Raw genomic sequence first — 72,089 nt, forward strand, 5'->3', positions numbered from 1 at the left:
GATTAAAATCTTTATTCATGGAAAATCAAACTATAGCAGAACAGTTCTCTCCTGTTGTGGATTTGGAATTATATGATAAAACAAAGGGAAGAGCAGGCCCATCAAATATGACAAATAAAACTTATGAATGTATACATGTCAAATGGGGTCTGCATTGCCAAATCTATACTGATGGATCTAAAAATGATGACACAGATAGAGTGGGAACAGCCTTTTGCATAGTTGTCAACTCCATGGATGCTCCAGCTGGACTGAGCACTGTGTACGTATGCCTGACACTCACCTCCTGAAGTAAGTACTCTTCTCTCAGTTAAGTCAGGGAAGAAGGGCATGTGGAGGGCACTGGAGGCATTTCAAAGACATACTGAAAGTACATCTTAAAAAGGGAAGCATCAACCCAACAAACTGGGAGTTCTCGGCACAGAACAGAACACAGTTGCACCACACCATACACCAAGCCACAGCTCACTTTGAGGAGAACACACATGTTCAAGAGACAGAGAAGCAACAAAGGAGGAAAGAAAGGGCACAGCAGTCCAGCCAACAACTATGTCTCCTCCAAGATTACACCTGTCACTTCTGTGGGAAAATCTGCAGGGCAAGAATTGGGCTCCTCAGCCACTTAAAAACTCACCAATGAATCCCTTTGGCAGACATCATCCTCGCATCGAGGGATAACTGAAAAAGCTCTGGGGCTGGAGCACCCATGGGAAAAAAATGGTGGGTGCTGAGCACCTACTGGCAGCCCCCCCTACTAGAACCTCCCCCCAGCACCTCCAGTCTTTGGCCAGGCCCCACATATCAGTGCGTCCCCTTCCCTCCCAGCACCTGTCATGGATCAGCTGGTTTGCAGTGTCAGGAGGCACTCAGGAGCAGAGGGAGGGGGCAGAGCTGAGAGGGGCAGGGCTGGGAAGAAGCAGGGTGGGGGTGGGACCTTGGGGAAAGGGATGGTGTGGAGGTGGGGCCTGGGAGGAGGTGCTCCCCCGGCAGATTAGAAACTCAGCATTTATGGTCTTTTGTACCCCTGAATTTGGAATTAAGAGATCTATGATGCTATCCAGTTTGAGGGTCTATAATGATGGCTGAATTGGTGGGCATACTATTGGCACTGAGCTGGATAAAGGATGTACACCCAACTACAGCGGCTATCCTTTCTGAATCTCCATCAGGTATAATGGCAATCAGAAAGAAAACCTCTGAAAATGGTTATAACTTAATCAATGAAATATTGTTCTTAACTACAGAGATAATCCAATGAGGTATACTTATAGCAATAGCATGGACCCTGGCCTACAGTGGGACACCTGGCAATGAAATGGCAGATAAGGCAGCAGAAAATGCCTTAAAAATTAGGTGTATATAACGATCACTATGAGTTCACAGGACTTCAAAAGTTTGTTTGAGAGAACTTAAGAAGGAATGACTAGAAATATAAACCAAGGAGGGGAAGAAAGGATTAAGGTTCTATGAAATATATCAGAGAGATGAGGATAATGTTATACTTTGCAGCTAAGAGAGAAGAAGCAAAGTCACTAAGTCAGAGTGCTAACAGGTCACTGTGGCCTGTATGGTAATTTATATCTACTAAACATGCACAAAGACGGATTGTTTGAAACATGCAAAGTTAAAGAAACGGTTAAGCATCCGTTATGGCAATGCATGGAGAATAAATAAAGATTCTTTATGAAGAACTGAGACACTTTAAGGTGAAAAAATATAATCTGAAAAGGATTGGTAAGAGTACTGGGAAAGTGAAATAGCATTAAAAAGGCATTACTGCATTTTTTTTAAGGATACAGAATAGGGTGAAAAAGAAAAGGAGTACTTGTGGCACCTTAGAAACAAACAAATTTATTTGAGCATAAGCTTTCATGAGCTACAGCTCACTTCATCGATGCAAGATGAAGTGAGCTGTAGCTCACGAAAGCTTATGCTCAAATAAATTTGTTAGTCTCTAAGGTGCCACAAGTACTCCTTTTCTTTTTTGCGAATACAGACTAACACGGCTGCTACTCTGAAACCTGTTCGAATAGGGTGAGAGGATATAGCTTTTGATTATGCAAAACCTGTGGTAGTTGGCAGTCAGTGTCACATGCTGAGGCTACTTTCCTTGAACTTTGTGAGTTGCTTTCTCCTGCACTGAAGTGCAGGAATACCAAGATGAGAGCTACCCTGACAGTTGAGAAGCGAGTGGCAATAGCCCTGTGAAAGCTTGCAACCCCTGACTGCTACCACTCAGTCGGGAATCAATTTGGAGTGGGCAAGTCTACTGTGGGGACTGTTGTGATCCAAGTAGCCAATGCAATCACTGACATTCTGCTATCAAGGGTAGTGACTCTGGGAAATATGCAGGTCATACTGGATGGCGTTGCTGCAATGGGGTTCCCTAACTTTGGTGGGGCAATAGACGGAACACATATCCCTATCTTGGCCACTTTGCCAACCAGTATATAAACCACAAGGGGTACTTCTCAATGGTGCTGCAAGCACTGGTGGATCACGAGAGATGTTTCATCGACATCAATGTGGGATGGCTGGGAAAGGGCTATTGGAGCAGTTGCAAGAAGGGTCATACTTCCCAGACCAGAAAATTACTGTTGGGGATGTTGAAATTCCAATAGTTATCCTTGGGGACCCAGCCTACCCCTTGCTCCCATGGCTCATGAAGCCTGGACAGTAGTAAGGAGCAGTTCAACTATAGGCTGAACAAGTGCAAAATGGTGGTAGAATGTGCCTTTGGACTTTTAAAAGCTCGCTGGCGCTGTTTGCTGACTAGGTCAGACCTCAGCGCAACCAACATTCCCATTGTTATTGCTGCTTGCTGTGTGCTCTATAATATCTGTGGGAGTAAGGGGGAGACATTTACACAGGGGTGGGAGGTTGAGGCAAATCACCTGGCAGCGATTTGGAGCAGCCAGACACCAGGGCGATTAGAAGAGCACAGCTAGGTGCGCTGTGCATCAGGGAGGCTTTGAAAACCAGTTTCATGACTGGCCAGGCTACAGTGTGACAGTTTTTTGTGTGTTTCTCCTTGCTGCAAACCCGCCCCCTCTGTTGATTTTATTTCCCTGTAAGCCAACCACCCTCCCCCCTTCTATGACAGCTGGCAAAGGAAATAAAGTAACTATTGTTTTGAAACCATGCATTCTTTCTTTATTAATTAAAACAAAAGTGAGATAACTGACAAGGTAGCCCAGGTGGGGTGGGGTGCGGGAGGAGGGAAGGACAAAGCCACATTGCTATTGCAGCCACACTACAAATCAAAACTGTTTAAATGGCAGCCTTCTGTTGCTTGGGCCATCCTCTGGAGTGGAGTGGCTGGGTGCCCGGAGGGCCCCCCCCCCCGGCATTCTTGGGTGTCTGGGTGAGGAGGATATGGAATTTGGGGAGGAGGGCAGGTGGTTATAAAATGGATGCAGTGGGGGGCTGTGCTCTTGTTGGCTTTCTTGCAGCTCCAACAGATGCTTCATCATGTCCGTTTGCTCCCCCATTAGCCTCAACATCGCCTCCTGCCTCTGCTCTTCGTTCTCACTTAATGCTTTCCTGGCTTCTGCCACTGAATGCCTCCATGCATTAAGCTGTGTCCTATCAGTGCAGGAGGACTGCATGAGCTCGGAAAACATGTCATCGCAAGTGCGGTTTTTCCACCTTCTAATCTGCGATAACGTCAGGGACAGAGATGATGGGGGAGCATAGAAACATTTGCACCTCGGGGGAGATAAAAAGGGATAGTAAAATTTAAGATGATACATTTCTGAGAACAAAAGGGAGACTTTCACAGTGAGTCTAGCAATTCACAACAGACAGCACATGTTCTTTAGGTACAAGGTCGCATTTTGCCTTTTATATTGAGCGCCTGCCGGTATGGTGACACATCACACACGTCTGGGCAACAGAATTCAGTTTCCAGGCAGCCATGATAAGCCTTTTGGTATGCGGGATTGGCTTCTTCTGCCTTCATAACATGTGGGAATACTTTCAAACTGCAGCGCCATTCTTTCCCATAGCTAGCAATGCCGGTTGGGTTTCACATTTAAAAGGAGGGGCTGCGGTTTTTGGGTGGATGTGCAGCACACACCTCCCTGCGTGGCTATTCTCTGGGATTATCCCTTCACCCCTCCCCCCACCATGTGGCTATTCTCTGGGATGATCCCTTCACCCCTCCCCCCACCGTGTGGCTATTCTCCGGGATGATCCCTTTTAGCCAAGTGCAAACAACCCAGCATGAACGGGGTCCTTTTACTTTTCCCTTACAAAAATTCCCCTATTTCAACCAGGTGACCATGAATGATATCACTCTCCTGAGGCTAACACAGAAAGATAAAGACTGAATGTTGCTTGAATGCGACCAAAACCTAGGACCATTCGCTGCCATGCTTTGTGCTGCAATGATTCCAGACTACTTGCTACTGGCTTGGTGTGGTAAAGTGTCCTACCGTTGAGGACGAAATAAGGCAGCCCTTCCCAGAAACCTTCTGCAGAGGCTTTCAGAGTACCTCCAGGAGAGCTTCATGGAGATGTCCCTGGAGGATTCCCGCTCCATCCCCAGACACGTTAACAGACTTTTCCAGTAGCTGTACTGGCTGCAAATGCATCCCAATTCTTCAGGGCAAATCAAACATTAAACACTATTGGTTTTAAACCCTGTACTGTAGTTACAAATGTGCACTCACCAGAACTGCCTACTCCAGATTCAGGGTCGGGGATCCCTCCTTGGGAGGGTATTGGCTCCAGGGTGATGAAAAGGTCCTGGCTTCCAGGGAGAATGGTTTCACTGCTTGCCTGCTGCGCATTCTCCTCCTCTTCTTCCTCATCCACAAAATCCTCCTCCCTGTTGCATGATACTCCCCCCTTGCAGACGGCTACAGACAGTGGTGAGGTACTGGTAGGATCCCCCTCTAGAACGCCATGCTGCTGATCATAGAAGCGGCATGTATGGGGCTCTGACCCGGAGCGACCATTTGCCTCCTTTGTCTTTTGGTAGGCTTGCCTGGGCTCCTTAACTTTCACACGACACTGCTGTGTGTCTCTGTTGTAGCCTCTCTCCACCATGCCCTGTGCGATTTTGGCATCTATATTAATATTTCTTCTTTTTGATCGGAGTTCAGCCTGCACAGATTCTTCTCCCCACACAGCAGTCAGATCCAGTGTCTCCCTTTCAGTCCATGCTGGAGCTGGTTTGCGATTCTGGGGAGACTGCATAGTCACCTGTGCTGCTGAGCTCGCCACGCTGACCAAACAGGAAATGAAATTCAAAAGTTCCCAGGGCTTTTCCTTTGTACCTGGCTAGTGCATCGGAGTTCAAAGTGCTGTCCAGAGCGGTCACATTAGAGCACTCTGGGATATCTCCCAGAGGCCAATACCATCAAATTGCATCTGCACTACCCCAAATTCGACCCAGCAAGGTCAATTTTAGCGCTACTCCCCTCACCGGGGAGGAATACAGAAGTTGATTTTAAGATCCCTTTAGGTCGACAGAACGGGGTTGGTTGTGTAGACGCATTCATTTTTAAATCACCTAATGTGGCTAAATTCAACCTAACCCCATAGTGTAGACCAGTGCCTAGATTCATATAATGGTTAGCACTGAGTTTGAAACTAATACTCATGGAACTGATTGAGTGCCCCTTGAAGCCAATGGATCAGGCCCCATGTGTCTGAGGATCTAATAAAACCATCTACCTTGCCGCTTCAAATACATTTTGATTGAACTGAGCCAATAATTATTCCACAGAAGCTCTAGAATTACTCCCAGCTGGATTTCAATATGATGCCAATACTGCAAGTTACCTCCTGTGAGTGGAACTGCTGCACCCCAATGGAGCCTTATTGATTTCAACAGATGTCTGTGCTGGCACAGGGGTCTGTCCATGCAGAGCCAATTGCAGAACTGGGGCTAAATTTGAAACCGTAAATTAAAGTACACACCAGTTATTCAGTAAAATAAAATAACTGGTTAGCTCTGCTGCTGTTGTAATTCAGTGTAGTTTCATTGAAGCCAGTCAGTGAAGATAAGCCAGTTTACACTACCTGAGGATTTCATAGTGTTTAAGGCCCAAAGGGACCACTCATTCATGTAGTCTGACTTCCTGTATATCACAGGCATTACATTTCACCCAGGTATTTCTATATTGAGTCCAATTACTTCAATTAGACTAAAGCATTTCAGTCCTCAGGACTAAACAGGTGCATGTGTCAGGTAGAGAACAGGAGAGACTAAGGGGTCATCAGTGATTGAGGCTCAGGCAATGGAAGATATTTTATTAGGTGAGATATGCGCAGGTTATCCCAGCTGGGGATCCATTCTGCAGACAAAGGTTAAAAAAAAACCCTAAATTCCCTGTCAATCTGAGCTGGAGAATTTCCTTTCTGACCCCCAAAAATGGCAAGCCATTTGACCCTGGTGATGGAGAATGGGTTCATGAAGCCATCTATTCACAGGTATATAACATGGTGTGGCACTACAAGGTGGGACTCACAACTACCAGAATAGAGGGGTCTCAGATCATCCATTGTTAGTTACACACTTAGTATATCTATAACAGCTCACTTCTCTATTTTAAATGCCACTAAATGGAGATTAGTTAAATCCACTGCTGTAGTAATAAGGAAAAGGTCAACTCAATGTCTGTCTCGGCCATTAATCAATCTTTCCCGTACTCTCTAATTATCTTGATTGCCTGACTGAATGAAGCATAGGACACAGATCATCTATATATACGTTCACTCACTGTCTCTGCTCCTGACACCATTTTGGAGATCAGTGAGCATATTTTCAAACGATAATTTATTTCAAATGGGACCCCCACACTCCAATTATATCTCCTCTCTCATGTCTTCCCTCATTTTCAGTACTGATTTTTGCTGATCATATAATGATAGCACTACAGAACTTTGAAGCATCTTGAATCATTTCTGGCAGCAATTTTGCTTTTTTCTATTCAGTAAACTGGGGTTTGAGACATCATTCGCTGTCTAATTTTGAATTTACAATTCATATATAAGAGGGTATAATTGGCAATACAACAATATGTAAACATAGGAACAAATTACAGAGATGGAAAGATCAGATTTTTATATTGATAATTCTATTATCCTTACACATATATAATATAGTGTCGCAGAAATTCCCATACAATCTATGAGAGACAGTCAAGTCTGGGATCTTGCTGGGTAGAAAGTGACCGGCTATCAGGAGAACTATGAGAATGAAATCCTCTGTTTCTTATTAACGATCCAATCCTGCACAGACCTCACTGGGAATTTGGGGAATACAGAATTAGAACAATAATGCTTCCCCCTTCTAATTATCTCAATTGCCTGTTTGAATGAGTCATGGGATATAGCTCATTCCTATATCTATTAATGCTAGACAAATAGTTCATAAGAAAACATATTCAATTAGTTTATCTTCTTCTGTTTGCGAATTGTTTGTGAACAAATCACAATTTTCTCAGATTTACTCATTGTCTGAAATCACTGGCCAAATAATTTCTGCAAATGATTCTTGCTCTATAGCATTATTCAAGCAACTCATTGTGAGTAGTCAGGATTTGATGTTTATCCCGCTTTTCTCTATCTAGTCCACTTCAGATAGGTGTTTAGTTTTGTTAAGGCCCCTGCTGCCTTCTTCTCTTAGGCCCTGTCTGCACTAGGAAGATTAGTACCCTCATTACAGCTAATGCCACCAATGGTTAGTGTGGACAGGACTCCACTGTCTTTACCACCATATCACAAAAACTTTCTCTGAACAAATGTATTTGACAAAACAGTAAAATGTCTGAGACCCCTCTATTATGGTGGCTTAGAACTTGTGCTGCTTCACCATTGCAGACAACAGCTAAGAATGGGCACTACCTTTTTAGTGCAATGATTTATCAGAGCACACAGCATTGAAGGTGGGATTTACAAGGGGGACTTAGGCTCAGCGTTCCAGGACGAAAAGCTGGAGAAGGGTGTGGCCTAAACCCTGAAAAGGGAGTTAAGTGCCTAAATTGGGCCACAAGGAGGCACCTCCCTCAATCTGGGATTCACAGATTCACAGCTGTGAACCCTCAGCTGGAGTTAGGTATCCAAGCAGGTCAGCCCTTTCTCAAGAAAAACTAAACTTCTGCCTTTGACCCCATAGCCCAGTGGTTCAAGCACTCATCCTGGATGTGGAGACCAAGTCTCAAATTCCCCCTCTGCCAGGAAAGAGCAATAACATGAACCCATCTCCCAGATAAGTGGCCTAACCACTGAGCTAGGCAGTATGGGGCTCTCTCAATCTCTCCTATTGAAGCTGTTCCACTTTGTATAAATCCTTATATGCTCATTGGCCCAGAGAGAGAGAAAACCTGTATATCCTAGTGGTTAGGGCATTTAGCTGGTAGGCGGGTGACATGAGTTAAAGTCACTGCTTTTCTCAGACAGAGTGGCAATTTGAACCTAGGTGTCCCACACGCTGGGTGAGTGCCCTTTTATCCAATACCACTAGGCTATTGGATAAAAGGGTGTCTAGAATGGTGGCAGTGCCTTCTCCAGCTATGCTTTGTGGGGGGCCTGATCCAGTAGAAGTACGTTAAGGCAACCTCTGACTATATCTACCACACCGAGCCCTTCAGGCAAGACAGGCAGAGGAACACCTGATTTGTGAATCCTGCCGGGGTGTAGAGGTTATTTAGGTTCTGCACGGTTCACTGGTGCAAGCCCGAGATGACTGTGTGTAAACCCACCAGCAGAAAGTGAGTCACCAAGGGCAGTGTTTCTCCGTGGACCAGCATCAGTTCCTGAGATCTCCCAGACACAGTTTAGGAAGGCAGCAAGCCGGTCCCTGGTATCTAAAAGGTTGAGAAACACTGACCTAGAGTACTTTGCTTATAGAAACTTAGGTATCTAGGGAATTTAGGTGTCAACAGGATTAGATAGTAGCTGAGCTGGGCTTTTGAGAATCTAATTTTTTGATTTAGGGCTCTAAAGTGGCAATTAGGCACCTAAGTCCCCCTTGTGACTCTACCCTGTATTCAGTTCTCCATTCTCTGCATACTGCCATCCTCAGGACAGATATTACAGGTTCTTTCACAATGCAGTGAATTACAGCTCAGGGATTCTAAGACTCCTTTATTGGAAATATAAGCACCTAAAATATAGTGGATGCTACTGTAAATAAGTAATAAAATCAGGTCAACAGTGGTTAAGGGGGACTATTTTTTATGACTTCTCCCATTTCTTTGATTCCTCCAAATACAATGAATATAATGTTAGATGAAAGCTGTATAAATGGAGAAGTATTAGGTGCAAATTGCAAACTTTGGTTTTGGTAAATACATTATTACAGGCAACATTTACATGACAAATGAGAATAACCCCTGACAGAAGCTACTTCATGCACTTGCCTGTTTTTATCAATTTGCTTACAGTTCTACCTTGCATTTAATCATTGTGACCTTCATCTGCCATCCAGTAGCCAAGTACTTAAATAGCCTTAATCTCTTTGTATATCATTACAGTCTGATTCTATGATTTTGCAAAACTTCCTGTTAAGTACTATAGATCCTGAATGTATAAAATGTATGCCTAAAACACATAATACAAAGAATGTGAATATAAATACTAAAAACATCCTAAAAGTGAAGGTAAAGTAATGTAGGAAATACAGAATGGTTGATAGGTAAAGTATCATTAATAAGCTATAAGGCCTACTGAAAAAAATAAAATATTAGCTCATATAATAAAGATAACTGAGAAACAAGCCCCATTAGAAGTTAGCTCAGGTGAATTACACTGGAGATGGTTTTCATGTTCCCCTGAGAGCTTATAACAAAGTATTCCTTAACATCTACAGAGGCTAATATAACCATGAAGAACACACCATTTGACAGTCTTTTAATGTTTAGGCCTGTATTTTTAGGCCAGTATAAAAAATACATTACTGGCCAACAACAGCTATAAATAGTATTTATTTATTTGATGATTGATGCCTCATGGGTATCGGGTTTTGGAATTCGGTCCTATCTGCTGTTAGGTCCTTAATGGATGTGACTGTTGTCCTTCCTGTGTGGAATAGGCCATCTGCACCCTGGTTAGGATTTACAGGTGAAAATTACCATAAGTATGAATTACTAATTGTTATTATTTAAGCCCCCTCTTGGGTGAGGCGCTACCATGTTAAGAGCAGGAAGTGGATATTATGGAACTGTCAGGAATGACTGTATCTTGGGTCAAATATTATATTGCAGATAATTGCAAATTTATTAGTTACCCATTCCATTTATCTGTGCAGGTTTCTGTATATTTTAAGATCTCTGCTTTTAAGTGCCTATAATACCCTTGTTGTTTCAATTACTTGTCACTGTGGCTTGAGGTGTCATTACCATGCTGACGATAATCAGTTGCTCTTTCTATTTCTGTTACTAAAGCTGAGACTGTCTCAGTGCTATTGGAAGGCGGCATGGTCTGAAGGAGTGAGTACCGTATCAGGAGTTAGCTGATCCTAAATTGCAATCCTGTCTCTGCCCCTGCTTTGCTGTGTGGTCTTGCACAAATCATGTAAATCCTGATTTTTCAGAAGTGTTGAGCACCCTCAAAGCCCACTGCAGTCAAAGGGCACTGCAAGATACCCAGTACTTTTGAAAAGCAAGCAATTAATGTGTTTGCCTCCATTTCACCAACTCTAAAGGGAGGATAATGCCTGCCTTGCATGTGTGATGTAAAGAATAATTAATGTTTGTAAAGTGTATCAAACAACAGAAAATGCTGTATGTAAGTCCTCAGTATCAGAAGCATTTCTTTCCTGCTACAGGCCATAACTGGATGTCAGATCATATTCTAATGGTGACTATTTTTATGACAGAATTTATGGGGGTTGACTTCTCAGATATGAAGTATTACAGCCTTTCTGGATATCAGTTTTGACTCTGACTGCTGCTATCAGTGTGTGAGCGTTGTCCTTTTTCTGGTTCTTTCTTTGAATGTCATATTAACGGTCTTACAAAAACTTCCTTTTATTTTCTTAGAAATAGCACTAGCATTTGGCTCATCTTCTCTCTTTTTGATGTGGTAATTATACCTTCCAGCTGCATTACTGCAACTGAATTACTATAGCCATCCTCTCCCAATCACTTCCTTTTTGAAATAAAAATTCTAATCTACAAAACACATGCTAGCCCCCCAACAATACCAATTCTTGAGGCTTAGTGTTGCATCTCAACTTTTCCTGTACATCGTCTAACCTAAGGTTGCTCCATAAGGCAAGAACCATGTCTTCTTATATTTGCTAAATGTATACATCTGATGCTATAGAAATTATAAATTAATACGTCTTTGCTGCATGGAATTGCAGATTTTCTACTTTTCTGCTCATGTAAAATTCTGCTGTTAGGGTTTTTACAATCACGTCTTTCAACTGATTTCTTCCCATAAAATTTAATGTTAGAGGGGAAAACTGCTTTGTAAACATTTTAATGGTTTTTATCAGTCTGTACAAATGTAAATCAGTGAACTTCTGCCTCCTAAAATACCAGTTCAGTTTCTAAGATCTAGCAATGCAAAGTTTCTAGTTTATCCTAGATACAGGTTCAAGATTTTGGAGTCTCTCTCTCCTTGATAGGAAGCCAGCCACCCCTACTTTATAGATACTGAAATATAGTAAAATAAGAGGCAGAAAATTCAAACAAAAATAGGCTTCATTCATCTTCTTGGAATTCAGTTTTGGGTCCCTTGAATTGGGAACTTCTTTGTTTCTTTGATCCAAGAGTTAGATACAATTTTTCTTCTTACATCTAAGCTGAAGAGATATTGGCTTTCTACAAGCTATCGAGTTCAGTAGAGAGTTTGGTTATTTATTGATTTACTTATGGATTGCAATGACAGGGGCTTTAGAAGAGAAGATGGCATTGAGTATTTTAAACTTGCATTTTATTCTTAGTGTTTATGAGCAGGCCACGGAATCACTGATGAGTGCATTAGTGGATCGCAGTTTGGAATCTTGAGGTAGTTGCTAGTTAGTATTAGATCTACTTAGTTTCAGTAAAAGTCCAAAGTGACTGACAGCAGGTTTCAGACGTATCCAACTATATTTGTATCTCTGATACTAGTGAATACATTTCCTTGTATCAGAAAAATACTAAATGTCATAAATACTTTAAGTAAAAATACTATAATTTATTTATAGATTTTTTATAAATAATATTTCATGTGCATGAATCAGAAGGAGAGAGAGCGTGTATATTGTAAGGCCCAGCCTAAAGTCTGAAAACACCATCGTAAGCTAATGAAAAACAGATGATCTGCATAATTAACCTTATTTTATTATTCATTATTATTACTATTAGTATCACAGTAATACTGTTGTATTAATTTAGATGGAAAATAGGGGCAAAAGCCGTTAACATAACCCAGTCACTGTCCAATATTAAACAGTGTTAAATAAGGTACGGAGATTGGTATACAGAGACCTCAGCCTGCTTAGCAGCATGGCAAACACACCATCAAAAATCCTTTTAACGTTTTTAAAGATAAAGAAGGGAAAATGGTTAAAGAATTTGAAATGTAAGGTATTAAATACAACTTTCATATTAACAACATGCTTTGTTCCCTTTCCCATTAGCTGGAGAGCGTTTTCGAAGGAAAACCCCCCATATTTGACCATCTCTTACATGGTATCAACGATGGTAATAACTGTCCTTTTGGGTAAAAGAGAGATTAGTTGAGATGGGCTGAAGGAGTTGCTGCTGCTGCTGTTGTTAAAGTCGGATGCTGTTTCATCTCAAGTGGTGTTTGGGATTCAGCTGGGGCTGGTAAGGGTGGCAATATCATCTGGATCCCTCTCTCTGGCCCAGCCAAGATCAGAGTCTCATTGTACTATGCAATGTGCAATCCCTGTCCAAAAGAGCTTACAATCTAAATAAACCAGACAGGCACAGGGTGGGAGAAAGGAACTATTATCCCCACTTTACTCGTGGGGAACTGAGATGGACTGAGCCAATTTCTCCAATGCTGCGCACATGATCTAGTCCTTTACACCAGTGCAAAGTGGGGATAAAACACTGCTACATCAGAAAGCTAGTGTTTTACACTTTTCCAATGTCACACAGGAAGTCAAGACTAAACACTGGTCTCCTGATTCCTAGTCATGTCTCCTAATCACAAAGTTGTCCCTCCTCTTTCATTTTCCCTTCTCTTCCTTTATTAAACATCACTGGAAACCTCACATATGACAACAAAACTTGGAGTTTGCAAACTTCAGGTACTGGAAAGAGGGTCTTCTTCTCAAATGTGAAGAATGTGCCATTACTCTTTAGGCAATAAAAACAGATTGACTTCAATATGGCACCTCACCCAATTGTGATCTTTAGATATTACAGACAGATAGTGCAAAAATATAGAAGAAATGCTGGTATAAAGATTTAATGAGTTTGATTTGGCCACAGTTCTCATGGGTGGTGAAATCACGAGAATTATGTAGGGCATCCCAAAGGAGTGCCAATCAAACCTTTATACAGCCACACCCCATCACATATTCTGCATGCGCTACATATTTTACAGAAAATTGTTTTTAAAGTTATTTTAGAGATTTATTTAATAAAATATTAGTGCTATTTTTGTATCCTGCTATCTGTAAAGCCAAATATCATTACTACCAAGAGTCCAACTGTACAGGCCTCAAAGCCAGATAAAAATGATCAGTACTATATTTTATGCAATTTACCTAAAGTACCTTTTTTTGTACATATCTTAATTATAAGGGTCCATTATCTAACTATCTGTCAAGGCTTTCAACAAATCCTTATGCCATGGGAAAGAGATTTCTTGATGTCTAACGGTATAAAACAGTGGTTCTTAGCCCTGATGAATAATGAAATATTAGACCTTAAAACTGTCACTGGAACAGCACTGGACACTGTCTGTCCTAGACTTCAGGCCACTGTAATTTGGAAGGCATATTCCAGATTTTGGGGAAAGGAACAACATTCCTCTAACAGTTTAGTTAGTTTTAATGTCAATTCTTTGAAGTTCCTCATTAGTATGAGATAAAAGGTATTCCACCTAAAATGTATTAGTGCAGGTGAGGCAATAAAATAATATGTGCAAGGTAAATTACATTTATTAGGATTGAAATTTATTACATGGTTATCACCATCACATATTTTATACCCACTATGCACAAACTATGTATATGAAAAATTCCCTACAAAAGCTATGCTAAGAGAACGTTAATTTTGTCCTATGTACTCAAAAATTCAGAAACAATGACATTAAGGTTGTATGTAGATCCTTAACTTTGCCCCCTTGCATGTATGTTTTATGACATAATCCTTAAGTATTTAGTCACATGCTGTTTCCCAAATAATACACTATCTTCTCATAAAAGTTTGTCTATAAAACCTGCACTAGGGCTCTGCCTGGGCACAGATTGCTCTATATGAAGCAATTTAAAGGGCTTTAGCAGGCACTCCTGCAAATTATTAAGAGTTTACTATCATTGGGATTACTTATGTGCCTAAAGATTACTCTTGTAAGTAAAAATTTTCGGTATGAGATCTCAATTAGCTGGGTGCAAGAAAATTCCAGGTGATCACAAACACATTCTCTTTCTTTTTGGCTAGATGGTGTTTGTGGGAATAAAAGGAGGAAGAATCATGAAATGTTTTCCTGCTGTTTTAGTGGGGGGTCATTGTATGGAAAATATTAACTATTATTAATTTACAGGATTTTCTCCTCCTGGGTATGCAGGACTGAGTTCATGAAAGTTGTTTGTATAAACAATGTACATATATAGTTATTAATCCTCCTAGAACCTGCCTAATTAATTGTACACCTTACCAAACTATATAAAAAATCCTATATATTGTATTGTATAATCTGAAAAATTATATTTTATAATGTAATTATAGACTTTAACATAAGGCATATGCATGAGGGGGTAGAGTTAATGTTGCATGTACAGCCTTAATTTTGTTATTTCCTGATTTAAATGCTTAACTAGCTAATTTTAATGTTTTCTTAATATCATTTTTGTACAGAACATCATATAGTCTATTACATATGCATATAGGATAGACATACAAGATATATATTTAAATAGGGAATAAATTACACTGTAGTACAAAGATTATACTGTAGCATGAACTGCCTTACCCTTGAATGGTGAAGGCACAAGTTAGTTACGCAGGTCATCTCATATGAGTTCCAGTGAAACCTTTATACAACATCACCCCATTGTATATTCTCTATATGCTATATATTTTACAGAGACGTTATTTAAGAAATATTTTAAAGAGTTTTAAAAATATTTATTGGTACTGATTTTTGTAACCCTCTGCTTATAAATCCAGGCAGCCTTGGTTACTGCAAATTCAACCTTTCAGGCCCCAATAGGAGAGAAATTGTTTCTAAAAAATGACCTAAAATAACTTTTCCAAACATAAGCTTTCCAGCATGTAAATAAAATACAACTTGTTACATTTTCAAACAAGCATCTTTGTATTTTCTGCCATGCTGCTTCTCATGCTTGGAGATACTCCCCAAAAACATCCACAAAACTAACTTCTTATCCTCTTGCAAAACCCTCCTCAAAACTCTCCTTTGTCATGATCCCTACACAAACACTTGACAACAGTTAAGTTACTGGTGTGCTGAAACTGCTGGCTGTTGTGCTGACCAATATTGTCTCACTGATTCCTTGTACCCCAACCCCATCTATCTGTGCGTATCCATCTGTTGTCTTTTGTCTTATAGCTAATGTGTAGGTTCTTTAGGGTAGGGACTGTCTTTTTGTTCAGTATTAGTATAGTACCTAGCACAATGAGGTCCTGGCCAATGAGCAGGGCTCCTAGGCACTATGATAATATGACTAATAATAATAAGTAGAAAGCAGGAGTCTCTGTTTTCCAGTGGTATATTTCTTGAATCCCTTTTCTAGCTGTGAGGAGCTATGAGATAATTTACCTCAATGCTGGCTTCTGTAGAACTGAATATTGTCCACTTTGTGCCTCAGCCTAATGTAAAGTAGGGGTCATTTTGCAGCTGCTTAGAGCTTTGAAGTGTTAGAAGTGCTCCTGGCAGAGATGATTTAGGTACAGGAGAGAGAGTCAGAGGTACTAGTGGGATAAGTGCTTCTCTTAATTAATCTAAATAAATCAATAAATAATAATTAAATAGTGAATGCAATGTATTATATGAGTATTGTTGTTAAGGTGTAACACAACAGATGCTGGTAAGAGACTGGTCTTTATTTCCTGGTCAAAGCCACCTGACATGGGTCAGCTTTATAATACCCTGCTACATAACAGAAGTCAATATCCACTAACTTCAGTGGCTACCATTACAGATATCATCTCTGTCTATCCGGTACACAATGGCTGATCAAATCCCCCCAAAATGTATTCTTCAAATAAATTATTTGACAATAAAATGGCAAAAAGAATCAAATAGTGTTGGTGGCTAATAGTATTTGACCAGCTAGAGATCTGACTGAATACTAGAAAAATTGATTTGATGAATTAATTATTCAATGAAAAATGGAAAAATTAAGTAAATAAATTTGTGGAATATATATAAACTTGTTCTAGACATATATATTTACTAACACTTCTTATCCATTTACTGACATTTACTATTTTGTCTAGGTCAAAGGTTCTCAAACTGGGAGAAGGGATTCAAACATTTGTCATGAAATATCTCATCATAATTTGCCCAACATCATCATAAAGATTTTAGAAAAAATTCTGCTCTCTGTTAAATGGTTATAAATCAGGAATAATTCGACTGAAATCATTGTTAATAGATCTGATCTCACCACAAAATTATGATGACAACTTAGTTTTTTGTCAAAATTTTGGAGTTTTCAATCAAAAAAAGGAAAATTCATCTTAAACAATTTTTTATGAAAATTAATTTTAGGGGGGATTAAGTTTACTTGAAAAGACATTTGTTTGAAAAAAATGTTTTGATGGACCACCTTTAAATATTACTCCTGATTTACACCAATATAAGTGACCCAGATTCTAATACCTTTTGCTCCAAATAAGAGTTGCAAACTCTGGACCAAGGATAGCAGATTTCTTCTGTCATCTTAAAGGTGAAAAATAATGTACAATTTCCTTTTAAAATTAAAGATACTCTGTGGCAAAGAAATTGTTAGCTCCACTGACTTCAGTGAACAAGGATCTGTCCCTCCATTTTAAAGCTTAAACCAACTGCCATTTAGCAAAGAAACAGAATATAATAGAAAAGTAATTAAGACACTGGATAATTCCAGCAACATCAAGAGGTTCTAATGATAGTATAGTAACCACAAGAGGGAAGCCTGAATGTTTATGATATTGTTAGAATCCTGAGACATCCATGAAGACACATATTACAGTTTTTCTGTCATGTTATTTATATTTAATTAAGTAAAATGATAATAAAATTTATAGTATATAATTATTAATAGTATTGTTTCATCATAATAGTTGTATTTCCCCTGATTAAAATCACCCCTGTCCAGAGGGCTCAGACTCTTCTGCGAGAAGACTATCTATGTGCTCACCAATGAACAAACAGGATTTTACATCTTTTTTTAATCTTGTGAAACTTGTTATGGCCATGTTTATAGGCCTCAGTTTTGCAGGATGTCAATATTTGCAGGGTGACAGCATTTGTTCCTCATTTGGACCCACAGTCGTCTTCTTGCCCTATTTCCATGTGGTTTCACATTTTTGTACTGTCAGTTTATGTTTTTTATTTTAATATATTGTTCAGTTCTCGTGTGTGCTAGAGATTTTTAGCACCTCTCCTGACTGGGTCATTTTTTGCTGTGCTTCTCAGTGTACAACTATGGTCTTCAGAGATTTAATTGGTTTTTGTCTATTGCTTTTTCTTTTCTGAAGTGAAGGCAATTATTGTGCCCCTGAGGGTAGTTTTAGGTTTCCCACAGGATTACCCATGTTACTTCTACAGGGTTATTAATATACAGGAAGTCTTTTATTTCATCTCTCTGAAATGTACATCTAAGAATAAGCTGTTAAGTTGTCATGATTTAGTGTATGGTTCAATGGTTGGTTGCAGTCATAGGAAAATGGAAGAGTCATCTATGGGAAACAAAGGCAAGATGTTACATTCTTGAACTTCTAGTTGGTCTTATTTAAGGGTGAGAAAGAGGTCTATTCTGGAGTAAAGTGCATCTAAAATAAAGAAGCAGCTATCATTCCTGTGCTTTCACATTGGTGTCTCTCCAGGCACGTATCAGACCTAGTTCTTTCATTTCATTGTTAATTATCATTGAGGTTCCATTTTCTGAATGTGGAGTGGATGATCATCTATCTATTGTAGAGTTAGAGGCACAATTCAAATTCTTCCCCTAAATGAGTTTAGGGAAGCAATTTTTTTTCTCCCTTCCTCCTGGGTCTTAACTGCAATTAGCTTGCACAGTTTGTTTGACGAAATCTGACTAGTTTTGCACAAGTACTGTTATGTATAGAGTCTAAGTTTAATGTAACACTTCACTGCAAAATATCAAAACATCTATATAGTTTTAAACATTTGTTCTCTACTCTTTAGCAAGTTTTAATGCACCAGGACCATTTTTTCCTGTTCTAGAACTGAACCCCTTTTATTCATCTCTTATAATGAAGGTAATAACTTTGGTTTTCATGACCAAACCTGTGGTCTAATCAACAGGTGAACCTAAGCTCCCACAGATAAAGCTAGAGTATTACCTCACAGAGCCACTTAAACCCTGATAGTGATACTTTTTAAATGCTTGCTGAAGATCTGAGTATATTATCCTACTTGTATACCTGTTATTTTTCCATGATATAAACTATCAAAAATTCCAAGAGCTGAGCATGAGATACTATTTTCTCCTTTTTTCATCCTGCTTTAAGTTAGCTGTCTTTAATTAAAATGAGCTTTTCTGTGTGTTCACAATTTGATTCCTTAAAATATTAATATTTTCCTCACATTTGGTGTCAAAGCCATTACTTTTTCCTGTATCTCACTTGACTATTTTAAATAATTCATTTATCCATTTTCCAGTCTTCAGAGAGCACTGTACTTTTCATTTTACACAATATGACCCTTTTTAATATATCTGATACTTCCCCTCCATTATTCTTCCCTCCTTTTATTTACTCAACCCAAGTATTCAGTGAGTTAGTTTTGCTAAGGCACACATATAGCATGGAAATATTTATTTCTTGATGCCTCCAATCCCCCCAGCAATCTTACACTAATTAGAAACAAACAAAATATTTTGAAGGCAATCAGTCATTAAGAATTATTTCAATAGGTCTCTCTAACGCTGAGCCAATAAGGGTTAAGCAACCAGGAGGCTGAGTGACCTGAAAACAACCCTTAAGGACATATTAGAAGAGTATTGAAATGATAAAAAGGGCCATTCCTCATAGATAGTTATCAAAATCATGTTAAGTAGACTAGAAATTTTAATATGTATGCCTGTATTGTTAGAGAATCAAAGGGTAGATACTAAATATATTTTGTCCGTGTTTACCTATATCTTGTTAGAAGTTTAATAATGTGATCTAATTAGCTTGTTGATGCTAAGCTTCTGTTTCTGTCTCATAATGCTTCATTACTGTATTCTGTTGATTCAGAGCTCAAAAGAAGATATTATCATTTAGATGGGACTTGTGGTGTTATAATATTATTGTCCTCATTTCTCTTTGAACCTTGTAATTCTACATAGTGAACTGTTTTAGTAATTTGGATGGCTTGAATGTATCGTCTAAGAAAGGACCCATTGAATAGAGCTCAAACTGTCCGCTTGCTTTCATCAAAGCCCTCGTGGTGGAATTACCTGTCAGCACCCCCCCTTGCTTCAGCTGTAAAGGAAGCTCTGGGCCTGATCCTTTTTTATTGCAGATCTGCTTAAACTTTGACAGGGAAAGTCTAAGTCTCAAGACTGAGGTCTCCAGGTTTACTCTGGATCCACTGAATATTCCTGGAAAAACTTGAACAAACTCTGCACATTGGCTGCCTATTGAACTATACCCTTTTAAATTGACTCTAGAAGGACTTTTTACAAATCAGCAGCCTCATCATCTCTGCTATGAAACTGCTACTGAATGCATCTGATGAAGAGAGCGTAGCTCAGGAAAGCTTATGCTCAAATAAATGTGTTAGTTTCTAAGGTGCCACAAATTCTCCTTTTCTTTTTGACCTAAGAACTTTACTCATATCTGTATGTATATTGATCTTTTAACCATAGCAACTCTCTTCTTTCTTTTGATTAATAAATCTTAAATTTAATTAATAAGGATTTAGTTAATAAGCATGTATTTGGGTGAGATCTGAAATATTCATTGATCTGGTGGCCAGTGTGTCCAGTCCCTTGAGATTGGTAGAATTTTATATATGGCAAATAAGGTTTTTAGTAATCTCTCACTATATTCAGCTTTCAGAGTAGCAGCCGTGTTAGTCTGTATTCGCAAAAAGAAAAGGAGTACTTGTGGCACCTTAGAGACTAACAAATTTATTAGAGCATAAGCTTTCGTGAGCTACAGCTCACTTCATCAGATGCATTGCATCAGATGCTCTAATAAATTTGTTAGTCTCTAAGGTGCCACAAGTACTCCTTTTCTTTTATATTCAACTTGGCTGTCTGGATTGCTTAAAGGGGATTGCATTTTGACTTTTTGGTAACCAGTGTGGTATTACAGAAGCTGTTTGGTTAGTGGTTTGGTGAATTTAATTATAGAATAAACCACCAGTTTGGGGGTTTATCTGCCCTGTTCCTTGCAGTTTTCCCTGAGTAAGCATTCTCAGTGTGGCACCTCACGGTACCACGGTCACAGTCTCAAAATAAAATATAACCAAGATAATATATTTCCATTACTACCTAACATTTCCAGGTGGAACCCAGGAAAAGCAGTGACTGACAACACTTATCAGAGTAGCAGCCGTGTTAGTCTGTATTCGCAAAAAGAAAAGGAGTACTTGTGGCACCTTAGAGACTAACAAATTTATTAGAGCATAAGCTTTCGTGAGCTACAGCTCACTTCATCGGATGCATCCGATGAAGTGAGCTGTAGCTCACGAAAGCTTATGCTCTAATAAATTTGTTAGTCTCTAAGGTGCCACAAGTACTCCTTTTCTTTTTGACAACACTGAGTTTGGCTGATAGGTCTCTGACACAGGACGCGGTTCAAGGTTTAACTGAGAACAGCAGTTCATGTTCTCCCTCAAAAAACTCCTGAGTCACTTGATCAGAGTGTAACCTTGACAAATATGCACAGTGTAGTCTCTCACAGTTTGAATCACCAAAGAGGCTAAAAACAGAACCATGCACTGCATAATCTCTAACCTCAGGGGACAACAAAAACAGAGAATTGCTGTGTCAATCTCATTTCCTTAGTAGGCTCATTTTTATAAACACAGGCCTGTGGTTTTGAATGCCCACACTTCAAATAACATTTACCTGTCAACAGCTGCTGAAATATTGAATCCCAGTCATCTTTTCCTTTTGAGCTTCACTATTTTGTTTCTTTATTCATAAACATGAGCAACTGAGCTGAACTTAAACTAGCTACAGTTAAATATTTAGTGAAACAAATTGTAGCTACTCTGCTTGCAGAGTGGTTTAGATTACAAGGCAGAGTTGCCAATCTCTGCTCATCAAGGCTCCAAATGTGTGGAGTAGCATTGGCATTTGGGACCCAAATCTTGCTTTGCATTAGAACAGCTCCTTTGAGTAGGAGGAGAAAGATTTAGCCCTGCCTTCAGAAGATGGAGATGAATCAGACCTGCTTTTTGAGTACTGTGCTTTTAAACACCTTTAAAGAAGGGGTAGTTGATGATTGATAGCCCATGTCTAAAGTGGGTATTCTTCTATCTGCTGACAAATATGCTCCTCACAGTATTTTCGAGGCAGAAGGTATACATTGCAATGTTGTTGTTCTTTTTCCTGGAATCTTTCTTTCCATCTTTTCTCTTTTTCTTAATTAGAAGCTGCTGTAATGAGAGCCTTCAAACACCCGCATTCAAAATATCACTCCTGTTACCTATTTCAAATCCTCACCATTAGTAAATAGCGGAAAGCATGCTTCAGTGGTTTGGTAATGGAATACATAACCTTTCACTTCTGGGTCTGCTCCAAATGACAGTAACAGAAAGTCATTATTGTATGAAGGCTGCTTGGAGACTTATGTGAAATTAGTTGGTTGTGTCCGTTCTGTTTCTCCTGAAAAGCACTCATCATTTCTTATGTTGTAAGAGCATCAGGGCAAGAACCATGTCTTCAAATGTATTCACACAGTGTCTTAGAATATGAAGCTGTGATGCAGATAGATAATATAAATATTAAATAATAATAATTAATAATAATCCAAAGACTACATGATTTGCAACTGCTAGCAGCAAATATTTTCAATAGCCAGTGATGGGACACTAGATGGGGAGAGCTCTGAGTTACTACAGAGAATTCTTTCCCAGGTCCCTGGCTGGTAGGTCTACATGCTCAAGGTCTAACTGATCACCATATTTGGAGTTGGGAAGGAATTTTTGCCCCAGGTCAGACTGGCAGAGACCCTGGGGGGTTTCACCTTCCTCTGCAGCATGGGGCATAGATCACTTGCAGGTTTAAACTAGTGTAAATGGTAGATTCTCTGTAACTTGAAGTCTTTAACTCATGATTTGAAGACTTCAGTAACTCAACCAGAGGTTAGGGGTTTATTACAAGAGTGGGAGGCTCCAGCATTAGTCTGCATAGAATGCAGCAACCCACATCCTTGATAGACTGGTACAAGCACATCACCCTTGTACTCTGATCCCTCCAGTGGCACCCAGTCTGCTTCTGTTGTCAATTCAGCTCTTTGGTCCTGAACTTCAAAGTTGGGTCAGTGCAGCTATATCAGTGACCATATCTCCTATATGACCTACCAAGTTAACTGTGTTCCTCTGGACCCATGCAGTTCACAAAGCTCTGAGCAAAGACTGTGACAGCTGGAGGTCAATCCAGGGGCTTCCGCTGTGGAAGGAGCTTTATGAGGTTAGACTAATCCAAAGTAAACCACACTTAAGGTCCTACATCCATCCTCCTCTTTGAGCGGCTTTTGCACCATAACCAGAGGGAAAGGGATAAAATAATGGCAACAAAACATACAGATGTATACCCCAAGAAGAATATCCTATATGAGAGAAGGGATAAAAAAACCAGAAGGCTCCGTGAAGACCATGAAGGACCTCAGCATGCATTTCTGATGTACAGAGGAAGCACTTTGATCCTACCATGATGGGCACTACAGGAAACCCAAAGACAAATACAGCACATAACACTACTGTTCCATCATCTCTGTTGGCTGCCTGTGTTTATTTGAACCTAGCTATTGAGTTCATATGATATTCTATATTTTAATTATTGTAATGGCCTTACATGGGTGCAAGTTAGTATTAATCTCTAAAATGAGATCAATAGAATCACAACTGGCACTAATTGTCACCCCTCTTTATTAAATTTATCAGAAAAGCCAAGACTCAAATGGACACGGAAGATGAATGACCATGGAAAATTCTTCCATCTAGAGATGCTCTCTCCAGATCAGAGCTGAGGCATGTTCATGAATGTGGGGAAACTTGAACTGAAGTTACTAGTGCTATACCTGTTCTAGGCTAAAGAGAGCAAGCACTTCATTCCCAAAGGCTCATAGTCCAGCACATTTCACCAACACTACATCAACTGGAAAAAATTCCAGTTGGTAAAGTTAATGTCATAATAATTAATAATAATAAACCCATGAACTAAACAAGCACATCTTGAGGAGAAAAGAAACTGTAAATTAAAAATCTCATATGTGAGAGTTTGTTACCACTGTGTACTGGTAGGCAACACCAGACCACTTCAGTGACCCTGTAATTTCACACAGCAGTCTGTGCAAGAAAGACCATGAGGGGTGAAGAGGAGCACAAAAATACTCATTGGACATCGAAATACTCCTTAAATATTAAAAGCTCCAGACATGGAAAGGGAGCTGTGCAAAGCGAAGAGACAGTGGCTGGGCACCCAGGAAAATTGTGGTGACTCAGAAACCTTCCTGGTGGTGGGGGAGGAGAGGTTGGCAGCATTCCTAGATTCCAAGGCCAGAAAGGACCATTGTGGTCATCTAATCTCACCTATTGTATAACACAGGCCCTAGAACTTCCCCCAAAAAGTCCCTACAGAAGATCTTCTAGAAAAACATCCAGTCTTGATTTTAAAATTGCCAGTGATGGAGAATCCACCATGACTGTTGGTAAATTATTCCAATGGTTAACTACCTTCACTGTTAAAAAGTTACACCTTGTTTCCAGACTGAATTTGTCTAGCTTCAACTTCCAGCCATTGGATTGTGTTAGACCTTTTTCTGCTAGATTGAAGAGCCCATTATCAAATATTTGTTCCCCATGTAGATATTTATAGACTGTAATCAAGTCACCCCCTTCAATTTGTCTTTGTTAAGCTAAACAGATTGAGCTCTTTGAGTCTCTCACTATAAGGCATATTTTCTAACCTTTTAATCATTCGCATGGCTCTTCTCTGAACCCTCTCCAATGTATCAACATCCTTCTTGAAGGTCTGTGGCTAAGCAGATCAAGACCATCTCCTATTAAAGTCATTAGAAGGCCCAACTAACTTCAATTAGTATTGGATCAGGCACATGTACTAGACTGTCAGATTTCAAGATCTGTGTTTAAATCATGCCTGCATTTTAGGCCAGTCAAAAGGGACAAGGCAAAGGGGTGGGGGCAGGATGCTAACCACACAGATTATAGATTTTCTATCAAATAATCATGTTCATGCCCCTCCTTTGACATTGCTTCAGCCCTGAAATGGTGAAGTTTGATATCAAAACATTTCATTTCCAAGTGGAAGATCAGTATTCTTACAAAACTTTATTCCTATTGCTTTATTTCTATTATACTAAAATGAATTAAAAATAGAAAAAAAATAAAAAACATTTGGTCAAAAACACAGTCTGTCAGAAAACAACAAAATATGATTGACTTTGATGCAATAAAACAGCAACAACTGTAACTGCAGCCTTATTTAGACATTTGTGGCTGCCCCAAAGAATGGAGTCATTCTGCTAATCAAAAAATCTATCATCTCTATAAAAAGTCCAGCTTTAAGAAGTTTACTCTACTTTTAGAAATGAGATTGGTTTAAGATTTTAGGCTTTAATTACTTCAGTAAGGAGGATTATTTGTCATTTCACTGAGTGCGATTAAATAAATAAATAGGGCTGAAATGGGGGAGCGATGACCACAATAAGTCGCAGCAAACGCCGCGTGATGACAGGGAACGGATCCCTCCCTTAAATCTAAGTCAAGTGCTCTGTAATTTTACTCTAAAAAACCAATGGGTTTTTTGTTATCCTGATAAATTGGAGCACCAGAAGCCTGAGAGGAGTGGGACAGAAGAAGGGAAACGTTAATGCAAAAGATGAAATTGCCTCGCATGAAAGAATGAGCGGTTTGTTATCGTTCATTTTTCTCCAACATATCATTCAGTTTCAGCTGCCTCTCCTCTCAACCAGATCCCCACCATTTCTCAGAAACGTCTCTCTATGGCATCTCATTCTCTTCCCGTCTTTCACTGGTAAATCATTCTTTCTTAACTGTCCCTCTAACGGTTTGGGGCTGAGAGGAGATGGTAGTCATCCACGTGTCCGGCTCCTTTGAGCAGTTGCAAAAAAGCAGACACAGAGGGATGTTGCAAATAATGTTAAATGTAATTAATCACTCGGATTCCTAGAAATCTGACGTGCATGAGTTACAGTGAAACCGCTTTTATTTCGCCATGAAATGCTTTTGCATAATAAGAAAGAAAATGTCCTCTGTGCCCTAATCAGCTCTGACAGTCCCTGAACTCCCCAAGACTTTTATTTATGGCGTTATTTATTCCATCTCGAATAAATGGGAACACGGGCTGCGATGGCAGCCTGCGCGAGGGAGGGAGCCACCCGGGGATGGGGGGTGAATGGCAATTAGACACCGAGGTAGCCTGCAAGGTGCCTGTGCGTGCAAACCTGAGCCACACGCCGCCAGGAGCACGGAGAGAGGGGAAGGGAGCGGAGCTCAGCCTGGGGAGAGGCAGCGGGAGCCGGGCAGCAGCAGCCACAATCACAACCGCGGTCGAGCTTTGCCAAACTTGCGGGGCCCCTCCCTCCCTCCGGATCCCCTCAAAGTTCCGTTTACACGGCAGGGGAGCCCGAGGCGGGGCGAGCGGCCGCATCGTCCCCGCGGCACAGCGGAATCGGCGGCCCCCCTCCCTCCCTCCCTCCCTCCCCGGGGCGCTTCTCCTTCCAGCTCCGCGGCTCGCCTCGCCGCACAGCCGGAGGCGCCGCAGCCCGCCCCGCGCAGGGCTGTGCCAGGGGCCGGGCTGGGAAGCGGCTGGTCCGGCGCGGCGGAGGCGCCTCCCGAGCGCGGGCCCCGCCCACCGGCCTGGGCGCCACCCGCCCGCCCCGCGGCTGGCCAGGGGGCGGCCGCCGGCCCCGCGGCCGCGCCAAGTCCCGCCCCCCTCGCCCATTCTCCTTAGCGGCGATTCCCCTCAGCACTTGCTCTTTGCCTCCCGTCTCCCTCCCGGCATTGGCGCGGCCGCCTGTCAATCACCCCGGCACCCGCGCGCGCCGGGCTCCGCCGGGCCACAGCGACAGGCGGCGGCGGCAGACGCAGCCCCGGCGGGAAGGGGGCCGGGGAGCCGCCGGCGCAGCGGCGGGATGCTGATGATGATGATGGAGGAGGACATGCAGGCGGCAGAGGAGGGGCCCAGCCTCCCCAGGCTCTACCGGCAGAGGAGCCCCTACAGCGTCCTCAAGACCTTCCCCAGCAAGAGACCAGCCCTGCCCAAGCGCTACGAGAGACCCACCCTGGTGGAGCTCCCCCACCTCCGGCCGGCGGGGCAGCCCTTCCCGCCCGCCGCCTCCAGCAGCAGCGAGCCGCACCCCCACCCGCCGGCGCCCGGCTCCTACCCCAGCGGGCCCGCCCGAGCCGCCTCGCAGGGCCACCCTAGGACTCCCGCCGCGCCGCTGGGGCCCCAGGCAGCCTCCTCCTCCTCGGCCCGCTACAGCCACGGCCAGCCGGGGGCCGCGGCCAGCGGCGAGGGCGGCATCAGCAGCAGCCTGGAGCTGAGCGCAGGTACCAACTCTTCTCTTCTCGGCAACTTCGTGCGGCACTTTCCGAGGGGCGGGCGGGCGCCGGGGGCTCCCTCCCGGGGGACAGTCACCCTGCAGCGTGGGGCTACAAGGTGGCCGCCCCCTTCCAGGAGGGGCGGGGGGCGCACCTGGGAGGGTGGGAGGGGGGGAGAGACCCTGCACATGAGGCTTTACCCCCCCACCCCTTGGGGCGGCTGCTCCCCACTGGGAAAAGGGCGCAGCCGCCCTCCCCCCCCCCCCAGCAAGCGGAGGGGATGGGCTGCCAGCATGGGGAGGATGCGGTGCCAGGGGCATAATTATCTCGCGCTTAATAACTAAAGTTCCTGCAGACCCCTTGGGAAGTTAAGGGTGGTACCTAACACGCATGAAACCTGCCCAGACAGGAGAGCGAGCCTTCGCTCTCTGCGAGGAAGCCGGGGCGGTTCCCTCTTTCCCCTTGTTGATTCCAAGACCGCGAAGCCAACCTTTCACGCCTTGCCTAAACCTTGTGCCATCACAGGGCTTAGTTCGCGGGAGGAAACCCACTCAGAAAAAGCTGCATCAAAGACGGCTGATGCCTTTTCTGGGAGGGCTTTTTCGAAAGCTAATCTTGATGGCTCAGAAAAGTGCTTACCTCCGATTTCTGCTTCTGCACATCAATGTACAGAGACACCCCAAGGCAGAAATCTTCCAGGTTCCCAGGACAGCGGTGACTTGAGTCAATGAAATCTGCAAATCAGGGAAGGAGAATGGTCTTGGGCTTTTTGTCATAGAAAGCAGCTAATAGACAGATTGTTTAAGAGGCTGTAATTAAGAAAAAGAAAAATAGACTTCTTGCTTCTTTGCAGTATCTTCACAAAACGTAGAGAGGAAGAGGAGATCAAAATAATTTTTTTCTAAAGGTGTAACATACTAAGATGTCAATGCATATCTTTCTTCTAGTGATGGTTTAGAGTTAAAACCTACATCGATCTTGATATGCAACCTAAATTTGGCATCAGGAAATGGGAAATTGCATCTTTAAGCAGAGTACAATCAAAAATGAATTACAATAAATCCTATATAATTGCATAGGTCATTCTCTTTAATGAGATTTTATTAACCTGACTGCCAGGCTTCTGAGCCAGGCAGATATTTTATCTTCTTCAACTGATAAAAGTGTCAGCTATAAACCACCATATAAATATTCATAAATCTACACATCTGTGGCAGCCTATCAGCATCATTCTTTTGGACATTAAAAGCATTCTAATTACTTTCTGTCTAGCAGAGCTGAAATGCTGCCTGTTATAGTATGTGCTTGGCAGGCATGATTGCTTTTGTTTGGCATCACACATAGCAGCATCCTATTTTATATACTGATGGTCCAGAAAATATTCAGGGTGTGACTGAACAGGAGAAAGATTAGGAAGCACCATCTGGTTCTGATAACATTGGGTATATTCACTCATCTGGTAATTTTTAACACATTGATTTATTTTAAAAAATTGGATCCTGTTTTGGTATGTTGATGTTTGCCTTTGTAACAAATGTGAGGACATTTCTTTACTAAACAGCATGATAGCCATATATTCTATTAATTGGACTATGTTTTAATGCATATTTTCTCTCCAGTTTAACACACACATTGGTAATATGTTAAAATTTGTAGAGATTTTATGGACGTAGCAAACAAGGTTAATCCTCTATATATAGTCTGAGAATTAACCACTTTGATGAACAAACTCCATAACTCATGCCACTAGATCATACTTCTTCCTCTATAAAACTAGAGAATTTAAATAATTTAACAGTATTATTTCACTGTCTTATGGAACACAGTCAAGCAGCTGCTAACAAACATGATACTTATGATTTCTCTACAGAAGTGGGATACTCTAGAAAATATGTATAACTGTTTGGTAAATATATGTACAAGGGTTTATTTACAACAGAATGTTCTGTGCAGAAGTCCTGTCCTTTGAGAAGCAGAAGTTTGGACTTTCTGCTATATTATTGAACCATACAAGTATTTAGGGCCTGCTCCTAAATTTTGCCATTGACTTCAATTCCACACACCCCACCCGCACAGAATAAGAATGTTGTTTGCAGAGTTCAGCACTGTTGAGCTCTTGCCTCATTGCCTGCTCATCCACGCCATACCTTTCATACAGCTAGCCACACAGGCATGCAGAACGCAGCCTCCATAGTTTGTATACTTTATGAGCTAAGCAAGAAGAACCCAGTACAAAGGTAGTGGCGGTCACAAGTGAGGCCAGATTAAGGCACAGGCATTATAGGCCCATGTTTAGGACCCTGCATCCTGGAGAGAAATTATATTAGAAGTTCAACTTTCATTTAAAAATGTCTATAGTTCTTAAGGCTCTGAAGAAAATCTTGAAAACGTGAACAGAGTATAACCAATGCAGTGATGTCTGCCTGAGTTTGCAGACAGCCTGAAATAATAACTAAGATGTAAGCTGGTCCACACATCTCTATGTAGTGTTAAGTCCAAGCTCTACTGCTGAGAGTGGGGACTCCCAACACCATCCTGGCAAATGACTGTGTGTAGCTATGGCTACACTAGTAAAAAAGGTGTGCGTTTACAATGAGGTGGCCGACATGTAAATACTCACTTTTTTCTTGGTAGACTTGACCTGTGCGTCAGGAGAAGAGTGCAGTGGGTCTGGTTTATACACTCTGGCTGCCGGATGAGTAGTGGGGAGGCCGAGCTGCAACTTCCAAGGGAAGAGGGGTTCCACTCTCACCTAATGGCCCCAAGGAGAGGGAAAGCCCTGCTGCTGCTCCCAGGGTAAGAGAATGGCCCTTTGCTGCCATTCTTGCCTCTCTTGGGAAGTAGAGGATCCCTTCCACCCCCAGTCACCAGACCACTGCACAGAGGTGGGGCCCTGTATTGGGGTATATCTAGAGCCTTGGGTGGCCTTTATCCTGTCTTAGTCACAACTCAGACTCATGGATAGACTCTCAGATATTAAGGTCAAAAGGGACCATTATGATCATCTAGTCTGACCTCCTGCACAATGCAGGCCACCGAATCTCACCCACCCACTCCTGCAATAAACCTCTCACCTGTGTCTGAGCTATTGAAGTCCTCAAATCATGGTTTAAAGACTTCAAGGTGCAGAGAATCCTCCAGCAAGTGACCCAAGCCCAATGTTGCAAAGGAAGGTGAAAAACCCACAGGGCCTCTTCCAATCTGCTCTGGAGGAAAATTCCTTCCCGATCCCAAATATGGCGATCAGCTGAACCCTGAGCATGTGAGCAAGATTCACCAGCCAGATACCCAGGAAAGAATTCTCTGTAGTAACTCAGATTCCACCCCAGCTAACATTCCATCACAGGCCATTGAGCCTATTTACCATGAATAGTTAAAGATCAGTTAATTGCCAAAATCTTGTTATCCCGTCATACCTTCTCCTCCGTAAACTGTCAAAATCAAGCCAAAAATTTGTATTAATAATCCCTGGGCACACTTACTCTAACAAGATAATCAGCCTCACCACCCCACTCACTCAGGCCTTTCCTGAATGAATAGATATACCTTGCAGCGTGCCCTGAAATTCAGTAAAAGGGTTTTGTTGGACCAATAGACGAAGTGAATTGCAGAATCAATTGTCACTAAGAATACTATACTATCAGTAACCTAGTGTTCAAAATTTAGGATTATTATCTAGAACATCCCAGTTAGTTTTTTGGCGAAGTTAAAAGTGATGATCTTAATCTATATATCCCTACATGGCTTGGGTTCTGATCATCTTAAAAACCTCCTCTCTACAGCTGCATCATCCTGGCTTTTGACTGATTCATAGATGATCTGTGCTCAATACATAGACCACTATTACGCAAGCAGATTGCTGCACTCTTTACTAGCTGTGTTTTAATAGATGCTTTGTAGGTCATTTTTCAACAAATCCAGCTGGGAAGTAACAAAGGCCCTGGGTCAGAGAGACAGACATAGGTAATTGTGGCAAGGTTCCTATCTGAGAAGACCGTGAACTCCTGGCCAGATATAGGTAGAAAAAAGTCACACTGCTGCTACCTGAGAATCTAAGAATAGCTTAGTATTTATTAGAAACCCAATCTCCATTAGGTCCTTATTGTGCTAAACATTGTACAAACACATTGCAAGCGACCGTCCCCGTCGCAGGGATCTTACAATCTAAGTACCCAACAAAGACAAAAATATTCATTATCCCCATTTTGTACATGAGAGAACCGAAGCAATAAGGTTGGCAATTTCAAAATCACTAAGGGTTTTGGCCCCCCAAAACCATTAGAAATTAATAGGAACCAAATGGGAATTGGGCATCCAAATCCCAAGTGGCTTTGAAAATCTTACCCTAAATAACTCGGCCAAAGTCACATAGGAGGTCTGTGGCAGAGCTAAGAACTAAATCCAGATCTGCTTAGTCACAGTTCAGTATTTTGATCCTAAGACCATCCATCCTCTACACTGAAGAAAAATCCCAGAAGTTACCACTAGGGGTAAACATAACACAATTTGGGATGTGAGGATAGTGATATTGCATCAACTCACTTCACAAAAAATTTTAAAGTGGTATGTGAACCAATGAAGTTTGGGAACTTCTGGTGTAGAGGAAGCAGATATTACATCCACCTTCTCATCTAGATAGTAGTTATGTTTGTGTGTCTAAGGAACTGTCTGGTGGTGTTGAGTTTCAGACCTCACTCGTAAATGAAATAGTTCAGCAAGGAATGGTCATTCTTTTAATTGTCTGATCATGATCTATTAGTATTTATGGGCCTGATCTGGCAAATCCTTACCTTGGACAAAACTCCTGTTGAAGTCAAAGGGAGCTTTGCAAGAGTAAAAACTGGGAGAATCTGGTGTAATAGAATTACGTAGTTAGTGAGTCTTAAGGTAGAGCTAAAGTAATACTAGGATAAACTATTTATCCAATTTTAATTCTATGCAATCATTTCAGCAGAACACTTCTTGGGAAATACACATATATATATATTTCACATTACATCAATTAAGAATCACGGATCAGTGTTATTCTATAGCGTTCATATAAAAAAACAAAAAACTTATCCATTTCTAAGTGATGATAAACATTGCACAGTGCTTTCATTTCTAACTGCAGCCTGCAAAAGCTAAAATATTGATTGCTGCAATATGTGCTAAATGGTCAGACCTGTGTGTTTTTCTTAAAGTACTAGAATGAAAATTCATTATTATTCATTCGTTATCTCTTCTAAACTTTCAATTTTATAATAAGAATGGATGAAAATTTTAAATATTTTTCCATATTTGCTGTTAAGTTGTACTAGATCAGATACTAAATTCAAAATTAAGCCAATACTCTTATTTCCTTTACACTTTGAGCAATTGTCATATTGAGTATGGCAAATGCACTATAATTTTAAAAAAAAATTTTGAGTATACTGTAGATTTGATCTTTACTGATTTTCATGTACAATACAGTATTCCAACATTTATATTTGAAATGTCAAAATATATATTTTTCCTATATCTTTTAGAAAAAAATTTGTACAGTGTTTAATCCCATTTCAGTTATTTTCATATTTTGCCCCCTTGCAACAAGGATGCATAAAGAGTGAGTAACTGCTTCATCAATTGGGACCATGGTGATTAAAATGCAAACAGTAAATACAACTTCAGGTCTGGAATCGGATTATAGGATTAAAATGAATGAAAAATTGCTGTGTATTAGGATTGCAAAATTCCAATCAATGTTATCCTTTGATTTTTTTTTCTTTTTTGCTAAGGGAAGTGAAGAAATGAGAGAAAGATACCACATCTTGAGACAGTTAGTGCTTACATTCTGATTGACATAAAATCAAAATTTAGAAAGTACATACATTTAGAAAGCTCCAGAATCACTAGGTTTCCATTTCTGGAATTTATCTAGGTATTTATGTTTACATTGTATCTGGTGGGCTATACCATATGGTTTCTGGTTCATCATTCTAAGGGTTAAAGACAGCAGTACTTACATAAGGTTTTAGTAGAGATAGTAAACAACAGTGAATGTGAGATTACACTGAAGTATATAGGTATTGTGTAGCGTTGCTACTGGGGTACAAGGCTGAGTGCATGGTGCCTTCCATGACTTAAGAGGGCAGGTGTTCCTGTATGTAATAGCGCTTTTGTAATGTTGGTTTTATTAGCTGCTGGGGGTGGGAGGTTTTCCTACCTTTTTAAAATAAAGAAAGGGTGGTAGGAGAAAGCTACTATATATGTTTTAGTTTAGCCCTGCCTCTGGCACATGGCCTATACAGGGGCTTGTTTGTGGGTCCTCAAAAGCCAGCCTATGGCTGTCATCCTCAGTTCCTGTGCCAGGAGATTTCTCCCTCAGCCGGATCCAGGAATTTTAAAGACTTATGCTGGTTTGTCCCTTTTACCTTGTGTAAAGGGGCCAGAATGGTGGAGATAATCTTAATCCATGTCGTTTCAAATGCTCTTCAGGGAGTGTTGTACTAACCTCATTAGGAGCAAGTAGATTTTTCATGAATAAACTACCTTGTGGAGCTAAGAGATGCACCAGCTCTTGAAAGCATGTGGGGGAGTGTGTTTTTTCATGCCAACTGTGTGGTGTTGGGCCCTGTCACCATCTTTAAAAATTATGACCAAGATTTTTAAAAGCAGCTAAGGATGTTGGGTGCCTATCTTGAGACCCCTTAAAGGTACTTGATTTTCAAGGGGCCTGCTGTGTTCATCACTTTCTGAAAATTAGGCTACTTTCAAGTTGTCAAGCTGGACTCCCAAAAACAGACACACATCGCAGTATTTAAGGGAGGCTAACATCTCTAGATTCAGGAATGAGTCAAGTGCTCATGCTTGAATCAGTGGAATCTGGACACATTCAGAGTCTAGAATGGGAGGAGGAGATGGAAGGTCTAAGCACAAAACTAAGCACAGCACAGAACAACTCATGCTTGGAAGGTTTGGTGGGAAGAGGAAAGCATAGAGCACAAAATTTAAGTAAGTATCTATATCTAACAGCAGAGGTGAAAGTGGGCTGGTACAGCATACCAGTAAGGAGTGGCCGCCGGTACCAACCGTGCTTTAACGTCGCTGCCCGCCCCCCCCCCCCCGCCCCGGCCAAAGCTGCCAACAAGGGGGCATCGCAATTTAAAAGGGCATGGCGCTCCTGGCCACTGCTGCTACCACAGCAACGGCTGTAGCCCCAGGTCCTTTTAATCACTGCCAGAGCCCCAGGTGGCGCAGGCTGGGCAGCATGGAAGGTCTGGCTTGGGGAGACTGACCCCCCCCAGTCCCACCTTTTCCAGGGGGGGACAGAGCCAAGCCCCCATACTGGTAAGTCTTATCTTACTTTCACCCCTGTCTCACAGCTTATGTTTTGCTACAAGACAAATATTTATTTGGCCTTACACCTGTAACAAATTGTATGAAATGTGTTTTCTTCCCCATTTTCTTGTCTTAGTCACTGCTTCGTGCAGTACTCTTTCAGAGGGATTATCATCCCAGTGCTCTCCTGATTAACAGCAAGGTCACAAGAGTACTCTCAGAATAGAAGCAAAGTAAGGATGATTTTAAATCTCAATGTTACCAAAGTATTAGAGCGGGAAACAATTTTAATATGTTCAGAAATACAATGTAAACTGCTCTAAATCATTAGACTAGTGCTGTGTGTGTGTGTGTGTGTGTGTGTGTGTGTGTGTGTGTGTGTGTGTGTGTGTGTGTGAGAGAGAGAGAGAGAGAGACTAGCTAGTACTGTCTGACATCTTTTGCTTGAGTTTGCTGTGATTCATCTTTTCTTCTGTTTCAGAGAGTCGTATGATTCTGGATGCCTTTGCCCAACAATGCAGCCGGGTTCTTAATCTTTTAAATTGTGGTGGAAAACTACTGGACAACAATCACTCTCAGTCCATGATTTCGTGTGTAAAGCAGGAAAGCACAAGCTATAGTGAAAGACAAGAGCAGTGTCAGCTGGGGAAAATGGTCCATCGTCAGACATCAGACAATTTAGACGTAGAGATGCAGTATATTCAAAAGAAACAACAAACCTCAGCCTTTCTGAGGGTTTTTACCGATTCCCTTCAAAACTATTTGCTTTCTGGGAGCTTTGCATCTCAGAACACCTCATCAGTAAATGATTTTGGCCATTTGGCAGATGTGGAACCAATTTCAACCTCTCCAGTACACACTTTAGGTGGATGGACATCCCCAGCAACCTCTGAGTCCCATGGTCACCCATCATCATCTACACTTCCGGAGGAGGAGGAGGAGGAGGAGGAGGGATACTGTCCCCGATGTCAAGAGCTAGAGCAGGAGGTAATTTCACTACAACAAGAAAATGAGGAACTCCGGAGAAAACTGGAAAGCATTCCAGGTAAATATTCCCAGGCCATGTACTATTTTATTTATGTTAACATCAAATTTACTTTATGTAATATACTGTACCTAGATTATCGTATTAAAACTAGTTTTTAAAAAAGGGTATATTGGGGGTTTCATTAGCACTTACCAAAAGAGAGGAACTCGTGTTAAGGCTCCAACCGTAACTTCCACAGTTGTGCCAGCTATTACACTTAATTTTGCATCATATACTATATTATCTGCTGATTAAGTCTGGCAGTTCATATGGACATTTGACACATGTTGTGAGTTCTGGATAGAATGTAATTATAACTCTGAATTTGCTTAGTTTGCGGGTATTTAAGTCATTGTAAGTAGGTTGTCATGGTACTTTAAAATACATACTTTCATATTGCTTGCCTCTGCTGTGATTTAAATGGCGATTATAATTTGCAAACCTATCTATTTCCTCTTTTCTTAAAAAGCACCTATTCAAAGGTCATACATGTCCATCTTTTTAACAAAGTGGATACAAAATTTAAGTTGAACTGTATCCTCCTAAAAACAAACCCAAGCCATCAAACTTAAAAACATTCCCCCACAACTCTTCCCACTCATCTCCAGGAAGAGCATGGGAAAAGAGAGTGTCTTTGCAATATGCCCTGAAAGTTGAACTCTGTCAGACCAAAGCAGGGAGAAAGAGGCCAATATATGTTCCACAGTAGAAAATCCCTCACTGAAGACACTCTCCACCCTTTTTTAAACCTTGGGGCTATTAGCACTTGAGATCAGCTGAAGTATTTGAGCTGTGGTATCACATAAGAACATAGTATCTTGAATCCAAGCCCTTTAGACCTTAAATATAGGTTAAAACCAAAACCTTGAGTAGTATCAGAAACAAATGGGAAGCTAGTGAAGACTAAAGGACACATGTAACATGCTCCTTTCTGGACACACATAAAACTAGTGGATTGCAACATTCTGCATTTGCTAAAGGTTATGAAAGTTCTTCAGGTATAGCCCCACATAGAGCGCATAACAGTAATCCACCATAGTCATGAGAAAGGCATGGATAACTGTAGAGGGCTGCACCTGAAGAAAAAAATATCACAACCTGCTAGCCAAGCACAAATGAAAAAAGTACCTTTGGCCCCCAGTTGTTTGAACATCCTGATGAAGATCCAAAAAGACCCCAAGTTACAAATCTGAACAAAAAGTGATCAAAGCAGCTTACATAGCTTTCACTGTTCCTCTTGGTCTTCCCTTCAGCTGCCAAATGTTGTGTCTTACTTATCTGGCTGATCCTCAGTCAGTGAGCTCTCAACTAGTTTGACCGTAATGCCTGGAGGGGCCACACTGAGAATGCATATTCAAGACAAACTGCAAGGAATAGGGCAGACAATTCCAAAAACTGGTGATCTATTCTATAATTAGATTCACCAACCCAGCAACAAAACAGCTTCTGTAATACCACACTTGTTATCAAGAAGCCAAAATACAGTTCCCTTTAGGCAATACAGCCTTTATCTCCCATTAAGACAGCCAAATCTAATTTAATGAGAGATGATTAATCTTATTCACCATACTTAAAATTTTACCAATCCCAAGGGACCGGACACACTGCCCACCAAGTCAATGAATATTTCAGATCTCACCCAAATACACGCTTACAGTGAATCCTTATTAACTAAATCTAAAATGTATTAATCAAAAGAAGAGAGAGTTGCTGTGGTTAAAAGATCAATATACATGCAGATCTGAGTAAAGTTCTTAGGTCAGTTTCATACCAGAGATGGTGAGGCTGCTAATTTGTAAAAAGTCCTTCTAGAGTGAATTTAAAAGCATATAGTCCAATAGGCAGTCCACGTGTAGAGTTTGTTCAAATCTTCCATGAGAATTCCAGGATGGATCCAGAGTAAACCTGGAGACCTCAGGCTTGAGACTTGGACTTTCTCTGTCAAAGTTTAAGCAGATCTGAGATGAAAAGGATCAGGCCCGAAGCTTCTTTTATACTTTAAGGCCAGTGGACAAGCCTCTCAACAGCAATAGTCCTAGCAGGCCTTCCTTAGATGAAGAATAGATAATGCTTGCTTTTCTTATTTTAAAAAGTAATTACAGTCACTCAAATATAATTCTTTATAGTCCTACCAAAGATGGTAGGCATAACAGAAACACCTTATCTATGATCTATCAAAGGCTACTGAAAAAAGTCTAGAATAAATGTGCGTGGATAGATCATTAGCATTTAATCAGCAGAAGATCAACAGATAAACCAGCACTGTCTGCATAACATACATAGGCCTAAAATCAAAATGACAAGAGTCAAGGAAATTTAAGGACTCTGGGTACTGCTACAGTTGCTTTGCTACCATGGAGGACATGAGTCCACATTGTAGGCCAAAGCGCCCCAAAAGTTCCAAAAGTGCCAAGGAATGAGTCTGCTTAAAAATCAAATAGAGAGGATGTCTTATTTGTTGTCCCACATTCTGATTTCACTCCAGTGTGGTTCTGCCAGCACAGAGGCTGGCTGACTAGTCTGAATCAGTGTGATCTTATCCACAGACTAGTTAGCAAATTCACAGCATGAGACACTCTTCTGTGTATCTGAGCAGACAACTCTAATCAGCAGAAGTGTTTTGGATGCTTTGCAGGGTTTATTAGGGAACCAAGGAAACTTCATCACAAGATTCAATAATTCTTTGTGACAGTATCATACTGTAATAACCCTCTGCCCCCACCAGTGCTCCAAATTTTTTCTTTACTGTTTCATCTGTTGCAGGCAGTCTGTATACCATGGTGACCTGTTAGAGTAATGCAGATGAAGAGTTGGTTTAAGGGATCACTATGTCAGGACAGAGGCCATTAATGTCCTATCAGATCGCTAAGAGAGTGCTTTACTGTCTGCATACTTTTTTCCTTCAATACTGTATGGAACTGAACTGGTTCTGTTAACCTCCAAAGAAAGACCAATACAATAATTTTTTTTGAAGTAGGCCTTAATGGGAAATTTATGGTCTGTCCTCAAAATGGAATATGACACTCCTGATGGCAACATTATAAATAAAAGATAAATGCAACGATCTGGTCCTTCTCCTCTTCTATAGCGGTCTCAGAACAATCCTCTCCCTTTCTTTCAGATAGTGAATATTTTCTAGTTTTTGGTATGCAACTTCCACATCACCCCACCCCCATGTAGTATCAAGGAGAGTTTGCATTGTAAAAATAGATGCAGCAGCACATTTCTAACAAGAGCTATGCAAAACATCATTTGCACTGCTGACAAAAAACGGGGGGGGAGGAGGGGGAGGGTTTTCTGGAGATATACAAAAGCAATGAAGTTGTTACTTTGGTAGAATTTTTACTGAGGAAAAACTGGAACATTCATATACAGATGGGAAAAAATTAAGACTTTCTGCCATCAACTCTTCTCCACCCACTAAGGTCCTACATTGTTGTTTCAGAGGTCCCCGTCTAGTAGCATCCTTTCACCTTGTAGTGTGCCCAAGAGAGTCAGTCATAGGTAGACTGCCTGAAAAGATGCTATGAAACATGCTATTTGTTCATCAAGTAGTTGAGGGCATACAGAATGGGGCAGTGTACTACCTGTAGGTAAGGTTTACTCACGTATATTGCTAAAACTGAGACCATTACAATGGTAAAATGGACAACTTATTTGTGAAGCTCTAATTACCTACATGGGAACAAATATTTGATAATAGACTCTTCAATCTAGTAAAGGCATAACACAATCCAATGGGTGGAAGTTGAAGTTAGGCACATTCAGACTGAAAATAAGACATTAACAGAGAGTAATTAACCACAAGAACAATGTACCAAGAGTTGTGATGGATCATTGGCAAGTTTTAAAGCAAATTGGATGTTTTATCTAAAAGATGTGCTCTAGTCCAATCACAGCTACTGGATTTGAGTCAGGAATTAATTCAGGGAAGTCCTGTGGCCTGTGTTATGCAGGAGGTCAGACTAGAATAGATCCATGTACAACCTGGATCTGAGGCACGATATACATTAAGTGCCCCAGCGATTCAGTTCTTACATAGAGTTTCACAAATTGTGAATGCCTCACAGCTTTAATAATAATCCACATACTGCTTCCATTCTCACTGTGACCAAAAGGGAGGTGGCATTATTAAGTGGTTAAAGAAGAGGTCTGGGAGTCAAGAGATCAGGGTTCTCTTCCTGGCTTTGGCTTGCTGTGTGACCTTGGGCAAACCACTCAGCGTGCACATGTGTGAAAGTGATATGAGGCAATTTATGGGCAGAGAGTTTTCAGGAGGCAACACAGTGATAGCCATCTTCTTTTACCCAGCCATAGAAAATACTCCAGTTATTTTTTCATGGGGGAGTGGATGAAGAAATTTAAAAAGGTTGGGGACTAACAAGAGAAGTTGTGTGCGATAGCCAGAGGGCGAGCAGGGTAGATTAGGCAGCCACAGAAAATATGAAAAATAAGCTTTTTCATTGCTTTTTTTTAAAAAACCTTGATGTTCACTTTGAACCACTGTCTCAGTTTCTGTTGCTGCTTTGAACATTTTAATCTGATCTCTCCATTCCTGATCAGCTTTCCAGCTTCAAAGTGTGAAGTCATTTTACTAAGCAAACCTTGATTTAAATTAATGAGCGTTTTGCAAGGACTACTGCGTCAGAATACCCTTTGACTTTGTGGGGTATAGCTGCTCTCAGCTTTGCTTTGCAACTTCATGGTTCTGTTTTAGTTTACCAAAACAATCTGTTCCAAATACACAAGTTCTTACACCATACACTCCTATTACTAGGTTCAGAGTAGCAGCCGTGTTAGTCTGTATTCGCAAAAAGAAAAGGAGTACTTGTGGCACCTTAGAGACTAACAAATTTATTAGAGCATAAGCTTTCGTGAGCTAAGCTCACTTCATCGGATGCATCCGATGAAGTGAGCTGTAGCTCACGAAAGCTTATGCTCTAATAAATTTGTTAGTCTCTAAGGTGCCACAAGTACTCCTTTTCTTTTTACTCCTATTACTGTACATGCTACAGTAACTTCTGCTGCTGTGGGCCTTATTAACTTTTGTTTGCATTGTAAATTCTATGGAAAGTTTCTGTGGGAGAGTTTTTGTTACAAGCCATGGAAATCAGAGCAAAATTTGTTTAAAAAAAAAAAAAAAAAAAAAAACCCACAACAAGTGATGGCTCAACCTTGCTAGAATAAAGTCCCTTTGGAGAATTGCCCCCACAAAATGTAAATTTGAGGTATAATTCCTAATCTTCTAGTTAAACTTATAGTAGCTACTTCCCCTCTCTACCTAGTCATCTTTATCAGCTCAAGGTTCCTTATTATTCATTAGCAATATAAATGTGTAAGGAGGTTTATAGAGAGTGCCCCTGCCCTGAAGATCTTACAGTCTAAACTGAGATGTAAAGGCTAAGGGGAGGGGACAACCAGTCAGTAGGGAGAAAGAAGAAGAAGAAGAGAGGACAAGAGTGACAACAAGAGCAAGAAGGGGTTTGCAGATACAGGGGCCACCTAGAAAGCAACAGTAGGACATGGACATTTCAAGTTAGGAGACGCTTTGCCACCAGTTCTCCTGTGTCTCTCTGGTAGCATAGGGCCTTTGACTGCCACTGTAGGTCAATTAGTCTGATCTTCTATGCCCTTTCCTGTTGATGTTGATTCCCCTACTCTGTATTAAAACTTTCTACATGCTGTTCTCAGTAAAATGTGCTGTTTTCTTATTCATTCATCCATCAAATTGCAAAAATACCAAATTGACAGCAGTTTTGAAAACAAACATGAAAACCACAAATTCCTGGCAGATATACAGCCTTTTTCCTCTACTGCTGTAACCTCTGGGTCCTCTCATCACCTTTTCTCCACCTCACTGCACCCCATCACTTTTCTTCACAAGCTGACACGTGCAGCTCCAGCCATCTTTCAGCTTCTCTCTGCTTCATGGGTTCTTTCCTGTTTTTCCCTTTGAAACTCAGCTCCAAGATCTTCATTATTCTGTGATTTCAAGTTGTTAGTGAAATGTGTTTTTAGACAAAACTAATACAATCCATGTTATTCAGCGTATTTGTCCAAATATATCAGGATGAAAAGCAACTCATTTTATATGACCAAAAATCTGTACCACCATGTACTTTCTAAATAGGGGGTTTATAAACATTGTTCATTACATCTTTTTGACAGTCAAGTCCCAATTCAGACATACCCTAAAATGAACTTAAAATGTAGACTCTCTCTAGGTCCAGCAAATAAGGACACCAGTCACTTGCAAAATACATTCAAATCCAAAGATGGAATAGAGAAATCTCTTTTGGGAATAAGATCTAAATGAAGGTACTGTTGATTTTGTGTCTGCAGTATTTAAAGATAGACAGTACCATATGATGGGAGGCATAAAATGGCAATAATGCCATATATCATTTGAACCTGAATGGCAGAGGAACACCAGTTAAATGTTTCAGCTACAATGAGTATTACAGTGCTGAACAAGTCTTTACCAATAGGCATCAATGATGCATATGTGCGCGTGTGTGCGCAAAAACTTTTTAGAGTAGATTTTTTTCCAATTACTCTCATCCTGTGGTCAATGACCCAGCCAACTACTCTTTAAAAATGTGAAAACAACATAGTCAAAACCATCACAAGCAGTGCCCAAAACATTTTGTGCAACATAAGAAAACAAACTAATACAGCTAGTTCCTTAGAGTAGCAGCAAAGTCTTGTTACTTTAATCAATAAACAGTGAAGTTCCAACATCATCTTATGCATGTCCTGTTTCCACAAAGCTTGTCTACTTCTCGGTCATCCTGGGAGTTTTGCTGAATATACTAAAATATATACATCACCCAGTTCTCTCAATTTACATTTAGTTTCTTCAAAAATCCTTCTTCTCCTTTACTAGCTCTGGGCCATAGTCAGGAAGAAGTCTGATATTTACCTGAGAGTTTATTTCTCTGGGTTGCCTTGCCACCTTTAGGACTTCCTCCGTATCATTGACATTGTACATTACATCAAGCTGGGAAATAAAGACAGTTGATCTTTTATCTTCCTAATGAGCAAGAAAATTAGAATTACAACATCGCAAAAGCTAGCAGGCCCCCCGCAGTGGCTCCTTTAAATGGGAATTCATCCCAGCCCACGTATTCACTGCAGATGTTAAATCCTGGCAACCAACTGTAGCTTCTATGGTAGCTTCTCTCCCATTGGGTATAATAAGCAGGGATCTCTGCTGTTAATCCATCATTCATAGTGGATAGTTTCTTAAACCTGCAAAAGATCAGATCTTTAGGTTATGACCTTTTTAACTCCCAGAGATCTAATTATTTTTAATTAGACTGATTTAAGTGATTCTTTACACTCTCAGCATAGCATCTAGAGCTGCATGTTATCAGCCTACTGATGACACCACAGTCCAAACAGGTTTATTGGCTGCCCCCATAGCCTTACATACATACATGCATACACACATTAAATAAGAGGCATAAATACAACCCTGAATAACTTCAGGAGAGATTCCTCAGAAGATTCATAGATTCATAGATACTAAGGTCAGAAGGGACCATTCTGATCATCTAGTCCAACCTCCTGCACAGCGCAGGCCACAGAATCTCACCCACCCACCCACTCCTATGAAAAACCTCACCCATGTCTGAGCTATTGAAGTCCTTAAATCATGGTTCAAAGACTTCAAGGAGCAGAGAAGCCTCCCTCAAGTCAACCATGCCCCATGCTACAGAGGAAGGCGAAAAACCTCCAGGGCCTCTCCAATCTGCCCTGGAGGAAAATTCCTTCCCGACCCCAAATATGGCAATCAGCTAAACCCTGAGCATATGGGCAAGATTCACCAGCCAGATACCCAGGAAAGAATTTTCTATAGTAACTCAGATCCCATCCATCTAATATCCCATCTCAGGGGATTTGGCCTATTTACCCTGAATATTTAAAGATCAATTACTTACCAAAATCCCATTATCCCATCATACCATCTCCTCCATAAACTTATCGAGTAGAATCTTAAAGCCAGATAGATCTTTTGCCCCCACTGCTTCCCTTGGAAGGCTATTCCAAAACTTCACTCCTCTGATGGTTAAAAACCTTAGTCTGATTTCAAGTCTAAACTTCCTGGTGGCCAGTTTATACCCATTTGTTCTTGTGTCCACATTGGTGCTGAGCTGAAATAATTCCTCTCCCTCTCCTGTATTTATCCCTCTGATATATTTATAGAGAGCAATCATATCTCCCCTCAACCTTCTTTTAGTTAGGCTAAACAAGCCAAGCTCCTTAAGTCTCCTTTCATAAGACAAGTTTTCCATTCCTCGGATCAGCCTAGTAGCCCTTCTCTGTACCTGCTCCAGTTTGAATTCATCCTTTTTAAACATGGGAGACCAGAACTGCACACAGTATTCTAGGTGAGGTCTCACCAGTGCCTTGTATAACAGTTCTAAAACCTCCTTATCCCTACTGGAAATGCCTCTCCTGATGCATCCCAAAACCGCATTAGCTTTTTTCACAGCCATATCACATTGGCAGCTCATAGTCATCCTATGATCAACCAATACTCCAAGGTCCTTCTCCTCTTCCGTTACTTCTAATTGATGCGTCCCCAACTTATAGCTAAAATTCTTGTTATTAATCCCTAAATGCATAACCTTACACTTCTCACTATTAAATTTCATCCTATTACTATTACTCCAGTTTACAAGGTAATCCAGATCCTCCTGTATAATATCCCGATCCTTCTCCAAATTGGCAATACCTCCCAGCTTTGTATCATCTGCAAACTTTATTAGCACACTCCCACTTTTTGTGCCAAGGTCAGTAATAAAAAGATTAAATAAGATTGGTCCCAAAACCGATCCCTGAGGAACTCCACTGGTAACCTCCCTCCAACCTGACAGTTCGCCTTTCAGTAGGACCCGTTGCAGTCTCCCCTTTAACCAATTCCTTATCCACCTTTTGATGTTCATATTGATCCCCATCTTCTCCAATTTAACTAATAATTCCCCATGTGGCACGGTATCAAATGCCTTACTGAAATCTAGGTAAATTAGATCCACTATTTCCTTTATCTAAAAAATCTGTTACTTTTTCAAAAAAGGAGATTAGGTTGGTTTGGCACGATAAAAGAAGAGATGTGCAATCATCCAGCACTGCACATGCATGCACGCGTGCACACACACCCTCCCCCCAATAAATAGAAATGGAAACTCAAATGAGATCCCATCCACCTTGCTAGGATCCCACATTGGTTCTACATAAACTCACTCAATGGTATCAAATGCTGCTAACAGCTCTAAGAGATTCAACGGGACCACCTGATCCTTGCCCTTTGCTAACAGGAGATAATAAGCCAGAGAAATAAATTAATTCTCCACCCAATCCGGAATCCTAATGTATAAGGATCAAGAAATTCCATGACTTCCAAACACCACACTGGCTTTGTCAACACCACCTCCTCAGTAAGCTTGCAAAATAAGATTGGGCAATGTTTACCAAGATCTTCAGTAGCAAGAGACGGTCATTTGAGTAGGGGCCCCGAACAGTTATTCAGCTCGATCCAGGTAGTATTTACCTTCTCCTTTATAAAATACTAGCAATCAGCAATAATTGACCTCTTCCTGCTTGCTTTCACCTCCTGTGAGAATCATGAGCCCAATAGACAAGTCACATGAGATTTCCAGTCAATATTGAAGAGCTCTATCTAGATATTTACACTGACTCCATCACCAGAGCATCTGAGTGCCAGAGAGTTGTCATCTTTGTGGATATTAAAGTTGCCTAGGACAGTTATTCTCAGTGATTTCAGCATCAGTCTACATAATTTGTTCATGTCGTCTAGGAACTCAGCAGGGCAGCTCTGCATAGCTGTTCCCAATTTAACCCTGTCCTGAGAATCTCATGAAATGAACAGATACAAAATAAATATTTTTGGAGTGAGACACATCTTCTGCTTGCAGTCAGATGGAAGTAGCACAGATACAGCATCTCCCTTATCCTCTCAACTCATGCTAAACCAAAATGCCCATTTGGAAAGCAATTTTTTTAAACCATGCAGGCCTTGCTACATTGTCTGGCCAGGATTTCAGGCCTTATACAGGATAACATCATGAATGATGCAGGCTTTATTAGCCATTTAGTTTGCATGGAATGATATGAGTTGAAGGAGTAAGTCCCCATCAACTGAAGCCTGTCCTTCTAAGATAAGACCCCAAACAAGGCCTTTAGGATAGAGAAATGTAATCCACTTTGCTATTGTCTAAAACGGGTTCTCAGAACAAATTTTTTGGTGGCCTCAGAGTGCAGCCACCAACTCTTGCTGGTGGCTGCTCACTTTTTCCCAAAATACTTAATTAGCTTTAGGAAAAAACAAATAAATATGCACATACTAGCTAGCAATGAATAAATTACAATGATTTTGATGTGTGTAAGTCTGTTGTGAAAAGTGATATTAACAAACATACAAGTATCACTTTTCACAGCAGACACACTCAGCCCTGGCAAGCCTAGGGACAAATTAAGCCCCAGATAGGAGGTTGGGGGAGGCAGCAGAGGCCAGGGAAGCACCAGGGGGCTGGAGACTGAAGCCCCATGGCCAGGGGACAGGGTCTAGGGATGGAGCCCGAAGCCTCACGGCCAGAGCCTTCCACCCCACCACCCCAGGGCTGAAGCCCAAAGCCTGAGCTCCACCACCCTGGGAAGGTGGGGAACTCACAGACTGCCTGCTTCTCCAGTGTTGAGCCCCTGGTGTCTCCAGAGGGGGCAGGGCCCAACCCCTGCTGGTGGCTCCAGCAACCAATACCAAGGCGGTGCATCCAGGAGCAACAGGGAGGGGGAGGTGCCACTACTTTATCCCCTCCAGGAGACTGTGGTTGCAAGAAAAGCCCCGAGTGGCCACATGCAGCCACGGTGGCCACATTTGAGAAACACTGGTCTAAAGAAAGGATTCCTCCTGTCTCAGTTCCTCAGGCCCATCCCACAGGGATTGGAGAACACGAGTCCTCCCTTTTTCCTTACCCAACCTCTGGCAGCAATTCACAACCATCTCAACCACCTGAGCAGGGGTGTAGGAACTCCACGGGCATAGTGCAAATGCTCCATAAATTACCATCTCATCTCCTCCCTCCTTCCCTAAAAGGAAACACCAGACCCTTTCTAACAATACAAACAAACCAGTCCCAAAAGCTCCCCACATTAAACTTGGAAGCCTCACCTAGGTAAAAATAAAATCCCATAGAGAGGGCTTCCTTTACAATGCCCGTCAAACCCACACCCAAACAGTGTGTCTAACTCACACATCTCCAATTCCCATAGAGTCAATGCTTCATCCCAGTCAGATAGTGAGGTTGCTGAACCTCCCTTTTCCCTTGCCAAGCAGGTTGTGTTGGGAATTCACAAATAATGTAAGGAGAGATCCCCAGAAATAACCTCATCCCTCAAAGCAACCCAATCACCTTTTTAAAAACACAGTCATCCTAGATCATTTTCCCTTCCCCCTGCAACTAGCCTTCACATACACAAAAATAAACCTTCTCTACCACGTTATCCTCCAGATATCCAGAGCCTCCTAATTCTCTCAAGTTAACATCAGACTTTTGTTCAGATCTGAGGTGATGAGTGGACTATTTAGAGTGCATTTAAAGATGAACTACAGTGTTTTTTTAACAATTTTTTCTCAGCTTCATCAATATGCTACACTCCAGTAGCCAGACTGAAAAGGTCCTTCAGCACATTTGTTAAATTAATACTCTCAAAAGCCCTTTGGAGCCTAGCTACAGTGGGGGCATTCAGCATATTACCAAAGTTGAAACAATTTCATAAAATTATTTGCATGTCAACTAAGTGTCATGTAGTTACTTTAATTTCTTACAAAGATCTTGGTAACTAGCAAGAATGGACCAGTAGAAATTTCCTCATAAATAATCATCCACTTTCTCTTGTTCAGTTACTTCAACAATATTGCTCTGTAGTCACCACACTCCCTTCTGAGGTACTATGCTGGTTTGCTAACAGAGAGTAGTGAAGTCAAAAATTGAGCTGATAGAAAGCTAGCTTTCTAAATTGCCGCTATATCACATAACTTTATAAGAAAATATGGGGTAGGTAAGACAAATTGAAGCTCGAGTAAGTGTGTGGGAGCTCTAAGAAACCCAGCACAAAGTACAATTATGTCTTCCTTCAGAAGGTCAGAGCCCACAGAGACATCATAAACTGGGCCAAGATTTTCAGGAATGAACAATGACATCAGAGCTTCAGTTCTGGGGTGTCTGGCTTGTGACACTTTAAAAGTGTGCTCTGCACTTTCTTAAAATCGGGTCCTTTCAGGCATCTCACGTTGGACAACCAAAAATAGAGCCATACAAAATCACTAGTAACTTCTGAAAATCTTGCTTTGGACTGTTAGCCAAAGCTACAAAGACTTAAGTATTTTACCACTGTTATAAGAACAATCCCGACAAAACTGATTAAATACATACCATTTTGTATGTATTTAGTGTTACAAAAGTCAAGCATAATGCTATTAGTTTAATTCTCCTACAATGATTCAAGGTCAGGAATAAAGCATTGTATCTCAAAAATACTTCGGAGTTAATCAGGGATGTGGCAGAATCTGTTTAAGAGAGACCCATCATTGAATCAGACCTAATTAACCCATCACCTCAGGAGAAGATGGTGATACCACAACTGAAATGGATGAGTGTGTTTGGTTGGGGAGGGAAGAAAGATCAGACTGTTTCCATAATGCCTGGTTTTGTGACAAATTTAGGAAAGAAAAAACCCAATGTTTATGTATTATTAAATGTGCATACTGTAATGAGTCTGCAGCTTCAGACATATTCCAGCATGTTTACATGTTAATACTGAATGTATGATTTAAGTCCAAGAAATGTTTTCTCCCTGATGTGGTTTGGGCTGTTTACAGGGTGCAGAGTTTATTTTTCCAATGTTATTGCTGCTGACCTAATTCAGACTTCAAGCATTATATTCTTTAAACGGAAAGCCTTTGAAAAGTAGTGGCCAGAAAATAGAAGAATCCTCAGATACCTCAACATACACAAAAATACATCAGCTGTTATATATTTGTTGAACGAAATGCCTGCACAAACCAAAAGGAGGGACATTTCCAATTATAAATAAATCTTATAGGCATTCACAACAGAGAGAGACCACTGCTTGACTTAAGCTTGCTGTTTTATTTTGTGCTAGACAGCTAATATACAGTAATTGCAATTTGTTTCATGCAGTGCCCTGCCAGACTGTTTTAGATTATTTGAAGACTGTACTTCAGCATCACAACCAACTTATGATACCACAGCCAACAGACCATCCAACAGAGGTAGTATATGATGAACATGAGATATATATACTTACGTTTGAAATTTCATTCAAAAGAAATGTATAGGTCAATAAATCAGTAGGTTCTGGAAGAATATTTACTAGTAAAAATATATATAAAATCTAGCATTAAACTGTCATTTCCAACATGCAACAAGTTTTTGGATTTACATAACACTAAGAATAAAGGAATAGTGCCACTACTAATTTAATCCAAACCTGCTCCATCCAGCGATGTTCCCTTCCCCCCCATACACACTACACTTGTAACATAATAGATTGTTTTTCTCTGATCTTTCCTCAGGCAGAGAGATCTCCATTAAAGTCAGACTTAAGATGGTTGAAATTGAAAGGTGGTTATCAGACTTTCTTCACATCTCAAACATTACAGACTTTGTTCTGTAGAGTGTCTCTAGTGTTTGATAGATTCAAAACAATGTGATGGACATTATGAACGCTTGTCACTAAGTTTGATGGGGGGGGGTTAAAATAAGTTTTTTGGTGTTGAAAGGTACTGTATTGAAAACCTTGGAGACTAAAACCTCCACTTATCCAAAGAATAAGTATGGCTTGTGTATCAGCTCTAGAGCAATTTTCCCCTAATATTGCCTCCCAAAATGCTGCAACCCAGACCTAGAAAGAACATGTCTGGGGAAGCTGGCTTTTGGTGTGTAAGCCTTTTTAGAATATCCAGATCTGGAGTTGACAGCTCTCTCTTCCTGTAAATATTTTCAAATACCTCCACCGACTATCCACCACCCATGCAACTTAGAGGGAAGATATGTAGTTATTCTGAGCTTCTGCCATTCAGACTTTGATTTCTCCCATATACATGGAAGATACAGTGCAAGGAGTTTCAGAGTAGCAGCCGTGTTAGTCTGTATTCGCAAAAAGAAAAGGAGTACTTGTGGCACCTTAGAGACTAACAAATTTATTAGAGCATAAGCTTTCGTGAGCTACAGCTCAACAATGCTCAGCTGGTCCAAACTGACTTAAGTGGAGCTATAGCAGATTTCACTATCTGAGGATCTGCCCCCAAGACGGTGTATCAATTTGCTTCTCACCTTATTTTATTCCAAGTGGTTTGATTTTATTGAAAACTGAATTTATCAGAGATCGTTCACAGTAAGAATTGCAAGCTCTCATTTTCCTTTCTCTCCTTTTTTTTTTTTTGCTTAACCAGAGTTTTGAAGCCATTGTAAAAACTGGTTGTCCTGTAACTATCCACTGGGAATAACGTGTTACGATAGGAGAGGATTTTTGATTGAATTAAAAAAAATATGAAGAGTTTAATCTTTTATTCATCAGTTTACTCATGTATAGGTATAAGCATGAATTCATTTGTACTCTGAATCTTTCCTCCAGTATATGCTTGTTATATTTCTTTAGGATGTTGGTTTTTTAGTTAGTTTGTTTTAACTATCGTCAGATGCACCAAAATGTATCTTACATTTATCAAGAGTCTTTTGCCCAAAGGGTTTTAAATACACAGGAATTAACATAGCTATGTCTTGATTAGAATATAGCAACTGTTTAAGAGAGCCCCTCAATACTAGTCTCTTTAGACAGGCAATGAAGAAAAATATCCTAACAGACTGTAGTTTCAGGGGAGAGGGGATATAGGTAGGGATAGCTGGAATTAAGTCAAGTACAGTGTCATGAACTGTTAGAGGACCACATGCAATCAGGTCCTTTTTACATTGCATTGAAAAGACTGCACTTCTATCAGCACAATGCTTTCCACTCCACGCTAACTTTTTAGGGCAACTTGCTGCCTAATGAGGCCCCAATTCAGCAAAGTGCTTAATCCACAATGAATGTAGTGGGACCAGATCCTAACCAGGCCAGATCTTGCTTAGCTTGAGAGAGAGGACAAGACCACAGTCCTAACTGGCACTGCTCTGGTTCAGAGGTAATACTTTGAGTTTGTATGTTTTGCTAGTACAAACACCGAATGTTTATTTTCTTCCTAGTTTATCAGAATTTTTTATATACACCTAATAGTTTAACAAGTAAATTCCAATAGCCTAGAAATGGAGGATAACTAGCTTTATACATTAAAGATTACAAGCAAGTTACTGATAAAAACGGTGTGTCAGATACTCCTGTGGCCATTCAGTGGTGGATCTGGCCCAGGGAGGATCATCTCAGAGTAAGGGTGATCCTCTAGTTACACAGAGCTAGCAGAGGGACTCTTAGACCATTCCCCCTCCCTACTGCCAGCAGAGCAGAGGAGAGGGAGTGAGGCTTGGGAACACAGGGTGTGGCCAGGATGCTGTCATAAATATAAAGGGAAGGGTAAACATCTTTAAAATCCCTTCTGGCCAAAGGAAAAACCCTTTCACCTGTAAAGGGTTAAGAAGCTAGGATAACCTCGCTGGCACCTGACCAAAATGACCAATGAGGAGACAAGATACTTTCAAAAGCTGGGGGGAGGGGGAAACAACGCCTCTCTGTCCATCTGTGTGATACTTTTGCCGAGGACAGAACAGGAATGGAGTCTTAGAACTTAGTAAGTAATCTAGCTAGATATGCGTTAGATTAGGATTTCTTTAAATGGCTGAGAAAATAAGCTGTGCTGAATGGAATGGATATTCCTGTTTTTGTGTCTTTTCATAACTTAAGGTTTTGCCTAGAGGGATTCTATTTGTTTTGAATCTAATTACCCTGTAAAGTATTTACCATCCTGATTTTACAGAGCCGATTCTTTTTACTTTTTCTTCTATTAACATTCTTCTTTTAAGAAACAATGTTTTTTCATTGTTCTTAAGATCCAAAGGTTTGGGTCTGTGGTCACCTATGCAAATTGGTGAGGATTTTTATCAAGCCTTCCCCAGAAAAGGGGGTGTAAAGGTAAGGGAGGATTTTGGGGGGAAAGACGTTTCCAAACGGGCTCTTTCCGAACAATAATACTGGTTAGAGGTTTGGTGGTGGCAGTGAAAGTCCAAGGGCAAAGGGTAAAATAGTTTGTACCTTGGGGAAGTTTTAACCTAAGCTGGTAAAAGTAAGCTTAAGAGGTTTTCATGCAGGTCCCCACATTGTACCCTAGTGTTCAGAGTGGGGAAGGAACCTTGACAGATGCCCTTGCACCACAGAGCTCCTTGACTATGATATCAGCCCCTCAGAGCAATTTGCAGATGGCATAAGTTAATGCAGGCTGCTGCAACATGGTGTAGAGGGCCCTGACTACAGGTAGTGTAACAGGGTAGCATCCACCTCTCAAAAGCAGCCCCTGGCTGAGTACCTGTGCCTGCACTCTTTTTCCTCTATGATTGTAGTAAGTCTTCAGCAACTCAGCCCTCTAGCTGAGTCACACACAGTCTGTGAAAACAAACACAAACCCCATAGTGCTGAAGTCTTGTACTCATTCCCAGTGCCACCCAAGAGTTCAGTCTTGCTCTCCTGCCAGCAACTGCTCTGTCAGAGGTCCTGTCGCTCCTTCAGCCAGCCAGGAATATCATTCACACTCCAGCTCTAGGCAGCAACTAACCTTAATCTGGCCCAGCAGCTTTTTTTATACTAGCCTGCTGGACCCTGATTGGCTTCTTCCCTGCAGCCTCTCTGATTGGCTGCTTCCCCCACAGCCACTCTAGGCAGACTGGAGGACTTCTCTACAGTTCCTTTCTGGAATGGGGTGTGGTGGGGCCCTGAGGCCTCCAGCAGGGGGCCTCTGGGCCTAATCCACCCCATCACATGTAGCAATAGGATTAATAAAATGCCAAGGTTAGTTTTCAACTACCTTTGCACACTCACCCCAAGCTATGATTTGTGTGGATCGGCCATACACCAGGACCCCTCTGAGCTTTTGCTGAGTTTTCACAGATTTACCAAAGTTATAAAAAATGAAAAGTAATGGGTGTCTGAGGCACAACCCCCCGCAAACCATTTCCCAGTAGGCTTTATAAACATGTGTGTGATGCTAGGGAGAGGGGAGGGAATCTTATACTATTTTTTCTTAAATTCACATTGTGCGTTTTTGTGTTTGTAAACAAATAGTGTGGCATTAGGAGAGAGGGGCCACAAGTGACACCTGCAGTAGAGTGCTCCAGATTCCACTAATTCAAAAGACAGTATTTCACTGAACACATTTTCTTAATGAACTCTCATTGAAAGTGTTTACTCTAACAATGCTTTTATGAAGCAGGCCTAATTTGGTGAAACTGTGCTAGATTTACAAGTTGCAATAAATGTATGTAGCAGTAAAAGTGAATGAGTCTCTAGGAAATTGTTCTTTAAATAGCTTAATTACTTTTGAACAAGTACATTAAAACTGAGATCTTGGGTTAATTAATTTGTCCTATGCTGTAGAATTTTACAGGCAACAAGAACTAAAGTAAATTTGTTTGACCAAATTGACCAAAGTTGGCTTATAAATGTTGTATGGGTTACAGAAATTCCCATAATTAGTCCCTCTGCATCTATTTAGAATTGGAATTTTAAAGCGCACATAAATTATGAAGACTGAAAGTCAGATTTGTTTCCAGTTGACATAGTGGCATTTGTGTAAAGCTATCATTTGAGTTAATGTGGCATTCATTAATAGTAATGAAGCTTTTAGTTTTTTACAGTTCAGGTTTATTTTTTTTTTTATATATTTTTCACAGTAATACAACTGATGTCAGATTTTAGGTGTGTTCAACAAAAAGTAATACATTTATTATAAAAATAGACTGTAAAAAGTCACTTCTGAAGTAGTGAACTGTCAGCTGCCATAAAGAGACCTGTTTGATCACACTCTTCAAAGACATTTTTGCACATTTTAATAGATTAAGAAGGAAAGGTTATATTTAAATGTATCCCCAATCATTGGAGCTTCACACTTTTTAGCTTACCTGTTACAGTTCAAGATATAAATAGCGCACTCTCAAAAAGCAGTCATCATACCTCCCTGGGTCTTGTTATAGAAAATGCAAATTTACTTTTAAAAGTCCCCATTCTCAGTATGAGCAATTGTTCACTTCTGTAGGTATCTCATTGTCAGCATCTCAGCTAGTTAAAAGCATTTTTCTTTGCAACTGACAGTCTTTACTTATTTGCCTTGTAAAATAAATAATAGAAATATTTAACTTTTCCAGGGAAGCAAGCAGTTGCTGAACAACTATCCTGTCTACATCACTAGTAAACAGTGGGATGAGGCTGTAAATTCTTCAAAGAAAGATGGAAGGCGGCTACTTCGATATCTCATCAGATTTGTTTTCACAACTGATGAGCTTAAGTACTCATGCGGCCTTGGAAAAAGGAAAAGGTCAGTGCAGTCAGGAGAGACAGGTCCTGAAAGACGTCCTCTGGATCCAGTAAAAGTAACATGTCTCAGAGGTACTGCATCTTTTCGCTCAGTGTCCACCATATGTGATCTCATTTCACCACATTGGCTCTGGCTAAATATAAGCTTTCAGCTTACTGCAGCAGAAAGAGAGAGGGTTTTCGAGACAGATGACAAAAAAGTGGTTAGAGACATGGAAAAACTTCCATGAGAGGAGAAATTGAAGAGACTGGGGTTGTTTAATTTAGAGAGGGGTCAAATAAGAGGCTACATGATAAGGTGCAGAGAAGGTAAATCAAATACTCCTATTTATCCTCTTATAATACAAGAACAGGGAGACGTTCACAATACATAATTAACCATGGAACTCAATGCCTCAATATACCATTTAAACCAAAAGCTTAGTAGCATTCAAAACAGGACTGGACATTTTATATGGATAAAGAGAACATCCACATGTAAATTAGAATTTTTATACAATATATGTGTATACATTTTATAAGGGATCATTCTTCAGGATGTAAGCCAACATTAATTCAGAGGGGTTAGGAAGAAATTCCTCTTGTGGCAGGTTATTTCATAATTGTTCTCTGTGGGGTTTGTTGCTAACAAGTTGGACCACTGCTCTGATCTGCTATGGCAATTCCTGTTTTGTTTTTCTGATATTTTATTAAGGCTTGTTGTCAATGTTTATAATGATCCACATAAAACTTAACTAGCTTGGTTTAAAAAAAGCCCTTGGCATTAGTCTTAGTGTGTCCATTTCACAAATATAATATCTATTTCATTCTGTTAAATTAGCCTAACTTTCATAGCACTACATGTGCAAAAAGTCATTCAGAAGCAATTGACAACATAAAACCGATGAAGTTATTAGTAAGCAATGAAAAGGAAAATACAGGGAAAATACCAGCAGCAGAAATGGTTATATTTGAGACTGAACTTCTATCCATTTAGATTAGAAGTAACTAACAAGGCCTGGCAGAGCAGAATTTTAATTGTAATATACTTACATAATCACATAATGCATTTAAAGTATTATTTTTACATGAACTCAGACTGAGGCATGGTATTTTCTGCTACACACAAGATTCACCAGATGTTAAAGCAACATAAAATGAATTATCAGAGCTTAAAAGAAGTAGGGACAATGCATTTCAGTGTATGCAGCGTGCTGCAGAGAGGTTTGGAGCTGGACTTAAGGTGTCAAGTTCCCTGGAAGCTAAGGACTTAAAAGTTGAACAGAAGTGCATCAGGCTTTACTAAGATTTCTTAAATTCAATTGTAATTTATACAGGAGCAGAAATATAATACAAACCATACCACCACTCTATCCTTCCTCAGTTGCCAAGCCAGATTTTGAGCAGGGACTGGACTAGGAGACAATGGGGCATTGGTGGTGTCACCTTCAGTTATACCTATTGGCTTTAAAAGGCATCTCACATACACCTAATGGCCACCCCTTCTGTCACTGCACTCTCTCCAATCCCAAGGCAGCCAATGGGCAAGATTTCGCCCTCTGGAACTTTATCATTTTTGAACCACTAGACATGTGCTATAGATGTGTGTACCCTGTAGTCCTCTGTGGAAAAAATAGCATTTCCATAAATAATTTAGAATCTTGCACAGGTGGTCAAAATGTCTGGGGTCCATTTTGCCTGTTAAACTGCTCAGTAGAGATTTATAAATTAGTATACCCATGGGTTGGCCAGGCAGTGTACGGGCAGTGCAACATTCTGCAGTGCAGGGATCCAATGAGCCTCTCTAGCCTCATTTAAAAGGAAGGTAGTATTGGTGATCCTTGGCATTGCATAATGTTGGACTGTCCTCAGGGGTCATGGCAGGAGGTGAGAACTACTTATTTGTCTGCAGCCAGAGGGACTGATTTCAGAGAGCCATTTCTAACCTGCCTTACTGACAGCACAAGGGAGGACCTGTGAGAGCTAAGAAGAGTGCTTGAGGAATTGAAGGGTTTCCTTTTGGTGAGGGGTAAAGAAATGATTATTCCTAAACAAAAGTGGTAGTATTCTATAACTATTACTTGTTTGTCATTCTTCCTCCACCCACCCAAAGAGAAAGATATGTTTTCAGTCAGTCTGAGCCCATAATTCTGTAGCATAGGTGAGTGTAGCCTTCTGAAGTTACATGGCACATACCTTGATAATCTCTTCTGTAGAAGTCCGATGTAGATGCTGCTTCTTGAAAGAGATTAATAAGCGTTTGGGGGGGAAGAAAATGGACAGATCTGCTTGTAGCCCTAGTGAAATAGATTAGATGAACATTTTGGAGAGCAAGAGTGGAAAAAAATATTTTTCCTTAAAAAGGTTGTCCCTTTTGAAAGTGGCAACTACTGAAAGCTTACATTAACATCTATAAAAGTTTTAAAGATTTATTTCTTCTATTGAAAGATCTCTGGAACCATCTTTAAGTTTTAAAAAAGCCCAGCAGGCCTAAATTGTAGCACTGTTTCTACACAAGTAACCATTATCTTGAGCAACATCCCAGTTTATGAAACCTCATGCAATCATAACTAGACCGCAGGACAGTATTGCTTGCACAGATTTACAGGAAAAGGAATTTAAAACAGAAATAGATTCCACTTTTGAAGGCACATTGCTGGAGTAGCTATGCAAAAATCGTGTCCCAATTTTCCAAAAGATCAGCTTGCAACTCATGATAACAGCATTCCCTGGTCTCAGGATGTGTGACAGTAATGAAATTAACTCATACCACCTGTTGTATCAATGGCTTGTCAGTATTAGAAAGTAAAATGAGAAATATCCTGCTGCATAGGGGAAAAAATAATTGTGGAGAATGAATAAAAGTCTACTGCTGACTAAGATGTAGTGCATCCAATAAATAAAGTAAAGTGCTTCCACTTTTAAAATTATATTTTGTCATTTTAAAGTCTATGTACCTCTGGTTTTGAGATCTGACTAGCATTAAGAGTTAAAAACCTGTCAAAACCACTTCTGTAATTCTAACGATCAAATACTTCACACGTACAAAAAAGTGGAAGAATAGTAATTTTGACAATAAGAACGTGACACAAAAACATAGCCATTCGACATAAGCATTACCCATTTAAATAGCCAGCTTAAACATGGCACAACTTGATCTTACTTGGTTTCTCATGCATGGATAAACCCAATGCTAGGCTGTGAAAGGGCAAGTTAGTCCCTGCTGTCTCATTTAGCTATTTCAATGGCCAATATAGTCTCTAGAACACGGACATCATATCCAGAAACACACAACATAAGTTTAGAATTTAAAATTAAGACAGCCCAAAAAGGATGCCAATCTGAAATAGTGTTTGAAACATTAAGTTATAAATTGCTGAAACCTGCATATATTAAACTAAGCAACAGAGGAAGACCATAAAGACTCATGAATGTAAGCACAATAAAGTTGAAGTGTATAAGGATTACAGGTTTCAGATAAAATGCATTTCCTATTTCATACCAACCTTTACATGCATTGCACGTTTGATATCATAAAAATCTCTGAAATTTATTGTTTTATTTCAGCAAGTAGAAATTGCTCTATAACTACACCTACACACACACAATTGCATATGGTGAAATAAGTGTGCCTAGAAATAAAATAGGTTCAATTGGCATTATCATGGCATTTCCTATAAGGTTTTATTCCTGTTTAAGTCGTCATAATAATGTTCTATTTATTACTTGCTATAAGCGCTTGCTAGTTGGGCAATAACAATGTATGCTACAAAGATAAGCTGTTTCTTATCACTGTCTATTTTCCACAGAGTTCATTAGGATGCATTGTACTTCCAACCCTGATTGGTGGATGCCATCTGAAGAACAGATAAACAAGGTTTTCAGTGATGCAGTAGGACATGCTCGTCAAGGACGTGCAGTGGGGACTTTCCTTCATAATGGTAACTCATATTATGAGGGGATAGACCATCAAGGTTCACAAGAAGAAATCTTCAATAGGGGTATCCAAGATGGCTCTGGAGATTGATGTCAATGAAGGAAATCCATACTACAATAGCAACCAGTTAATTAGAAGATACTTTCTTTGAAGTCATTTAAGAATCCAAAGCATGTTTGAACTCATACTGCAAACATTCCAGGTTTTCCATCCTGTCCTAGTGCTCCACTTAACAGAGAATGATTCATTTCAAGGCCTGCCTATGGGATTCCTTGGTGCCTATAAATTGCAAGCCTTTCACAGAATCTTCAAGGAAAACTGCAATTCTATTCATCTAGTTCTAAAGAAAAGTTAATTTTTAAAAAAAGGTATCAAATGACTAAAGAAACAAAAAGTCACTGTGTTGTCTGCTAGCTGATACTGGATCCAGTTCTGAATTCCTGGGCAGAACTGAACTCTGGCAAAATTCCTGACTGCTATTAGTTTTGCCTGAGTAAAGGATTTAGAATCAAACCAAGAGGCTTGTGACAAAGGAAGTAGTCTTCTATTTTTTACTAGAAAGTAGTGTAGAAAAATTATAAAAAAGTTACCTTAAAATGTGGAATATTCCATTTCATGTTATGTACTCAAGTCCTGAATAATACTTCCTTTGTCCAGCAATACCAGAAAATTAAACTTCCGTGCTAAAATGGCATTGCTCATTGGCAACAGAATCCTTAAGTTAGGAGGTATCAAAACAGTAACAGGTTTTTCTAAACCATTAAAAATTTCTGTGTATAATTGATAGATACTATGTTTATCTAAAGTATTGAGCTAATCACCACAGTTTTCCTAAAAATGAGTTTGCTATACCATGAATTTCCATTTCAGGAGAGTTTATTTTGCTGCAGTATTTTATGGCTTTAAAAGGTTTACATTTGCATTTGTTTGTGGTATTGTTTGTGTTTTATGCTCATTGCCTGATCTGTTTCAAGGAATGAGCTGGTCCTAATACTCAGATACTCAATGGTGCATGGAGGGAGGGATTCTATAATAAAAGTCCAATTTATCCTTTTGGCTATTGGGCACTTAAGCATAGGCTCCAGAACTGATTGAGAGTTGCAGACAGATATTTGTGCTAGAAATGAAGCTGATTCACAATGGAATACAATATTGGAAGCAGATACCAAGGTAAAAAACTCAATTTACTGGAGATTTTCAATAGCAGGATTAGGGTACATTGTCACTGTAGGAAAGTTTTGAAAAAACTGATGCACTCTAGAAACATTTAACGCCAAAGAAACAACACAATCCCCTCTCATTTTCAGCATTTTTAAGTCCTCCTACTTCAGGTGAGTCAGGCCTTCCCCGTCACTCCTAGATTCTTGAATCAGCTTTTTCCTGAGACAGCACTTCCTGTTTGATAGACATAGATTCATAGATACTAAGGTCAGAAGGGACCATTATGATCATCTAGTCCGACCTCCTGCATAACGCAGGCCATAGAATCTCACCTATCCACTCCTGCGAAAAACCTCTCACCTATGTCTGAGCTATTGAAGTCCTCAAATCGTGGTTTGACAGACATATTGAACTCTTTGTAGGTGGATGAATCTTCTCCATCTTTGATCGCCTTTATCTCTACCTCGTCTTTGCCTGTTTTCCTAAATATTTTCTACCCCATCCCTCACCAGGGGGTGTGGGCCTACAGAGGATCTACCAACTAATTTCTTCACTTCTCCCCACCATACGGGTGACTACTGGATGGGGAAAGCTAGACGCTACGCTCTCCCATAACAGCCACCAGGGTCTCTCTGACCCAAGGTGCTCCTATACAACTCCTGCTGGACCCAGGGTGAAGTAGTGAGGCACCCACTCAAATACTAATTCCCCATGCAATAATTTCCTCCTCATATCTGTCTCCTATGTCTGCCATTGTGAATGGTTTCTGCTGTATGTAGTGCCCCTCCTGTCAGTCAGTCAGAAGAAGCACATCAGCCGGACAGTGCATCTATAGAGCGAGATTATGCTGTCCTTGCAGCTACTAACAGGCTGTACCTGGATGGTGTTTCAGGAAACAGTCTTCTGTACATACCTTTGTAGATACAGTCTAATACAATATAGGCTTTAGGCCCATCAACATCCAATACCTCTTAATTTTATTTTTTCTAATGTTTTTAAAGGGTTTTTTAAATCTTCATTTGACGTAGAACAAATTTAATTTCTAAAAACTAAGTAGTAATTTAATCGCATTGGGTGTGACCATGCCATCGGTTTTTAAACAGAATCCCTTACTCTAGTCAAGAGAAGGTTCTGCTGATAGATCAATGGCACAAGATGGTCCCCTTTGGGAGAAGCTCAGCATGTGTGTCCTTCCACAGTACAAATATTCTGTTGCAGCTTTTCACTATTGAACTTACACTTTAAAAAAAAAATTAGTAGAAAATAGTACGTTGGTCAGACAGTGCAAGTCTCGCAGGTATGTCTTGAATGTGGTGTCCCTTACCAGAACTGTAAAACATGTCAGCATTATACTGTAAATGAATATTTACAGCCTGAGTCAGCATTATACTGTAAATTTGTTGACATTATCTATAATGTTTACAAAAATACATCATGATGGCTTCTTTCCAATGTTTAATTGTATGAAATTAAAAATGAAAACATTTCACTTTGAATAACAGAGAAAAATATCACTTCATTAGCAGGCCACTCTCAAATAATAATGTAGGGATTTTGTTAAAGCAACCAGCAAGTCTAGCTTTATTTTTAATGTAAAGGGTAGTCAGTCTTCTGCCCTAAAATGCTGGTACTCACAATACTGCCCTCTCCTGTTGTGTAAAATAACCAAACTGTGGCCTGATCTATTTATGTATGTAAAAACTATTTATCTATGTAAAATGAGTTTTCAGGATCAGACCTATATATGCCAAAATTCTGCCCTCAGCTGCATGTGTGCACCTACCACTGAAGCAAACGGGAGTCTCAGATGTGCAGAGGACAGAATTTAGATGTTTGTTTTATTTTTTAAAGTTTCAGATTACAAAATCGGTCCGGGGTTTATGATGAACTATGGTCCCCGTGGCCAAACTCACTTCATTTATAACCTTTCACAGCTACTTATTCTAACCAGTCCAAGGCATGTATTCTCATTGCATTGTAAATCCATGTGTATTACTGAGAACACATCTGCAAGTAACTAGGAATAAATTCTACGGAACACTAGGGATCAGAAGTAACAGCATATAAGCCATTGCACAACTATATATTCATGTTAAAGCACTGTGTTTTGAAAAGTATTGTATTAATTTATGGTGCTATATGTACATGGAAAAATTAGAACAGAAGGAAGTTATGTCGCCTCACTCAGAAAATAGTCCTAAAATTGTTCTGGAAGATAGATCCTTGTCTTTTATATATTCTTTAATCTTGCTGTCCTTTATGTATCTACCCTCCCTGAAACTTTGTGTAGCAGTACTGCATACCCATTAGTGCCAATCTGCCTTTGCTCTATTTTCTATGACAAATAATTGTGGAGAAACTGTGATTAAAAACCCATTAATCCTAATATTTTTATTGTTAAGGTGTAGTTAATTCTATGAATACTTTCTATTGATGATTGTACTGTGTAGAGTAAATAGAAGTTAGGGATAGCCTAATACCAGATACCGTACAACAAAGTGCATAATGTAATATAGACTAGTAAGTTTTTGTGACAATTTCTATAGGATGTGTGAATTGTTTTCTATGTGGCAACACATTTCTTTTAAAAACTTTAAAATGTGAGAATTTTTTAAAGTCAATATTTTTTAATTATAAAAAACATTTGTTACTAGAGTTTGCTATTTTAGGTGTTATCCCTAATTTGATTATTGGTTTTATTATGTACTTCTAGTTTCATGTGTTCTGTTGCACAACAATGCACAATAAAAGTTTGTCAGTTAATGGTTTGCTGGGTTTTCTGAACATGTCATTGTGTCAAAACAACTGTATTCACTATTTGGTCTAAATATTAATATATTAGTAGATGAAGGGCTGTGTTACTGTCTTTTTGATTAAGTGTTTTTATAGTTTGGAGCATGGTGGGGGAGCACAAATAAATACAATTAAATAAGAAAACAGTACAAAGGTTAATACAATATAAAGCCATAATTCACCATGACAAAATCTTTTACATTTATTCACCACTGTATGTTGGAAGAAAACGTAGAGCGAGAACCTGACTGCAAACTGGTTCTTCGATTAAGGGTCTGATTTTCAAAGGAAGGAGCCCAAATTGCGTTTATATTCAGTGGAAGGTGGGTGTGTCACTCCTTATGTGCCTTTGAAAAATCATAGCCTAATTTACTTTCTATAAGGGAGTTACAGCCTTGACGACAACAAATGGTCACATCTTCAAACACTTCTATTGAACTGGGGAAGGGGAAGAGACCTGTGCCATTATAGACGAGGCTGGGAACACGGCTTATTATCAAGATTGCGAAACAACTTCCCATTGTAGCGCCACATTTTTAGTTTCTTATGACTTTGCCAAACTTTAACAGCATGGGCTGAAATTTTCCATGCCAAGTGCCTACTTCAGGCTGAATTTGTTTGGAAATGTTCAGCTAACACAGTTCAGCCATTTCAGAGAATGACATTGGGGGAAAATACAGTATTTTGCCCATGTTAAAAAAAATCTGGCAACCTTTTCTTTGAACAGCTCTAGCACCCCCATGCTTTGGAGCAAGCACTTGAAATCTGGCAGAGGATTTGTTTCGGAGATGCATTTTTTTGCTGTTCCCATGAAAGTCTGACCAAATTTGGCTGTTATAAGGCTTTTGGCCAAGTTATAAGCCAGTTCAAACATGCTCAGTACAGACATCTTCAATTTTTAGCCACTACATTTCCAGATTTTGCCCTCCCCTGCCACGCTCAAGCCTCTCTGATTTCCTAATGTTGACCAGACTGCACATGCATGCACTATCCCTTCAGAGCTCCTAAGGGTGACTGGACTGTACATGTGCCATCCACATAAAGTGATCGGGCATACGCCATCCGCTCAGATTCTACCTGCACTATTATCACAGAGCAACTGAGCACGCTCCCTCCAGACCAGAGCGAGAGGGGCTCAAAGATTTTCTCTGGAATGATGGCTACAGTCTGGGTGAGGCTGGCCCCTGCAACAGGGAGTCTGTCCTTCCTGTGCTTTCAGTAATCCCCTGCTGGCATCCAGGCAGTGTGTGGAGTAGGAAGCCCTGTGAGTTGAATACAGGGAGGACAGAAGCTGAACGAGGAGAGAGAAAAAAGAGTAGATTGGGACAAGTAGTCTGGAAAGAGTGGGACTGTGGGCAGGGGAGAGAAAATGGGACTGGAAGCTATTTGGCTGGGAAGGAAACAGATTGGATGAGAAGCTTTGTGCCACAGACAGGAACTGGTGGACAAGGAGACCACACTACACTAATGCACACTGGGGAATTTTTAGCATGCACTAGCAGGGTCAACATGAACCAGTTAGTGTGCAACACATTGGTGTGCTTTAGAAATCATACCCCTCTAGTGCCCATTGCCACGCAGTGTTGACAAGCCTGGGTCTAGGAATCTGTGAGGGAGAGGTGGAAGACAAAGAACTGAGAAGGAGCTGGGGGGCAGGGAATAAGTAGGACTGGCTGGGCAGAGAGACTGGAACAAGGAGCCGGAGATGGGATTGGGGTAGGACAGAGAGGACAAGGAGCCCAGAGAGAGCGCCAAGGATGGGGAGCCAGTAAGGGGGACAATGAGAGAGAGAGAGAGAGATCAGATGAGGAATTGTGAGGAGGACACTGGGATTGGCTGGGCAGTTGGGCAAGGAGATGGACTTTGTGTGGGGAGGAAGAAAAACTGGGCATGGGATGGGAGACTGGGACTCAGATAAAGAGGGGGAGACTAGGACTGGCTAGACAGACAAAGAGATTGGGACTTGGAAGAGAACAGCAGCAGCCTGGGACCAAACAGGCAAGGAGCCTGGGATTGGTCCAGGAGCCAGGACTGAGGAAGAGACAGAACGAGAGCAGTGATAGGTTGGAGGTGATGGGGGAGAAGGGAGAACAGGGTTAGGGAAAACCAGCAGAAAAGTCTGTTCCCACTAGATCAGATTCCTCTTCAAAGCCTGGAATGGAATCCAAGATTCCAGAGTATCACCATTCGCCCTCTGCTTTCAGCAAATATCTGTACAACCCACTGTTAAAGTGCATCTCATCTGCCTCTAGTGCTCGTCCACAGAAGATGGCAACCTACTACTGCTGTGAGTTACTTCATTGGCTCAAGTGAAAGAGTCTGTGCAGCGGAGCTAAAGGTTCCAGCCCTGCTGATGACCCATGTGGGTGTCAATACGAGGCTACATAAGGGAATTTCTGCCTTCACTTTGCTTTTTCTACACATCAAAAAACTATTTAACATTATCAATGTTGTAAAGTCAAGGACTCAAGTTAGGTAACCTTAAGCCTGACATTTCCTAATTGTGAGTGCTGGACTTTGACTTTGTACCCTTAATAATTTTCTTTTAACATAGGTTTTTTTTTTTGCACGTGTTTGTGTGTGATTACTTTATATAGCTGTGAAACCATTTGCTGCAGTAACATGAGGCCATTACAGCATCCACAGAATTGAAGGGGGAAAGCAGAAACATACATTTCCGCTTTATGCTGATGAGACTCTGCTGCTGGTATCCAAGCCAAGACCTTAGTCCCTAGATCATAGAACCATAGAGTTAGAAGGGACTGCAAGGATCATCTAGTCTAACCCCCAGCCAAGAGGCAGAATTTGTTGAGTCTAAACCATCAAAGACAAATGGCTATCCAGCCGCCTTTTTTAAAACTTCCTGCAAAGGAGCTTCTGTGACCTCCCTAGGCAGTCTGTAATAGTCTTCCAACAGATATCAGGGAAGTTAAAATCCCCCATTAATAATGCATCCAATTAAGTGAGCTGTAGCTCACCAAAGCTTATGGTCAAATACATTGGTTAGTCTCTACGGTGCCACAAGCACTCCTGTTCTTTTAGCTCAGCTGTGTTAGTTAATATTGTTACCTGTTTGTAGAATGCCTCATCCACTTCCTCTTCTTGATTGGGTGGTCTACAATAGACCTCCACCCTAACATCGCTACTATTCTGTTCCCTTATTATCCCCATCCAGAGGCTCACAGGAGGTCTGCTGCTCACTTCCTCTTGGAACTTCGGAGGTGGTGTATACATTCTTGACATGCAGAGCATCCTACTTTTTCCCCATACCCATCCTTCTGGAACAAGCTATATCCCTTGATGCTGGTACTCCAGTGGGAGTTGTCCCGCCAAGTCTCTGTAATGCCAATTAAGTCATAATTTTCTTCATGTACCATGACTTCCAGTTCATCCTTCTTGTTCCCCATACTCCTTGCATTGTTATACAGGCATTGTTTTACCTGTCTTCATCTAAACGTTTGAGCGGTTATCTAGAAAGAACAAAATATGGACTGAATCACAAATCCTATTTTTGGCAGATGGATATTATTTGTACTATGGTAGCACCTAAGGCCTTACTGAAGCAGGCACTGTACAAACACCTATTGGAAAGACAGTCCATGCCCCAAAGAGCGGACAATTTATTATAATGGAACAGAGGAGGTAGAAAGAAAGAAAAAAAAACACAAATGGGGAATGAGTTAACTGTTAAATGAGGCAATCTAAGCCCATTGGTCAGACTCCCCCACTTGCCTAACCTTTGTTAGCCAGAAGCGTAAACTGCTTCTTTTTGCCTCTTGGGACTTTAAATGGGCAGACCGGTCTAAAAATGCACTCACACGATAGTGGTTTTGAAATGACTGATATGGTCAAAAGATACTGTGTGAAGCAGGTGATTGTGGTATCTGGAGAACTGAACAAACATGCAGATTTATCATTGGCCCTTGGTAAAATATGTAAGTGTAATTTTTATCTCACTTCCTTTATGTACATACCCCCTTTCCTCTCTCTAGCCATATTCCTTATTTTTGAAGTTAGAAGTTGGATACAATTTCCATGAGTGCCTACATGAAAATGTGATGACTCATGTTTAAAATTTTCTAATGGAGGGGAAGTGAAGAGAGTTCATGTCTACAGAGAAACTACACACGCCATTAGATAAGAGGAATTTCTGTTTCCCAGTATTAGAATACATTGCAATGCCTTCCTCTCTGAACGGACTCTGAGTGGTATCCAGACATATCACAATGCCCTAACGTAGCTCCATCTAAGGCCTGGCCTACACTAAAAAGTTAGGTTGAAGGAAGCTGCCTTAAGTCGACCTGTTAATGTATGTGTCTACACTACTGGGTCCTTTACGCCAACCTAAGTCACCTCTAATGTCGACTTCTGTAATCCACCTCTGCGAGAGGCGTAGCACTTCATTCAATTTTTATGAGTCGACTGCAAGATAGTGCAGACGCAGCATTGTGTAATTTGAATTACTTAGCCTCCAGGTGGTGTCCCACAACACTCATCTGTGACCGCTCTGGAGATCATTCTCAACTCTGCTGGATTGCCACCAGGTACAAAAGAAACAGCCCCTCCCCAGTTAAAGGCCCAGGAATTTTGATTTCCCATTTCCTGTTTGACCAGCATTCGGAGCATGCCAGTTTGAGCACAGCTGATCATGGAGATACACGCCCCAAACACGCTCCAGCCTGGTCTGCACAGGAGGTGGTGGACCTCACCACTTTGTGGGGAGAAGAGTCTGTGCAGGCAGAGCTCTAATCCAGCAGAAGAAACGCTGACTTCTATGCAAAGATCACTGGTGAAATGCGGGAGAAGGGCTACACGAGGGACCCAGCAGTACTGTGTGAAAATAAAAACTTTGCCAAGTGTATCAGAAGGCAAGGGAGGTGAACAGTCATTCTGGTGCTGAACCCCACACATGCTAGGTCTACAACGAGCTGCATGCAATTCTCAGGGATGACCCTACCAGCACCCCCACCAGCAACGTGGACACCTCACAGATGTTTCAGTCTAGGGACAACAAGGACGACGATATGGTGGATGAGAAAGAGGAGGAGGAGGAGAAGGAGAATGGTGAATCCATTCTCCCCGAGAAACAGGAAATATTTTTAACCCTGGAGCACTGAGAGTCGCAGGACAACACAGTGGCCGACCGTGATGCTGGGGAAGGCACCTCTGGTGAGTATGCAATTACAGTCACAGTCTAGTTAAACTTTAGTGGGCACACATATTCGGTGATATTGCATGTTTACTGTGAAGAAAAAGCAAGGTTTTCTGCTTACAAGAGGCCGCTCCAGCTACACAGAAGGTGGCCCTGGGAAAAGACTGTTTATGTGGACTGGGATAGCCCAGGAATCCTCCATGGATATCACTAGGAAACTTTCATGGAGGTACTCTGCAATCCTTTGCAGAAAGTTTCTGGGCAGGGCAGTCTAATTTCTTCAACCATGGTAGGACACTTTCCCACACAACTCCTAAATTAATTCTGCTGTATCATTGCAGTACACAGCATAGCAACATAAGGACTGGGTCTATACCCAGATACTTGCAGCATCTCCTTCCTTTCTGCCTCTGTTACCCTCAGGAGATGGATATCAAACAGGGTCACCTAGGGGGAAAGGGGGAAGTTCTCATTAAAAGTGCTCTTACAAGAAAAAAATAGCATGTAGACCCACCCCATATTCCAGATCGCCAAACCATGCGGCTGCTAATGTGCCTTTACTGTTGGCAAGTAGTTTAAGTGGCTGATAGGGGACTGTAGCCCCATGAGAGATGCCGCAATTTGGGAGTGAAAACATTCCCCACTGCCCCGTTTGTAAACAGCTTCCCGTAGTGCTATGGGGAAGGCTCACCTCTGCTCCTGATGTGAGCCTTCCATAAACTTCATTAAAAGTGCAGTCACCCATGACTCGGGGGAGTGGGGGGAGGGAGCAGTGAAACAGAGCAGTGAGTGGTTACAGATTCTGATTATGTTATGGCTTGCACCTAGTGTAATAAGGGGCTTTTTTTTTTTTATAGAAACATTTTATTCGTGTACAATGGCTTCTTTATTTTTTTTTCCATGACTGACAGCTGGAAATGTGTCCTTCAGCGTGTCAACTCCTGAAAGCAGACTTTCACTGATTAGAAGGAGGAGAAAGAACATAGGAGGACATGTTCACCAAGATCATGAATGACTTTGGGGACAGCTGACAGAGCTGAGAGTGTAGAGGATTTCACTGTTTGAGAAATTCGACATGGAGAGCAGGAAAGCTTCCAATGAGTCAGAGCGTGCAGTCAGGATGAGATGTTTTGGATTATGAGAGACCAAGCAGACATATTGAGGCATCTGGTTGAATTGCAGGAACAGAAGCCAATCAGCATTGCCTGGTGCAGAATCACCTTCCCACAAGCGTTCCATGAGGAATGGGTGAAAAGTCCATTAACCCTTTCACTTAACTCGGAGAGGGTATAAGGAACAGAAGGCGCCCATTCACAAGCCTTTGGTGGTCTAGAATGTTACACAACTGAAAAGGTTTCTCCCGTTCCACTTTACAATCCCTTTTCCCCAAGGTTCCCTTCCCCCCCCCCACCCCATCCCCATTCTCCCTCTTTACTTATGTTTGTTAAAGAAACTAAATGAATTTGAGAAATAAGTATTCTTTATTGAGTAGAAGCAGAGAGCTTGGGCATGGGCTTGGCTTTACAGAGACAGTGATACAAGCCAGGTGAAGGCTTAGGGAAGCACAATGCAGACAAGCAGCTCACATTACTGTGACTCATTATTGAAACGGCTTTTCAAAGCCTTGCGGGTACGCAGCACCCCTTGTTGTGCTCTTCTTATTGCCCTGGTGTCTGGCTGCTCAAAAATGACTGCTATGAAATCTGTCTCAACTGTCCACCTCTGCAGAAAATTTTCCCCCTTTTTTCTCCCCACAGATATTATGGAGCATACAGCAGGCAGGTATAACCATGGGGATTTTCTCTTCACTAAGATCCAACCTTGTTAGTAAACTTCTCCAGTGCCCTTTTAAATGACCGAAGGCACATTCAACCACCATTCTGCACTTGCTGGGCCTATAGTTGAACCATTCCTTACTGCTGTCCAGATGGCCGGTGTATGGCTTTATGAGCCATGGGAGTAAGGAGTAGGCTGGGTGCCCCAGGATAACTATAGACAGCTCAATATCATCATTGTTCATTTTGTGGTCTGGAAAGAAAGTCCCGGATTGCAGCTTTTTGAACAGAGCTGAGTTCCTAAAGATGCGCGCACCATGAACCTTTCCTGATCATCCTATGTTGATGTCAGCGAAACGCAACCCTGTGATCTATCAGCACTTTCAACACTATTGAAAAGTATCCTTTTCAATTTATGTACTCTTTGGCAAGGTGATCTGGTGCTAAAATGGGGATATGCATGCCATCTATCACCCCACCACAATTAGGGAATCCCATCGTGGCAAAACCACCTACAATGTCCTGCACATTTCCCAGACCACTACCCTTCATAGCAGAAGTCTATTCATGGCCCTGCACACTTGGAACACAGCAGCTCCCAGGGTTGATTTACCTACCCCAAATTGATTCCCCACTGACATTGCAAGTTTCCAAAGAGTGTTTGCCACTCACTTCTCCACTGTCAGAGCAGCTCCCATTTGTGTGTTGCTGAACTGCAGGACAGGGGAAAGCTCTTCACAAAGTTTCTGGAAGGTAGCCTTGCACATTTGAAAGTTCTGCATCCCATACCTGCAAAAAGATGTGGACCCACCAGTCAGTGCTTGTTTCACAGGACCAGAAACAGTGCTCAACAGAGTGCAGCTGCTCTGTGACTGCCAGCAGCAACTGTGAATTGTTTTTTTCCAAGGGCTTGCATCAGGGCTGTTTGCAGGATATCGTCATGTTCCACACAGCAGACCCTACTTTGGCTCTGAAAATACTGCAGGAGAAGGTGCGAGGTGTTTGAGATGCTCACAGTAAGAGTGCACAATGGAGCAAGCTCCATGCTTCTGGGGTTATGGCATACACATGGCAGTTTTAAAGCATGAAAACCACTGGGTTGTTTGCCATTGATATGAGGGAGGGAGCACAGTGCATCATGCGATGCCGATGCAATATTCCCATTCTCCCCTGTGACAATGTTTTGGTCCCATGAGGCATTGCACAAACTTCCCAAAACATACTGCTGCAAGTTGGGACAGCTACCCATGATGCACTGCTTTGTGCATCAATGCAGGCACTGCTAGTGAGGATGCACTCCATCGAGACAATGAGCATGGTGTGGCCATGCACAGTCGACTTAATTCAGAGGTTTGAGGTTGAATTAGGTAAAATTGACTTAATTTTGTAGTGTAGACAAGCCCTAAAATGGAAACATCTAAGCTCGGTCCTGCTCTTGGTGCTGGGCACCACACATTAGATATTCTCACACAAAAGCCTTTAGAGTACAGTGTAGGGCAAATTTCAAGAACCTTTTCTCCATTCTGCCCCCTATGCTTTGAAAGAATCTCTCCTTAAAACTTACCTTTGCTGGGAGATCTACAGATCACCACTGTCTGGCATTATTTAGGCTGACAACCACTACAGAAACAACTGGGCCTCTACTCTTACGTGTCTCTACTGTTACCTATTTCCTTATCCGACAATCCCTTCATCTCTTTACAGCTCACCCCAATATGTCAGTTTATTCATCTATTATATATTGCCTATTATGTAGAATGTGAGCTCTTGGAGGCAGCAACTAATTTGTGTTAATTGTTTATACACCACATAGCATAAATTGGCTCTAAATTCTTATTTGGGGTACTCGGGCAACAGAAAGAAGGAGAGAAAGAAATCCAGGCACTTCAAATCAATTTTAAAAATTTACAAGAATCCCAAACCTTTTAAAGTATGGAAATGAACTAATAAGTCAGCCAGGCTACTTTAACTGTCTCTGTAGGGATACCCCAAGAAAATTATAAACTCATTTACTTGTCTATTCAAAACATGATCAATACCCCCACAACACACCTTTCAAGTTCCCTGGATCCTACACTCACTTGTCACAACACATGGTATTCATCCAATGCTCTAAAGGATGGGATCACTAGCAGAATCAGAATGCTGACAACTAATGAGTGCCATTAAAGATTGACAAGCTAGCAAAAAACAATAGCCTCATAGTATCCAACACCTACATGAAGTCACCAGGAAGGGTGGTGAGGGAACACAGGCTGCAGTGCCAGCACTATGAAGACATCATCCATACATCGTCCAGCTCTCCCAACGCATAGCCAAAATCAGCAGCCGGCCAAAGCTGAATTTGGGCAAGGCTAAGGGGACATAGACAGGAAGAGGGAACACACTTTGAAGAATCTGCCTCCTCTATAACCTCCTCCCATTATCAAAAGCATCTGCCCTCAGATTGTTAGGTCAGTCTACAGCCTCCCTTTAGATTCCTCAATGCCATTGGATGCCCAAGTAGACCTGGCATCAAAAGATGCCCACTTCCATCTGTAACTGCTTGGAAAATGTCACTCCCATCCTATCAGGCACAGACGTCACTTGGTGATCCATGCATTTACGACCCCCAGGCTTGGTTATTACAAGTTGGACTTAGAAATGAAGCAACGAATCCCAATAAAGTGCCAACTGGTACAAAATGCAACAGCCTCTCTGTTTAGCACCACAGGTCCTTGTGAACACATCACCTCAGTGCTCTGCTCTCTGCACTGGCTTCCCCTTGAGTTAAAATTCACTGCCCTAAAACAACTTTCCATGGAACTGGCCCTCTGCATTCAAGAGATCACCAGTCCCTCCTCAAAATGTCCTCCTGCAACAGTTGCATCCCACTGGAGCAACAGAACCGTTGAACAACATGGGGAGGCTTGCGAGTGCAGGAGACAGAACTTTCATAGGAGCTGGACCTGAACTATAGAATTCACTCATGCAAGAAATAAGAATGACCACAGGCCTCACTGCATTCAGATCCACGTGTGTTACTGCTAGTCACATTGCTTAATGCACTTGAAGGCATGCTGGTTCCTCGGTGAAGGAGACAGTATGAAACCTGAAGAAATGAACTTTGCATCTACTTCCATTCAATTTAACTTTCCCTCAATAATTTCTTCTCTCCCCTCCCCCTCCCACACAAACCATGTATTTATCTTACAGGCTGGGATCAAAAGTAGGGAGCAAAAGTGTTATTTCTATTTGTAAATACTGGAAATTCTCCAATACTACCGTGATGGGCACCAGGTAAGTACCTAGATAGAAGGTTTGTGCATTAGGTTGTAT

At 41.1% G+C, this 72,089-nt stretch overlaps 1 protein-coding gene and 1 long non-coding RNA gene across 4 annotated transcripts; one reads left to right on the forward strand and one right to left on the reverse strand.

The window, feature by feature from the left end:
* The first annotated feature begins 26,438 nt into the window (after positions 1-26,438).
* BEND4 (BEN domain containing 4) lies at positions 26,439-59,421 on the forward strand. 2 transcript variants are annotated; one of them, XM_038400968.2, is made up of 5 exons: positions 26,439-27,093; positions 34,868-35,431; positions 48,640-48,731; positions 53,806-54,046; positions 57,763-59,421. In XM_038400968.2, exons 1-5 carry the CDS (start codon positions 26,676-26,678, stop codon positions 57,978-57,980), a joined length of 1,533 nt encoding a protein of 510 aa, XP_038256896.1. In that variant the 5' UTR covers positions 26,439-26,675; the 3' UTR covers positions 57,981-59,421. The 2 variants fall into 2 exon arrangements, with proteins under 2 accessions (XP_038256896.1, XP_038256897.1); XM_038400969.2 differs by having other exon boundaries at positions 53,806-53,975; positions 57,763-57,904.
* Positions 42,105-52,200, reverse strand: LOC119855255. Of its 2 annotated transcripts, XR_006281113.1 has the most exons (3): positions 51,947-52,200; positions 44,891-45,032; positions 42,105-42,664 (listed from the first exon to the last, which is right to left on the reverse strand). It is a non-coding gene; the product is annotated as an uncharacterized LOC119855255 (long non-coding RNA). The 2 variants fall into 2 exon arrangements; XR_005292804.2 differs by lacking the exon at positions 44,891-45,032 and having other exon boundaries at positions 51,975-52,200.
* Positions 59,422-72,089: the final 12,668 nt, after the last annotated feature.

The sequence above is a fragment of the Dermochelys coriacea genome, chromosome 4 (assembly GCF_009764565.3).
Source record: "Dermochelys coriacea isolate rDerCor1 chromosome 4, rDerCor1.pri.v4, whole genome shotgun sequence".
Taxonomy (NCBI): Eukaryota; Metazoa; Chordata; order Testudines; family Dermochelyidae; genus Dermochelys; species Dermochelys coriacea.

What these genes read in the sequence shown, in the direction of transcription:
- BEND4 (XM_038400968.2), top strand. Translation starts at nt 26,676, where the DNA reads ATGCTGATGATGATGATGGAGGAGGACATGCAGGCGGCAGAGGAGGGG. An exon ending in CAACAGACCATCCAACAGAG is followed by an intron (nt 48,732 to 53,805) that starts GTAGTATATGAT and finishes TAACTTTTCCAG; the next exon opens with GGAAGCAAGCAGTTGCTGAA. An exon ending in AAAAGTAACATGTCTCAGAG is followed by an intron (nt 54,047 to 57,762) that starts GTACTGCATCTT and finishes TATTTTCCACAG; the next exon opens with AGTTCATTAGGATGCATTGT.